We start from the raw sequence: 72,089 nt of genomic DNA on the forward strand, positions 1-72,089 counted from the left end.
CCACGATGAGACATGGGATGTCAACAGACCCCAACCACCATTTCATGATGAGACATGGGATGTCAACAGGCCCTGACCACCATTCCATGATGAGACATGGGGATGTCAACAGGCCCTGACCACCATTCCATGATGAGACATGGGGATGTCAACAGGCCCCGACCACCATTCCATGATGAGACATGGGGATGTCAAAAGACCCCGACCACCATTCCACGATGAGACATGGGATGTCAACAGACCCCAACCACCATTACACGATAAGACATGGGATGTCAACAGGCCCCGACCACCATTCCACGATGAGACATGGGGATGTCAACAGACATGGGGATGTCAACAGACCCCAACCACCATTTCATGATGAGACATGGGATGTCAACAGGCCCCGACCACCATTCCACGATGAGACATGGGATGTCAACAGGCCCTGACCACCATTCCATGATGAGACATGGGATGTCAACAGACCCCAACCACCATTCCACGATGAGACATGGGATGTCAACAGGCCCCGACCACCATTCCACGATGAGACATGGGATGTCAACAGGCCCCGACCACCATTTCACGATGAGACATGGGGATGTCAACAGACCCCGACCACCATTCCACGATGAGACATGGGATGTCAACAGGCCCTGACCACCATTCCATGATGAGAAAAGGGGATGTCAACAGGGCCTGACCACCATTCCATGATGAGACATGGGATGTCAAGAGGCCCTGACCACCATTTCATGATGAGACATGGGATATCAGGAGGCCCCGACCACCATTCCACGATGAGACATGGGGATGTCAAAAGACCCCGACCACCATTCCACGATGAGACATGGGGATGTCAAAAGACCCCGACCACCATTCCACGATGAGACATGGGGATGTCAACAGACATGGGGATGTCAACAGACCCCAACCACCATTTCACGATAAGACATGGGATGTCAACAGGCCCCGACCACCATTTCACGATGAGACATGGGATGTCAACAGGCCCTGACCACCATTCCACGATGAGACATGGGATGTCAACAGACCCCAACCACCATTTCATGATGAGACATGGGATGTCAACAGGCCCCGACCACCATTCCACGATGAGACATGGGATGTCAACAGACCCCAACCACCATTTCATGATGAGACATGGGATGTCAACAGGCCCCGACCACCATTTCATGATGAGACATGGGGATGTCAAAAGACCCCGACCACCATTCCACGATGAGACATGGGATGTCAACAGGCCCTGATCACCATTCCATGATGAGAAAAGGGGATGTCAACAGGGCCTGACCACCATTCCACGATGAGACATGGGGATGTCAAAAGACCCCGACCACCATTCACGATGAACCATGGGATGTCAACAGATGACCACCATTCCACGATGAAACATCGGATGTCAACAGGCCCTGACCACCATTCCACGATGAGACATGGGGATGTCAAAAGACCCCGACCACCATTCCACGATGAGACATGGGATGTCAACAGACCCCAACCACCATTTCATGATAAGACATGGGATGTCAACAGACCCCAACCACCATTTCATGATAAGACATGGGATGTCAACAGGCCCCGACCACCATTTCATGATGAGACATAGGGATGTCAACAGGCCCTGACCACCATTCCATGATGAGAAAAGGGGATGTCAACAGGCCCTGACCACCATTCCATGATGAGACATGGGATGTCAACAGGCCCTGACCACCATTTCATGATGAGACATGGGATGTCAAGAGGCCCCGACCACCATTCCACGATGAGACATGGGGATGTCAAAAGACCCCGACCACCATTCCACGATGAACCATGGGATGTCAACAGACCCCAACCACCATTTCATGATAAGACATGGGATGTCAACAGACCCAGACCACCATTTCATGATGAAACATGGGATGTAAAGAGTCCCCGACCACCATTTCATGATGAGACATGGGGATGTCAACAGACCCTGACCACCATTCCACGAGGAGACATGGGGATGTCAACAGGCCCTGACCACCATTCCATGATGAGTCATGGGGATGTCAACAGGCCCCGACCACCATTTCACGATGAGACATAGGGATGTCAACAGGCCCTGACCACCATTCCACGATGAGACATGGGGATGTCAACAGAACCTGACCACCATTCCACAATGAAACATGGGATGTCAACAGACCCCAACCACCATTCCATGATGAGACACGGGGATGTCAACAGACCCCAACCACCATTCCATGATGAGACACGGGGATGTCAACAGACCCAGACCACCATTTCATGATGAGACATGGGGATGTCAACAGGTCCCGACCACCATTCCACGATGAGACATGGGGATGTCAACAGGCCCTGACCACCATTCCACGATGAGACATGGGGATGTCAACAGAACCTGACCACCATTCCACAATGAAACATGGGATGTCAACAGGCCCTGACCACCATTCCACAATGAAACATGGGATGTCAACAGGCCCTGACCACCATTCCACGATGAGACATGGGGATGTCAACAGACCCTCACCACCATTCCACTATGAGACATGGGATGTCAACAGACCCTGACCACCATTTCATGATGAGACATGGGATGTCAACAGGCCCCAACCACCATTCCATGATGAGACACGGGGATGTCAACAGACCGCCACCACCATTCCATAATGAGACATGCGGATGTCAACAGACCCAGACCACCATTTCATGATGAGACTTGGGGATGTCAACAAGCCCCGACCACCATTCCATGATGAGACATGGGGATGTCAACAGGCCCTGACCACCATTCCATGATGAGACATGGGGATGTCAACAGGCCCTGACCACCATTCCATGATGAGACACAGGGATGTCAACAGGCCCTGACCACCATTCAATGATGAGACACTGGGATGTCAACAGGCCCCAACCACCATTTCATAATGAGACACGGGGATGTCAACATGCCCTGACCACCATTCCATGATGAGACATGGGATGTCAACATGCCCCGACCACCATTCCACGATGAGACATGGGATGTCAACAGACCCCAACCACCATTTCATGATGAGACATGGGATGTCAACAGGCCCCGACCACCATTTCATGATGAGACATGGGATGTCAACAGGCCCTGACCACCATTTCATGATGAGACATGGGGATGTCAACAGACCCTGACCACCATTCCATGATGAGACATGGGATGTCAACAGACTTTGACCACCATTTCATGATGAGACATGGGATGTCAACAGGCCCAGACCACCATTCCATGATGAGACATGGGGATGTCAACAGACCCCAACCACCATTCCATGACGAGACACAGGGATGTCAACAGGCCCCGACCACCATTTCATGATGAGACATGGGATGTCAACAGACCCTGACCACCATTTCATGATGAGACATGGGATGTCAACAGACCCTGACCACAATTTCATGATGAGACATGGGATGTCAACAGGCCCAGACCACCATTCCATGATAAGACATGGGATGTCAACAGGCCCCGACCACCATTTCATGATGAGACATGGGATGTCAACAGGCCCCGACCACCATTTCATGATGAGACATGGGATGTCAACAGACCCTGACCACCATTTCATGATGAGACATGGGATGTCAACAGACCCTGACCACCATTTCATGATGAGACATGGGAGGTCAACAGGCCCAGACCACCATTCCATGATGAGACATGGGGATGTCAACAGGCCCTGACCACCATTCCATGATGAGACATGGGGATGTCAACAGACCCCAACCACCATTCCATGATGAGACACGGGGATGTCAACAGACCCCGACCACCATTCCATGATAAGACATGGGATGTCAACAGGCCCCGACCACCATTTCATGATGAGACATGGGATGTCAACAGGCCCCGACCACCATTTCATGATGATACATGGGATGTCAACAGGCCCTGACCACCATTTCATGAGACATGGGATGTCAAGACGACGCCCGACCACCATTCCACGATGAGACATGGGGATGTCAAAAGACCCCGACCACCATTCCACGATGAGACATGGGATGTCAACAGACCCCAACCACCATTTCATGATAAGACATGGGATGTCAACAGGCCCCGACCACCATTTCATGATGAGACATGGGATGTCAAGAGGCCCCGACCACCATTTCATGATGAGACATGGGATGTTAACAGACCCTGACCACCATTTCATGATGAAACATGGGATGTTAACAAACCCTGACCACCATTCCATGATGAGACATGGGATGTCAACAGGCCCTGACCACCATTCCATGATGAGACATGGGATGTCAACAGACCCCAACCACCATTCCATGATGAGACACAGGGACCACCATTCCATGATGATGAGACATGGGATGTCAACAGACCCCAGACCACCATTTCATGATGAGACTTGGGGATGTCAACAGGCCCCGACCACCATTCCATGATGAGACATGGGGATGTCAACAGGCCCTGACCACCATTCCATGATGAGACATGGGGATGTCAACAGGCCCTGACCACCATTCCATGATGAGACATGGGGATGTCAACAGGCCCTGACCACCATTCAATGATGAGACACGGGGATGTCAACAGGCCCTGACCACCATTCAATGATGAGACACGGGGATGTCAACAGGCCCCGACCACCATTTCATGATGAGACATGGGATGTCAACATGCCCTGACCACCATTCCATGATGAGACATGGGATGTCAACAGACCCCAACCACCATTTCATGATGAGACATGGGATGTCAACATGCCCCGACCACCATTTCATGATGAGACATGGGATGTCAACAGGCCCCGACCACCATTTCATGATGAGACATGGGATGTCAACAGGCCCTGACCACCATTTCATGATGAGACATGGGGATGTCAACAGACCCTGACCACCATTCCATGATGAGACATGGGATGTCAACAGACCTTTGACCACCATTTCATGATGAGACATGGGATGTCAACAGGCCCAGACCACCATTCCATGATAAGACATGGGATGTCAACAGGCCCCGACCACCATTTCATGATGAGACATGGGATGTCAACAGACCCCAACCACCATTTCATGATGAGACATGGGATGTCAACAGGCCCCGACCACCATTTCATGATGAGACATGGGATGTCAACAGGCCCTGACCACCATTTCATGATGAGACATGGGGATGTCAACAGACCCTGACCACCATTCCATGATGAGACATGGGATGTCAACAGACTTTGACCACCATTTCATGATGAGACATGGGATGTCAACAGGCCCAGACCACCATTCCATGATGAGACATGGGGATGTCAACAGACCCCAACCACCATTCCATGACGAGACACAGGGATGTCAACAGGCCCCGACCACCATTTCATGATGAGACATGGGATGTCAACAGACCCTGACCACCATTTCATGATGAGACATGGGGATGTCAACAGGCCCTGACCACCATTCCATGATGAGACATGGGGATGTCAACAGACCCCAACCACCATTCCATGATGAGACATGGGATGTCAACAGACCCCGACCACCATTCCATGATAAGACATGGGATGTCAACAGGCCCCGACCACCATTTCATGATGAGACATGGGATGTCAACAGGCCCTGACCACCATTTCATGATGAGACATGGGATGTCAAGAGGCCCCGACCACCATTCCACGATGAGACATGGGGATGTCAAAAGACCCCGACCACCATTCCACGATGAGACATGGGATGTCAACAGACCCCAACCACCATTTCATGATAAGACATGGGATGTCAACAGGCCCCGACCACCATTTCATGATGAGACATGGGATGTCAAGAGGCCCCGACCACCATTTCATGATGAGACATGGGATGTTAACAGACCCTGACCACCATTTCATGATGAAACATGGGATGTTAACAAACCCTGACCACCATTCCATGATGAGACATGGGATGTCAACAGGCCCTGACCACCATTCCATGATGAGACATGGGATGTCAACAGACCCCGAACACCATTCCACGATGAGACATGGGATGTCAACAGACCCCAACCACCATTCCATGATGAGACACGGGGATGTCAACAGACCGCCACCACCATTCCATAATGAGACATGCGGATGTCAACAGACCCAGACCACCATTTCATGATGAGACTTGGGGATGTCAACAAGCCCCGACCACCATTCCATGATGAGACATGGGGATGTCAACAGGCCCCGACCACCATTTCATGATGAGACATGGGATGTCAAGAGGCCCCGACCACCATTTCATGATGAGACATGGGATGTTAACAGACCCTGACCACCATTTCATGATGAAACATGGGATGTTAACAAACCCTGACCACCATTCCATGATGAGACATGGGATGTCAACAGGCCCTGACCACCATTCCATGATGAGACATGGGATGTCAACAGACCCCGACCACCATTCCACGATGAGACATGGGATGTCAACAGACCCCAACCACCATTCCATGATGAGACACGGGGATGTCAACAGACCGCCACCACCATTCCATAATGAGACATGCGGATGTCAACAGACCCAGACCACCATTTCATGATGAGACTTGGGGATGTCAACAAGCCCCGACCACCATTCCATGATGAGACATGGGGATGTCAACAGGCCCTGACCACCATTCCATGATGAGACATGGGGATGTCAACAGGCCCTGACCACCATTCCATGATGAGACATGGGGATGTCAACAGGCCCTGACCACCATTCAATGATGAGACACGGGGATGTCAACAGGCCCTGACCACCATTCAATGATGAGACACGGGGATGTCAACAGGCCCCAACCACCATTTCATGATGAGACATGGGATGTCAACATGCCCTGACCACCATTCCATGATGAGACATGGGATGTCAACAGACCCCAACCACCATTTCATGATGAGACATGGGATGTCAACAGGCCCCGACCACCATTTCATGATGAGACATGGGATGTCAACAGGCCCCGACCACCATTTCATGATGAGACATGGGATGTCAACAGGCCCTGACCACCATTTCATGATGAGACATGGGGATGTCAACAGACCCTGACCACCATTCCATGATGAGACATGGGATGTCAACATACTTTGACCACCATTTCATGATGAGACATGGGATGTCAACAGGCCCAGACCACCATTCCATGATAAGACATGGGATGTCAACAGGCCCCGACCACCATTTCATGATGAGACATGGGATGTCAACAGACCCCAACCACCATTTCATGATGAGACATGGGATGTCAACAGGCCCCGACCACCATTTCATGATGAGACATGGGATGTCAACAGGCCCTGACCACCATTTCATGATGAGACATGGGATGTCAACAGACCCTGACCACCATTTCATGATGAGACATGGGATGTCAACAGACCCTGACCACCATTCCATGATGAGACATGGGATGTCAACAGACTTTGACCACCATTTCATGATGAGACATGGGATGTCAACAGGCCCAGACCACCATTCCATGATGAGACATGGGGATGTCAACAGACCCCAACCACCATTCCATGATGAGACACAGGGATGTCAACAGGCCCCGACCACCATTTCATGATGAGACATGGGATGTCAACAGACCCTGACCACCATTTCATGATGAGACATGGGATGTCAACAGACCCTGACCACCATTTCATGATGAGACATGGGATGTCAACAGGCCCAGACCACCATTCCATGATAAGACATGGGATGTCAACAGGCCCCGACCACCATTTCATGATGAGACATGGGATGTCAACAGGCCCCGACCACCATTTCATGATGAGACATGGGATGTCAACAGACCCTGACCACCATTTCATGATGAGACATGGGATGTCAACAGACCCTGACCACCATTTCATGATGAGACATGGGGATGTCAACAGGCCCTGACCACCATTCCATGATGAGACATGGGGATGTCAACAGGCCCCAACCACCATTCCATGATGAGACACGGGGATGTCAACAGACCCCGACCACCATTCCATGATGAGACATGGGATGTCAACAGCCCTGACCACCATTTCATGATGAGACATGGGATGTCAACAGGGACCACCATTTCATGATGATACATGGGATGTCAACAGGCCCTGACCACCATTTCATGAGACATGGGATGTCAAGACGACGCCCGACCACCATTCCACGATGAGACATGGGGATGTCAAAAGACCCCGACCACCATTCCACGATGAGACATGGGATGTCAACAGACCCCAACCACCATTTCATGATAAGACATGGGATGTCAACAGGCCCCGACCACCATTTCATGATGAGACATGGGATGTCAAGAGGCCCCGACCACCATTTCATGATGAGACATGGGATGTTAACAGACCCTGACCACCATTTCATGATGAAACATGGGATGTTAACAAACCCTGACCACCATTCCATGATGAGACATGGGATGTCAACAGGCCCTGACCACCATTCCATGATGAGACATGGGATGTCAACAGACCCCGACCACCATTCCACGATGAGACATGGGATGTCAACAGACCCCAACCACCATTCCATGATGAGACACGGGGATGTCAACAGACCGCCACCACCATTCCATAATGAGACATGCGGATGTCAACAGACCCAGACCACCATTTCATGATGAGACTTGGGGATGTCAACAAGCCCCGACCACCATTCCATGATGAGACATGGGGATGTCAACAGGCCCTGACCACCATTCCATGATGAGACATGGGGATGTCAACAGGCCCTGACCACCATTCCATGATGAGACATGGGGATGTCAACAGGCCCTGACCACCATTCAATGATGAGACACGGGGATGTCAACAGGCCCTGACCACCATTCAATGATGAGACACGGGGATGTCAACAGGCCCCAACCACCATTTCATAATGAGACACGGGGATGTCAACATGCCCTGACCACCATTCCATGATGAGACATGGGATGTCAACAGACCCCAACCACCATTTCATGATGAGACATGGGATGTCAACATGCCCCGACCACCATTTCATGATGAGACATGGGATGTCAACAGGCCCCGACCACCATTTCATGATGAGACATGGGATGTCAACAGGCCCTGACCACCATTTCATGATGAGACATGGGGATGTCAACAGACCCTGACCACCATTCCATGATGAGACATGGGATGTCAACATACTTTGACCACCATTTCATGATGAGACATGGGATGATGACCACCATTCCATGATAAGACATGGGATGTCAACAGGCCCCGACCACCATTTCATGATGAGACATGGGATGTCAACAGACCCCAACCACCATTTCATGATGAGACATGGGATGTCAACAGGCCCCGACCACCATTTCATGATGAGACATGGGATGTCAACAGGCCCTGACCACCATTTCATGATGAGACATGGGGATGTCAACAGACCCTGACCACCATTCCATGATGAGACATGGGATGTCAACAGACCACCACCACATGGGATTTCATGATGAGACATGGGATGTCAACAGGCCCAGACCACCATTCCATGATGAGACATGGGATGTCAACAGGCCCCGACCACCATTTCATGATGAGACATGGGATGTCAACAGACCCTGACCACCATTTCATGATGAGACATGGGGATGTCAACAGGCCCTGACCACCATTCCATGATGAGACATGGGGATGTCAACAGACCCCAACCACCATTCCATGATGAGACACGGGGATGTCAACAGACCCCGACCACCATTCCATGATAAGACATGGGATGTCAACAGGCCCCGACCACCATTTCATGATGAGACATGGGATGTCAACAGGCCCTGACCACCATTTCATGAGACATGGGATGTCAAGACGACGCCCGACCACCATTCCACGATGAGACATGGGGATGTCAAAAGACCCCGACCACCATTCCACGATGAGACATGGGATGTCAACAGACCCCAACCACCATTTCATGATAAGACATGGGATGTCAACAGACCACCATTTCATGATGAGACATGGGATGTCAAGAGGCCCCGACCACCATTTCATGATGAGACATGGGATGTTAACAGACCCTGACCACCATTTCATGATGAAACATGGGATGTTAACAAACCCTGACCACCATTCCATGATGATACATGGGGATGTCAACAGACCCTGACCACCATTCCATGATGAGACATGGGATGTCAACAGACCCCGACCACCATTCCATGATGAGACATGGGATGTCAACAGACCCCGACCACCATTCCATGATGAGACATGGGATGTCAACAGACCCCACCACCATTCCATGATGAGACATGGGATGTCAACAGACCCAGACCACCATTTCATGATGAGACATGGGATGTCAACAAGCCCCGACCACCATTCCATGATGAGACATGGGGATGTCAACAGATGACCACCATTTCATGATGAGACATGGGATGTCAAGAGGCCCCGACCACCATTTCATGATGAGACATGGGATGTTAACAGACCCTGACCACCATTTCATGATGAAACATGGGATGTAACAAACCCTGACCACCATTCCATGATGAGACATGGGATTCAACAGGCCCTGACCACCATTCCATGATGAGACATGGGGATGTCAACAGACCCCGACCACCATTCCACGATGAGACATGGGATGTCAACAGACCCCAACCATCATTCCATGATGAGACATGGGATGTCAACAGACCCCGACCACCATTCCATGATGAGACATGGGATGTCAACAGATGTCCAGACCACCATTTCATGATGAGACATGGGGATGTCAACAAGCCCCGACCACCATTCCATGATGAGACATGGGGATGTCAACAGGCCCTGACCACCATTCCATGATGAGACATGGGGATGTCAACAGGCCCTGACCACCATTCCATGATGAGACATGGGGATGTCAACAGGCCCTGACCACCATTCCATGATGAGACATGGGATGTCAACAGGCCCTGACCACCATTCATGATGAGACATGGGATGTCAACAGGCCCCAACCACCATTTCATGATGAGACATGGGGATGTCAACAGACCCTGACCACCATTCCATGATGAGACATGGGATGTCAACAGACCCCAACCACCATTTCATGATGAGACATGGGATGTGCCCCGACCACCATTTCATGATGAGACATGGGATGTCAACAGGCCCCGACCACCATTTCATGATGAGACATGGGATGTCAACAGGCCCTGACCACCATTTCATGATGAGACATGGGATGTCAACAGACCCTGACCACCATTCCATGATGAGACATGGGATGTCAACATACTTTGACCACCATTTCATGATGAGACATGGGATGTCAACAGGCCCAGACCACCATTCCATGATAAGACATGGGATGTCAACAGGCCCCGACCACCATTTCATGATGAGACATGGGATGTCAACAGGCCCTGACCACCATTTCATGATGAGACATGGGGATGTCAACAGACCACCACCATTCCATGATGAGACATGGGATGTCAACAGACCCTGACCACCATTTCATGATGAGACATGGGATGTCAACAGGCCCAGACCACCATTCCATGATGAGACATGGGGATGTCAACAGACCCCTGACCACCATTCCATGATGAGACATGGGATGTCAACAGACCCCGACCACCATTTCATGATGAGACATGGGATGTCAACAGGCCCTGACCACCATTTCATGATGAGACATGGGGATGTCAACAGGCCCTGACCACCATTCCATGATGAGACATGGGGATGTCAACAGACCCCAACCACCATTCCATGATGAGACATGGGATGTCAACAGACCCCGACCACCATTCCATGATGAGACATGGGATGTCAACAGGCCCCGACCACCATTTCATGATGAGACATGGGATGTCAACAGGCCCTGACCACCATTTCATGAGACATGGGATGTCAAGAGACGCCCGACCACCATTCCACGATGAGACATGGGGATGTCAAAAGACCCCGACCACCATTCCATGATGAGACATGGGATGTCAACAGACCCCAACCACCATTTCATGATAAGACATGGGATGTCAACAGGCCCCGACCACCATTTCATGATGAGACATGGGATGTCAAGAGGGACCACCATTTCATGATGAGACATGGGATGTCAACAGACCCTGACCACCATTTCATGATGAAACATGGGATGTTAACAGACCCTGACCACCATTCCATGATGAGACATGGGATGTCAACAGGCCCTGACCACCATTCCATGATGAGACATGGGATGTCAACAGACCCCGACCACCATTCCAGATGAGACATGGGATGTCAACAGACCCCAACCACCATTCCATGATGAGACATGGGATGTCAACAGACCGCCACCACCATTCCATGATGAGACATGGGATGTCAACAGACCCAGACCACCATTTCATGATGAGACATGGGATGTCAACAGGCCCCGACCACCATTCCATGATGAGACATGGGGATGTCAACAGGCCCCGACCACCATTTCATGATGAGACATGGGATGTCAAGAGGCCCCGACCACCATTTCATGATGAGACATGGGATGTTAACAGACCTGACCACCATTTCATGATGAGACATGGGATGTTAACAGACCCTGACCACCATTCCATGATGAGACATGGGATGTCAACAGGCCCTGACCACCATTCCATGATGAGACATGGGATGTCAACAGACCCCGACCACCATTCCACGATGAGACATGGGATGTCAACAGACCCCAACCACCATTCCATGATGAGACATGGGATGTCAACAGACCGCCACCACCATTCCATAATGAGACATGGGATGTCAACAGACCCAGACCACCATTTCATGATGAGACATGGGGATGTCAACAAGCCCCGACCACCATTCCATGATGAGACATGGGGATGTCAACAGGCCCTGACCACCATTCCATGATGAGACATGGGGATGTCAACAGGCCCTGACCACCATTCCATGATGAGACATGGGGATGTCAACAGGCCCTGACCACCATTCAATGATGAGACACGGGGATGTCAACAGGCCCTGACCACCATTCAATGATGAGACACGGGGATGTCAACAGGCCCCAACCACCATTTCATAATGAGACACGGGGATGTCAACATGCCCTGACCACCATTCCATGATGAGACATGGGATGTCAACAGACCCCAACCACCATTTCATGATGAGACATGGGATGTCAACATGCCCCGACCACCATTTCATGATGAGACATGGGATGTCAACAGGCCCCGACCACCATTTCATGATGAGACATGGGATGTCAACAGGCCCTGACCACCATTTCATGATGAGACATGGGGATGTGAGACCACCATTCCATGATGAGACATGGGATGTCAACATACTTTGACCACCATTTCATGATGAGACATGGGATGTCAACAGGCCCAGACCACCATTCCATGATAAGACATGGGATGTCAACAGGCCCCGACCACCATTTCATGATGAGACATGGGATGTCAACAGACCCCAACCACCATTTCATGATGAGACATGGGATGTCAACAGGCCCCGACCACCATTTCATGATGAGACATGGGATGTCAACAGGCCCTGACCACCATTTCATGATGAGACATGGGGATGTCAACAGACCCTGACCACCATTCCATGATGAGACATGGGATGTCAACAGACCCTGACCACCATTTCATGATGAGACATGGGATGTCAACATACTTTGACCACCATTTCATGATGAGACATGGGGATGTCAACAGACCCCAACACCATTCCATGACGAGACACAGGGATGTCAACAGGCCCCGACCACCATTTCATGATGAGACATGGGATGTCAACAGACCCTGACCACCATTTCATGATGAGACATGGGATGTCAACAGACCCTGACCACAATTTCATGATGAGACATGGGATGTCAACAGGCCCAGACCACCATTCCATGATAAGACATGGGATGTCAACAGGCCCCGACCACCATTTCATGATGAGACATGGGATGTCAACAGGCCCCGACCACCATTTCATGATGAGACATGGGATGTCAACAGACCCTGACCACCATTTCATGATGAGACATGGGATGTCAACAGACCCTGACCACCATTTCATGATGAGACATGGGGATGTCAACAGGCCCTGACCACCATTCCATGATGAGACATGGGGATGTCAACAGACCCCAACCACCATTCCATGATGAGACATGGGATGTCAACAGACCCCAACCACCATTCCATGATAAGACATGGGATGTCAACAGGCCCCGACCACCATTTCATGATGAGACATGGGATGTCAACAGGCCCCGACCACCATTTCATGATGATACATGGGATGTCAACAGGCCCTGACCACCATTTCATGAGACATGGGATGTCAAGACGACGCCCGACCACCATTCCACGATGAGACATGGGGATGTCAAAAGACCCCGACCACCATTCCACGATGAGACATGGGATGTCAACAGACCCCAACCACCATTTCATGATAAGACATGGGATGTCAACAGGCCCCGACCACCATTTCATGATGAGACATGGGATGTCAAGAGGCCCCGACCACCATTTCATGATGAGACATGGGATGTTAACAGACCCTGACCACCATTTCATGATGAAACATGGGATGTTAACAAACCCTGACCACCATTCCATGATGAGACATGGGATGTCAACAGGCCCTGACCACCATTCCATGATGAGACATGGGATGTCAACAGACCCTGACCACCATTCCATGATGAGACATGGGATGTCAACAGACCCCAACCACCATTCCATGATGAGACACGGGGATGTCAACAGACCCCACCACCATTCCATAATGAGACATGGGATGTCAACAGACCCAGACCACCATTTCATGATGAGACATGGGGATGTCAACAAGCCCCGACCACCATTCCATGATGAGACATGGGATGTCAACAGGCCCTGACCACCATTCCATGATGAGACATGGGGATGTCAACAGGCCCTGACCACCATTCCATGATGAGACATGGGGATGTCAACAGGCCCTGACCACCATTCAATGATGAGACATGGGATGTCAACAGGCCCTGACCACCATTCAATGATGAGACACGGGGGAGGCCCCAACCACCATTTCATAATGAGACACGGGGATGTCAACATGCCCTGACCACCATTCCATGATGAGACATGGGATGTCAACAGACCCCAACCACCATTTCATGATGAGACATGGGATGTCAACATGACCCTGACCACCATTTCATGATGAGACATGGGATGTCAACAGGCCCCGACCACCATTTCATGATGAGACATGGGATGTCAACAGGCCCTGACCACCATTTCATGATGAGACATGGGGATGTCAACAGACCCTGACCACCATTCCATGATGAGACATGGGATGTCAACATACTTTGACCACCATTTCATGATGAGACATGGGATGTCAACAGGCCCAGACCACCATTCCATGATGAGACATGGGATGTCAACAGGCCCCGACCACCATTTCATGATGAGACATGGGATGTCAACAGACCCTGACCACCATTCCATGATGAGACATGGGGATGTCAACAGACCCTGACCACCATTCCATGATGAGACATGGGATGTCAACAGACCCTGACCACCATTTCATGATGAGACATGGGGATGTCAACAGACCCTGACCACCATTTCCATGATGAGACATGGGATGTCAACAGACTTTGACCACCATTTCATGATGAGACATGGGATGTCAACAGGCCCAGACCACCATTCCATGATGAGACATGGGGATGTCAACAGACCCCAACCACCATTCCATGACGAGACACAGGGATGTCAACAGGCCCCGACCACCATTTCATGATGAGACATGGGATGTCAACAGACCCTGACCACCATTTCATGATGAGACATGGGGATGTCAACAGGCCCTGACCACCATTCCATGATGAGACATGGGGATGTCAACAGACCCCAACCACCATTCCATGATGAGACATGGGATGTCAACAGACCCTGACCACCATTCCATGATGAGACATGGGATGTCAACAGGTCCCCTGACCACCATTTCATGATGAGACATGGGATGTCAACAGGCCCTGACCACCATTTGATGAGACATGGGATGATGACCACCATTCCACGATGAGACATGGGGATGTCAAAAGACCCCGACCACCATTCCACGATGAGACATGGGATGTCAACAGACCCCAACCACCATTTCATGATAAGACATGGGATGTCAACAGGCCCCGACCACCATTTCATGATGAGACATGGGATGTCAACAGGCCCTGACCACCATTCCATGATGAGACATGGGATGTCAACAGACCCTGACCACCATTCCATGATGAGACATGGGATGTCAACAGACCCTGACCACCATTCCATGATGAGACATGGGATGTCAACAGACCCTGACCACCATTCCATGATGAGACATGGGATGTCAACAGATTCCCCTGACCACCATTTCCATGATGAGACATGGGATGTCAACAGACCCCACCACCACCATTCCATGATGAGACATGGGATGTCAACAGGCCCTGACCACCATTTCATGATGAGACATGGGATGTCAACAGGCCCAGACCACCATTCCATGATGAGACATGGGATGTCAACAGGCCCTGACCACCATTCCACGATGAGACATGGGGATGTCAACAGGCCCTGACCACCATTTCATGATGAGACATGGGATGTCAACAGGCCCCTGACCACCATTTCCATGATGAGACATGATGAGACATGGGGATGTCAACATGGGAGAGGCCCCACCACCATTCCATGATGAGACATGGGATGTTCTTGATCCACCACCATTCAGATCATGGGATGTCAAGACTAGTCATTCAACTGACCGCCACCACCAGACTGGCCCAGACCACCATTCTCATGATGAGACATGGGGAGGCGCTCCGCACTGCTAAAGATGTCCTCTGCTCTCATCCTTCTAGACCTGGGATGTCGGCTCAACATGCCCTGACCACCATTCGATGAGACTGTGAACCATCAGACCTCCTCTCCATGATGAGACATGGGATGTCAACAGGCCCTGACCACCATTTCATGATGAGACATGGGATGTCAACAGGTCCCCTGACCAACAGACCCCCATTCCATGATGAGACATGGGGATGTCAACAGACCCTGACCACCATTCACATGATGAGACACGGGATGTCAACAGGTGACCACCCATGATGAGACTGGGATGTCAACAGGCCCTCTCCATTCCGACCCTGATACACCAAGTGAGACATGGGGATGTCAACAGGCTCTGACCATAATTCCATGATGAGACATGGGATGTCTCTCCTATCATTGCTATGCAGACGACACATGTCAACAGGCCCTGACCACCATTTCATGATGAGACATGGGATGGCAGAATCGCATCATTTCATGATGAGACATGTCTGGCAGACATATCCGTGTGGACCACCACCATGATGAGACATGGGGATGTCAACCCCGGCAAGACGGAACTGCTCTTCCTCCCATGATGGACATGGGGATGTCAACAGACTGACCACCATTCCATGATCTGGGATCACAGGCCCTGACAACATGATCCATTGTGTCCTCCTCCCAGAGCGCTCATGAGAACTTGGCGTGATCCTGGACCACACCCTGTGAGACATGGGATTCTCAACAACTACCACATCATGATGAGACATGGGATGTGGCCTGACCACCATTCCATGATGAGACATGGGTGTCATGCTCTACAACATCCGCATGAGAGACATGGGATGTCCAGACCCTGACCACACATGATGAGACATGGGGGCAGGTCCCAATCCAGGCACTTGTCATCTCCCGTCATGATTACTGACAACATGATGAGACATGATGTCAACAGGCTGGGCCACCATGCCATGATGAGCCATGGGAAACCCTACAACTCATCCAGAACGCCGCAGCCCGTCTGGATGTTCAGGCCCTTCCCAACCATCTCCACGATGAGACATGGATCCTCCGCTCCCTCCACTGGCTTCCAGTTGAAGACATCGGATGTCCGCTACAAGACCATGGTGCTTGCCTGACCACCATTTCTGTGAGGGGAACGGCACCTCAGTACCTCCAGGCTCTGGGGATCAGGCCCTACCACCCAAACAAGGGCACTGACCCCGTTCATCCACATGATCTGGGATGCAACGCCTCCCTACCACTGATGAAGACATGGGATGTCAACAGACCCTGAGCACCAGTCATGAAACTGGGATGTCAACTGCCCTGACCACCCCAATGAGACATGGGAACAAACCCTGACCACACGCCAGGACAGGGGAGTCAATCACCACCATTCCATGATGAGACATGGGATGTCAACAGACCCCAACCACCATTACCATGATGAGACATGGGATGTCAACAGGCCCTCACCACCTCCCCTGATGAGAATGGGGGATGTCAAGATGCACACCTGTTCCACTGATGGTCATAAGGATGAATGCCCCACCACCATTTGTCAACAAGTGATGAAACATGGATAACAGGCCCTGACCACCATTCCATGATGAGACACGGGGATGTCAACAGACCCCCACCACCATTCCATGATGAGACATGGGATGTCAACAGACCCCAACCACCATTCCATGATGAGACACGGGGATGTCAACAGACCCCCACCACCATTCCACAATGAAACATGGGATGTCAACAGGCCCTGACCACCATTCCACGATGAGACATGGGGATGTCAACAGGCCCTGACCACCATTCCCCGATTAAACATGGGATGTCAACAGACCCCAACCACCATTCCATGATGAGACACGGGGATGTCAACAGACCCCCACCACCATTCCATGATGAGACATGGGGATGTCAACAGACCCAGACCACCATTTCATGATGAGACATGGGGATGTCAACACGCCCCGACCACCATTCCATGATGAGACATGGGGATGTCAACAGACCCAGACCACCATTTCATGATGAGACATGGGGATGTCAACAAGCCCCGACCACCATTCCATGATGAGACATGGGGATGTCAACAGGCCCTGACCACCATTCCATGATGAGACATGGGGATGTCAACAGGCCCTGACCACCATTCCATGATGAGACATGGGGATGTCAACAGACCCCAACCACCATTTCATGATGAGACATGGGATGTCAACAGGCCCTGACCACCATTCCATAATGGGACATGGGGATGTCAACAGGCCCTGACCACCATTCCATGATGAGACATGGGGGTATCAACAGGCTCTGACCACCATTCCATGCATTATAAAGGGGTCATTAGTATGTAGTGTGAATAAGTGTAAACAATATGAGGTAGAATTTCCAGTTGAGTGTGTGTGGTTTGATATTGCTACTGTTACCCCTGCAAACTCGTTGGGGGATTAGGGTTGGGATGCTGTTGTTCCCGCTACAGGCTCGTTGGGGGATTAGGCTTGGGATGCTGTTGTTCCCTCTACAGGCTCGTTGGGGGATTAATCCTGAGATGCTGTTGTTCCCCCTACAGGATCTCCCGACATCCTCAGACATGAATGGATGTCGAATACTAACTTGTGTCATGGGTAACCTGGCTGTAAAATCTGTTAGGTGTAAAATCAGATTTAACAACTTCGTGGCTTTGCCAGCTAGTGACCACTGCAAAGCTGCCCCCAGGGCAAGATTAATGACAAAAAATGAGGTGTGGACTGAGATTTACCTGAATTTTGCACCCAAATCCATTCCCTCTTCCTGGGATAAATAACTGCAAGAAATAGGTCCAATTATTTTTATGAACAGCATGGTGTGAAATGGAAATGTTAAATGATGTCTAAATCTGGCTTCTCTACGGTCTCTGAAGGATGAATCAACACTCAGGGTTGGGACAGACATTTCAGTATGGAGTGCAGTCCACAATGCATGTAGACCTATGATCTCATGATAACTATTTGTCTTGTGAGCCTACATTTTCTGCAGCATAGTCTACGTTACAGTAATATAAGACCCACTGCGTGTCAAATTTACACATCTCTATGTGGCTTTCGGGGTCACTTGAATATTGTTCCTTTACATATACAGTTGAAGTCGGAAGTTTACATACACTTAGGTTGGAGTCATTAAAACTCATTTTTCAACCACTCCACTGTCGTGTCTTTGGCTATGCTGGATTAATTACTATGACATGCTATTCTATAAAATAATTCTCCGTGATTAATATTACCTGATTGAGCTAATCATGTAAATGTAATTAACTATAGAGTCGGGCACCACAAAATAATATTTATAGAGCTGTTAACTTCCGAATAAACTCTTAAAGATTTTGTAATATTTTACATCAATAGCAGTCAACAGTAATCATCATTTTACTTCAGTCTCATAATCTGAAAGTTGTAAATTCTTGGTTTTCTTCAAGAACCCTGGCTAACAATTTTAATCAGCAATGTAAAGTTGGGTTTAATTATTTATTTACTAAATACGTAACTAATCACACAGAATTACATATACAAAGAATGAATTATACCTAGATAATTCTTTACGTCATAGGAAAACGTCCCTAGCGGGCGGAACAGATATGACACAAAGGAAAAGGGTGAAAGAGTGAAAGAGCGGGAGACTGGGGAACAAAGGGAAGAAGCTGTGCTATCGTAAATACAGTATCTTATGCATTCTAAATTACCGCCCATTTGGAAAAGGAAAATGCAGTAAATATTTACTGTCTGTCTGTCTGTTCCTTCCTAACCTGCGTTTGCAGCTGCGGTCGCTAACTCAACGGCTAGGAGGTATCACTTCTGTCGTGAATAAGAATTCAAAGTTCATACCATTCGCAAACAAAGCTCATGCTGATGTTGGCTTTGTCTGTAGTTTTATCTGAACCATTCTGACATAGGATCGTCATCCTACCTCATTGGAACCGATAGTTATGTTGTCGTCAAGGCTTTATATAGGAAGGAAGAGGAGGGTGTGTTTGAAAAGTTTTATAACCTCTGTCTCTTCACGTGGGCGGGCAACTGAGTGAGCAGCCCTAACTTATGAAAACCCACATATCACATTTTAGAATATAAAATTACATTTCATCCCATCACAAATAATTTTATATTCAAACATTTAAATTGAACAACAATTCCATGTGAATCTGATAACTCTGATGTATAGACTCTCCACTGTAGAGTTTATGTCATCTTATCATTGATGAGAATGTCTCAGATGACAACCGAACTGACATCATATTCATTAACCTCTTAAAGCTAGGGGGCAGAATTTTCACTTTTGGATAAATAGCGTGCCCAATTTCAACTTCTTGGTAAGAATATAAGATATGCATATTATTCATAGACTTGGATAGAAAACACTCTGAAGTTTCTAAAACTGTTTGAATCATGTCTGTGAGTATAAGAGAACTTATGTAGCAGGCAAAACCCTGAGGACTAACTGTTCAGAATTCCCCCCCTATCTGTTCCCTATATTGTCTTTGCCATGGGATATTTCATAGGAACCTATTTTCAGTTCCTATCGCTTCCACTGGATGTCGCCAGTCTTTGGAATTTGGTTATTCCTTTGTGCAATGAAGAAGTAGGCCAACTCGGAACTGGGGACACTTTTGTGAGTTGCGCAAGATGTGAAAAGCAGTGCTGGTTTCTTTTCTTTCCTGTATTGAATACAGATTGCCCCGTCTACAATTTGATCAATTATTAACGTTTAAAAATACCTAACGTTGTATTACAAAAGTAGTTTGAAATATTTTGGCAAAGTTTAAAAAATTTCAAAAGTTGCCTATAGAGTGACATTGCGTTTTTGTAAGCAGTTTTTTTTCTGGATCAAACGCGCTTTATAAATGGACATTTTCGATATATATGGCCGAAATTAATAGAACAAAAGGACCAATTGTGATGTTTATGGGACATATTGGAGTGCCAACAAAAGAAGCTCGTCAAAGGTAATGCATGTTTTATATTTTATTTCAGCATTTTGTGTAGTGCCTGCTATGCTAGCTCCTTTGTTTACTGCTGGTGCAGATGGTTCAGGCTATCAGATAATAGCTTCTTATGCTTTCGCCGAAAAGCATTGTAAAAATCTGACATGTTGGCTGGATTCACAACGAGTGTAGCTTTAATTGAGTATCTTACATGTGTGATTTAATGAAAGTTAGAATTTTATAGCATTTTATTTGAATCTGGCGCTCTGCATTTCCCCCAGCAATTGGCCAGTTGAGACGTTAGCGTCTCGCCTATCCATAAGAGGTTTTAATGATGGGTTATGCATAATAAGCTTCTAAAGTATTGCTTTTGTCTCATTCGCAATACTCAATCACCTGTGCTCCGCTGGCCTCTCTTTAAAAAACACTCCTTAGCTCTTGGAGTCCCATGCAGGAAAAACTAGGCTGGAATAGCTTGCTAGACATAATTGTTTCTTAGCATTTCTATTATACCAATAGACAATTTGAAGATGGACACAATACATTTTTTGCTGAATGTTAATTAAATACAGCAAATTCCATCTCCAGCAGTCCCATAGTAATGAATGTGTTGGGAGTCAGTATGAGACAAACAGGCAGACAGACATCTTTTCTCAGCCAGTCGAAATCATGAAACAGCATATTTTTTTATGGATAGACTGTATACAAAGAAATGTCAATATAAAACAGGTAAAATGAAACCAAATGCAGCTAGTTTGCAATCTTTCCAGTTTCAGTTTGAAGTGATTGTGTTAGCTGTGTTGCTGGCTAGCTCCACTGAACAACAGTGTCCTAATGAGAGAGCACATTTTGTATTCCAGGCGAAATCGAGCCTCATTAACACATTGTTATGGATGTACCCAAATATTTCGTCATCATGAAGTGCTTTGAGAGACAAGTCAAGGACCATATCACCTCCACCCTACCTGACACCCTAGACCCACTCCAATTTGCTTACCGCCCCAATAGGTCCACAGACGACGCAATCGCAATAACACTGCACACTTCCCTAACCCATATGGACAAGAGGAATACATATGTGAGAATGCTGTTCATCAACAACAGCTCAGCATATAACACCATAGTACCCTCCAAACTCGTCATTAAGCTCGAGACATTGGGTCTCGACCCCGCCCTGTGAAACTGGGTCCTGGACTTCCTGACGAGCCGGCCCCCCAGGTGGTGAGGGTAGGTAACAACATCTCCACCCTGCTGATCCTCAACACTGGGCTTCACAAGGGCGCTCTCAGCCCTCTCCTGTACTCCCTGTTCACCCATGACTACGTGGCCATGCACGCCTCCAACTAAATCATCAAGTTTGCAGACGACACTACAGTGGTAGGCTTGATTACCAACAACGACGAGACAGCCTACAGGGAGGAGGCAAGGGCCCTCGGAGTGTGGTGTCAGGAAAATAACCTCACACTCAATGTCAACAAAACAAAGGAGATGATCGTGGACTTCAGGAAAACAGTGAGGAAGCAGCCCATTATCCACATCGATGGGACAGTTGTGGAGAAGGTGGAAAGTTTTAATTTCCTCGGCGTACACATCACGGACAAACTGAAATGGTCCACCCACACAGACAGCGTGGTGAAGAAGGCACAGCAGCTCCTCTTCAACCTCAGGAGGCTGAAGAAATTTGGCTTGTCACCAAAAGCACTCACAAACTTTTAAAGATGCACAATCGAGAGCATCCGGTCAGGCTGTTCACCGCCTGGTACGACAACTGCACCGCCCACAACTGTAAGGCTCTCCAGAGGGTAGTGAGGTCTGCACAATGCAAACTACCTGCCCTCCAGGACACCTACACCACCCGATGTCACAGGAAGGCCAAAAAGATCATCAACGACAACAACCACCCGAGCCACTGCCTGTTTACCCCGCTATCATCCAGAAGGCGAGGTCAATACAGGTGCATCAAAGCGGGGACCAAGAGACTGAAAAACACCTTCTATCTCAAGGCCATCAGACTGTTAAACAGCCATCACTAACATTGAGTGACTGCTGCCAACATACTGACTCATCTCTAGCCACTTTAATAATGAAAAGATTGATGTAATAGATGTATCACTAGCCAATATAAACAATGCCACTTAATATAATGTTTACATACCCTACATTACTCATCTCATATGTATATACTGCACTCTATACCATCTACTGCATCTTGCCTATGCCATTCGGCCATGGCTCATTCATATATTTTTATGTACATATTCTTAATCATTCCTTTACACTTGTGGTCCCCACACCAGAGGCACCACCAAAGCGTGGTGAGCAAGAGGTGGAGCGGGGTCTACGTCCCGCACCAGGCTGCCACCACGGATAGATGTCCACCCGGACCCTCCCCTATAGGTTCAGGTTTTGCGGGCCTGGGGGCGGCACCTTTGTGTGTGGGGGGGGGGGGGGGGGGTACTGTCACGCCCTGACCTATATACTGTATTTCTTTGTTTTGGCCGGGTATGGTTCTCAATCAGGGACAGCTGTCTATTGTCGTCTCTGATTGGGAACCATACTTAGGCAGCCCTTTTTCCCATCTGTGATTGTGGGTAGTTAACTTTTTTTGCGGCACTAAAGCCCTATAAACTTCACGGTTGTTCATTTTGTTTCTTGTTTTGTTGGCGTCATTCCAAAATAAAAGGAAAATGTACGCTCACAACACTGCACCTTGGTCCACTTCTTACGACGGCCGTGACAATGTCACTGCAAGCAACCACGCAGTGACATTGAGTATGTGAATAGTGTAGTTTTTGATCTATTGGGTAACTGAGTGGGTAACAGATTTAGAAACATCGGTCCAAAATAGTTACGGATCCAAACAGTACATTTGCAAAAAACAACCAAAGAAAGAAATTGCCCCTGCCTGAAAACAATACTTGGCAAAAATCTTTGGTAAAGTGGTGGTGTTGAGCAGTACGTCACACACAAACACATTCAAAAAGATAAAATACATTGGTTTATGGAACTTTATGAGTTGCAAACAAAATAAGAACAACAACATTGGCGCCGGAGAAGTTGGCAGCCATTTTACGTGTCCAGAGCCGATTGTGTTTTTTTGGTTCGCTTATTTGCGTTGTTTGTAACTTATTTTTAAAACTAATTTTGTACATAATTTTGCCACTACCATCGCTTATGACCGACATCAGGACTGAGATTACTCACCATGGACTAGCAAAATCCTCTGACGAGCCCAAAGCGAAGGATACGCTGCTTCCTCGGGAACAAGCCCCGATCCCCGTGATCTGCGTGAAGAGGAGGCGGAGAAAGAGGGGCCGAAAGTCCAGCTGCCTTCTGAGAATTTGCAGGCGATCGAATAAACCGTAGTCGTGGCTGAACGACGGCAACATCAACATACAGCTGGCTGGTTATACAATGTACCGGCAGGACAGAACAGCGGCGTCTTGTAAGACAAGGGTCGGCAGTCTATGTATTTTTGTACACAACGGCTGGTACACGATATCTAAGGAAGTCTCGAGCTATTGCTCGCCTGAGGTAGAGTTTCTCATGATAAGCTGTAGACCACACTACCTACCGAGAGAGTTTTCATCTGTATTCTTTGTAGCTGTTTACATACCACCACAGTCAGAAGCTGGCACTAAGACAGCATTGAACTGTATTCCGCCATAAGCAAACAAGAAAACGTTAACCCAGAGATGGTGCTCCTAGTAGCCGGGGACTTTAACGCAAATTTCTATCAGCATGTTAAATGTGCAACCAGAAGAAAAATAACTCTGGACCACCTATACTCCACACACAGAGACGCATACAAAGCTCTCCATCCCCCTCAATTTGGAAAATCTGACCACAATTATATCCTCCTGATTTCTGCTTACATGCACCAGTGACTAGATCAATAGAAAAGTCTGCTAACACAGACTGCCCTCCAACGAACTATCAAACAGGCAAAGCGTCAACACAGGACTAAGATCAAATCGTATTACACAGGCTCTGAAGCTCGTTGGGTGTGGCAGGTCTTGCAAACCATTACAGACGACAAAGGGAAGCACAGCCGAGAGCTGCCCAGTGACACAAGCCTACCAGACCAGCTAAACTACTTCTATGCCTCGCTTCGAGGAAAATGCACTGAAACATGCATGGGAGCACCAGCTGTTCTGGAAGACTGTGTCATAACGCTCTCCGAAGCCGATGTGAGTAAGACCTTTAATTAAACAGGACAACAAGGCCGCAGGGCCAGATGGATTACCAGGACATGTACTGTGAGCATGCGCTTACCAACTGGCAAGTGGCTTCACTGACATTTTCAACCTCTCCCTGTCCGAGTCTGTAATACCAACATGTTTCAAGCCGACCACCACAGTCCCTGTGCCGAAGAACACTAAGGTAACCTGCCTTGAAAGGCTGGTCATGGCTCACATTAACACCATCATCCCAGAAACCCTAGACCCACTCCAATTTGCATACCGCCCCAACAGATCCACAGATGATGCAATATCTATTGCACTCCATACTGCCCTTTCACACCTGGACAAAAGGAACACCTATGTGAGAATGTGATTCATTGATTACAGCTCAGCGTTCAACACCATAGTGCCCTCGAAGCTCATCAATAAGCTAAGGACCCTGGGACTAAACACCTCCCTCTGCAACTGGATCCTGGACTTCCTGACAGGCTACCTCCAGTTGGTAAGGGTAGGTAACAACACATCCGCCACGCTGATCCTCAACACGGGGGCCCCTCAGGGGTGCGTGCTCAGTCCCCTCCTGGTCTCCTTGTCCACCCATGATCACCGACAACGACGAGACAGCCTTTTGGGAGGAGGTCAGACCTGACCGTGTGGTGCCAGGACAACAATCTCTCCCTCAACGTGATCAAGACAAAGGAGTTGATTGTGGACTACAGGAAAAAGAGGACCGAGCATACCCCATTCTCATCGACGGAATTGTAGTGGAGCAGGTTGAGAGCTTCAAGTTCCTTGGTGTACACATCACCAACAAACTAACATGGTCCAAGCACACCAAGACAGTCGTGAAGAGGGCACGACTTAACATTTTCCCCCTCAGGAGACTGAAAATATTTGGCATGGGTCCTCATATCCTACAGATTCTACAGCTGCACCATCGAGAACATCCTGACTGGTTGCATCATTGCCTGGTATGGCAATTGCTCGGCCCTCCGACCGCAAGGCACTACCGAGGGTAGTGAGAACGGCCCAGTACATCACTTGGGCCAAGCTTCCTGCCAAGCTTCTCTATACCTGGAGGTGTCAGAGGAAGGCCCTAAAAACTCCAACTACCCTAGTCATAGACTGTTCTCTCTGCTACAGCACGGCAAACTGTACCGGAGTGCCAAGTCTAGGTCCAAGATGCTTCTAAACAGCTTCTACCTCCAAGCCATAAGACTCCTGAACATCTAGTCAAATGGCTACCCAGACTATTTGCCATGCCCCCCCACCCCTCCCTTTACACCACTGCCACTCACTGTTGTCATCTATGCATAGTCATTTGAATAACTCTACCTACATGTACATACTACCTTAAGAACTCGTGCCCCTGCACATTGACTCTGTATCGGCACCCCCTGTATATAGTCTCGCTATTGTTATTTCACTACTGCTCTTTAATTACTTGTTACTTTTATATCTTATTCTTATCTGCATTTTTTGAAACTGCCTTGTTGGTTAGGGGCTCGTAAAGTAAGCATTTCACCTGTTGTATTCGGCACATGTGACTAATACAATTTGATTTGAACATTTCCTATTAAAGTTCAACAATCAACAAGGAATAATGCAGCAGAGGGAAGACTGTGGAACTCTGGCTGAAGTCCAGGGAAACCAACGATGACAAACTCTGTCACAAAGCTGTGATTCCCCTCAGACAATGGTGATGTGGAGTTCTCTTAGAACCAACACACTGGAAGAAATGAACATTCAATTATCCATCATTACAACCTACAGCAGCGGAAGTATTTTTATCAGGTTTTTGTCATACCAAATCAAACCTAATATCGTTCATGTACTGTAGTGTCGAATCCTAACTTGACGTATACCAATGATCTGTATGCTTACAATTGATCTATTTAGTGACCAAATCATTTATGATAACATTGACAAGTTCTGTAGAGGCCAAAGCCACAAGGGGAAAAACTACCTATTGAGTTAACACAGTACTCTTTCTACAACAATAAACTGTAGATGCTGTATCGGTTTCAATATAACTACATGTATTCCCAAGTGAGCAGGTTACACAGAATCAGGGCCTTCTCCAGTTCCTTCAGAAAGTATTCATACCTCTTGATTTACTCCACAATTATTTGTGTTACATCCTGAATTAAAAATTGATTTTAGTTTTTTTTCTCAGCCATCTACACACAACACCCCATAATGACAAAGCGTTTAAAAAATATATATATTTATTGAAAATGGAATAAAGAAATACATTTTTACATTAGTATTCACACCTCTGAGTCAATACTTTGTAGAAGCACCTTTGGCAGATAATACAGCTGTGAGTCTTCTGGGTAAACCTCTAAGAGCTTTCCACACCTGGATTGTGCAACATTTGCCCATTGTTCTATTCAAAATTCTTCATTCTTCAACCATGTTTCCATCCAAAATTCTTATGAAAGTAAAGTACATGTCAGATAAATAATATATTGACACATGACAGGACTGGAATCATTTTCGGGTAAACTTTCCAAAATGCAACAAAACAAAGTACTCTAGACGGGTGGGATTCTTTTGAGTCAGTAAAATGAATTATGCGAGAAATGTCTGTGGAAACGCTTTTATGCGTAAAAATTGTTATAATAACCATCATATCGAAGTAAACTTGGAGTCACATGATGACTTGTTGTGTGGACCTCACACTGTGACTAGTCAGGAAAGCATGCAGTTTATTAGTGTCACGCCCTGACCTTAGTTATCTTTGTTTTCTTTATTATTTTGGTAAGGTCAGGGTGTGACAAGGGTGGTTGGCTTAGTTTTTGTATTGTCAAGGTGTTTTTGTCCTGTCTAGGGTTTTTGTATATCGATAGGGTTTTGTATGTCTAGGTATATGTAGGTCTATGGTGGCCTGAATTGGTTCCCAATCAGAGGCAGCTGTTTATCGTTGTCTCTGATTGGGGATCCTAATTAGCTTGTCATTTTCCATTTTGGTTTGTGAGTTATTGTCGATGTGTAGTTGCCTGTCAGCACTTGGTTTATATAGCGGCACGTTCATTTTGTTAGTTTATTTCGTGTTCTTTCTTTATTAAAAGAAGTATGTATTCTTATCACGCTGCGCCTTGGTCTCCTCGTTATGACGAACGTGACAATTAGGCTACAGATTAAATAAATGATGATGAACTTCACAAGGAGGTGAAAGTGCAAGATGAGGAGCTTGATTCTCCTTTCCCAAAAATATTGAGGGTCTTATTCTGGTGACATGATAATTGATGCTTGGCTGGCATTTGACAAGTAAAAATGATTTTGCTCTTTTGTCCATAATAATAATCTCATCGTGTATGTGTATGTGCACTCTAGCCAAAAGTGCACAGATTGGTATAGCACACTCACTATATAACAAAATCATCTGAAGAGTTGAAAATGCCATGGAAACCCATTTAACTTGTATTTATTTTATTGGTAGATGGGAATTTAACCTCAAAGGGTATTGTATGTGCACTATGCCATCACGCACAGGCTTTTATCGCCAACAAGTCAATTTGATAGAAACATCTCTGGTGGGAAAATGTGCATATTGTTTTAATGCGGATTTAAGAGTATTCACATGCAACTCTTTCACCAATTGGAGGGAAACCAAGCAAGTGCGAGACAAACATTTTCAGGTCTTGCCATAGATTTTCAATCAATTTTAAGCCAAAACTGTAACTCGGCCATTCAGGAACATTCTCTGTTTTCTTGATAAGCAAACTTCAGTGTAAATTTAGCTTGGTATTTTAGGTTATTTTCCTGCTGAATGGTGAATTTATCTCTCAGTGTCTGGTGGAAAGCATTCTGAACCAAGTTATCCTCTAGGATTTTGCCTGTGCTTAGTTCCATTACATTTCTTTTATCCTGAAAAACTCTCCAGTCCTTAACGATAACAAGCATACCCAAAACATGATGCAGCCACCATTATGCTTGAAAATAGGGAGAGTAGTACTTAGTGGATTTGCCCCAAACAAAACACTTTGTATTCAGGACAAAAGGTTAATTGCTTTGCCACATTTTTTGCAGTATTACTTTAGTGCCTTGTTTCAAACAGGATGCATGTTTTGGAATATTTGTATTATGTACATGCCTCCTTCTTTTCACTCTGTCAATTAGGTTAGTATTGTGGAGTAACTACAATGTTGTTGATCGATCCTCAGTTTTCTCCTATCACAACCACTAAACCCTGTAACTGTTTTAGTCACCATTGGCCTCATGGTGAAATCCCTGAGCAATTTCCTTCCTCTCCGGCAACTGAGTTATGAAGGTTGCCTGTATCTTTGTAGTGACTGGGTGTATTGATAAACCATCCAAAGTGTAGTTAATAACTTCACCATGCTCAAATGGATATTTAACGTCAGCTTTTCTTTACCGATCTACCAACCACTTTCTGGTTGAATCTGTGTGTTGACAGAGGGACCTTACAGATCATTGTATGTGTGGGGTACAGAGATGAGGTAGTCATTCAAAAATCATGTTAAACACTATTATTGCACACAGAGTGAATCCATGTGATTTATTAAGTGACTCGTTAAGCACATGTTTACTCCTGAACCACCCCCCACAATAAAAAAATAATAATGGTTGTAACACGACAAAGTGTGGAAAACGTAAAGGGGTGTGTATACTTTCTAAAGGTACTGAATGTAAGTTTTCGATTTCAAGGTAGGGTTTGGTAATCAGTTCATATTGTTGTAGGAACTTCTGAAATTAATAAAAGAAACTGATTCAAAACAAATGTAATCATTGGCTATAACTGGCAATAATCTTGAGTAATGTGGTTGTCCTAAAGACAATATCAGAAACAACTATATTTGAAATAACTAAATACATAATAATCTTTGTCCAACAATAAACACTAAATGCTCTATCTGTGCCAATCTAACAAGGCGTTATCTACTGCTACACAGAGGCAGGGCCTTATATAGGCAGCCCTCCGCCCCTCTCTGATTCAGAGGGGTTGGGTTAAATGCTGAAGACACATTTCAATTGAAGGCATTCAGTTGTGCAACTGACTAGGTATCCCCCTTTTCCTTTCCCTTTATATGTCCATTTTGGATGTCAATTTAGGATATGGTACTCAGTTGGTATTCTTGTAGGGACAAGTATTTCTAAACATGATAACAGAACAAAAAAATAATTTGAAGCATTGGCTTACAGCAAAGACATTCTCCTTTTATGGAGCAGTTGACTTCTTGAATTTTTTCATCAAGGTCTGTTTCATATCTTTTGTCTTGAAACAGTATATCAGAGGATTGATCATAGGAGGGAGCAGGCTATACAACATGATAATAACAATATGTAAATCAGTGCTGAATCTAATGCCGACGTTACTGGCCAGATAAATAAAACACCTGGGGAGATAATACAGGGCAATGATGATCAGCTGACCACTGCAGGTAGAAAGGGTTTTGAGGCGGCCTTGGGGGCTCGCAATCTGAACAACTGCCACAATAATAGAGCAATATGAGAATATAATAAAGACGAGAGGTCCCAGTAATACCACCATTGCTGTAACAAAAGCAGGAAAACTATAAGGGGCTCTATCAGTGCATGCAAGCTTTGTTATAGAAATATGATCACAGAAGCACTGCAAGATTGTGTTTGAGTCACAGTAAGGAAGAGGATAGGCCCTAATTACCATCATCAATGGGCAGGCTTTTGCAACAATCCATGCAGTGGCATTGAGTATATGAATAGTGGAGTTTTTGATAATCATTGGGTATCTGAGTGGGAAACAGATTGCTACATATCTGTCTAAAGCCATTATCAATAGGAGAAAGCTAGTTACGGATCCAAAATAGTGAACTAAGTACATTTGCAAAAAACAACCAATGAAAGAAATTGCCCCTGCCTGAAACCAATACCTGGCAATAATCTTTGGTAAAGTGGTGGTGCTGAATAGCACGTCAGACACAACCAGATTCAAAATGATAATATACATGGGTTTATGGAGAATGTTAGGAGTTGCAAACAAGATAAGAACAGCAAAATTTCCTATTAAAGTGCAACAATAAACAATCAATAATACAGCAGAGGCAAGACCGTAGAACTCTGGCTGAAGTCCAGGGAACCCAACGATGACAAACTCTGTCACAAAGCTGTGATTCCTCACTGACATGATGATGGTCTAGTAGAGACAGCAACCTGTGAAAGTAATAGATTAGAATCATTATTGAATACTTTGTTTAAATCCAAATGAATATGTTATCTGTTTCATCGTGAAACCTAGAAGTTAAGTTTTGTCATCTCAATTTGATTTTACTTAGCTTAAGTTACTCTGCTGCCTTGCATTTTTAAAACACAGTATTTCAACTTAAGAAATCAAGTTGGGTTAACAATACTAGGTAAAAACTAAGTAAAACAATTGGTTGTATTATAACAAGTTCATACAACTTCATACATTTTCATACATTTCTCTTGTTGAGACTAAACGTTTTACATGGGGAAGTAGTAGGACATCAGTGCAGTATGTATCATATAGGTTAATGTACACATCTCACCTAACGTACCGGTATGTTTTAACATCACAGTATCTTATTGATATTACACATGATACCAAAGTATTGATCACATTATATGTCCCACTTCATATTCATTTCAAGATATAAAGACATTTAATGAATACAAATAAAAATCATGAATGACTGTTATTCAGCAATCGCACAGAGAACAATCTATTTTCGCCCCATAGTGGGGCATGTCAATGCAAAAGCTGCACCTCACAGTAAGCCTTTCAATGGAGTCTTGTATAATGGACTAAAGTTATCCAATGTTGTCATCTAAAGATTAGAGAACATATTCCATGACATTCAGATTCAAAATATATTCAGAAAACACATCAAGAAAGATGCATAACATGAGCGATTAAGGCATGCAATGTAACTCCTGATCTGCATAGAAGTAAATAAGGACTTATCAAATCTGATGTCTGACATGGACACTTGCAGTCTTCAATTTATAATAACTGTTGATACCCATGTGGCATAATTATACACCTGACCTTACTCCCTAAGTAAATGATCCTCACAGGGTTTATGAGTGTTTTCTCTTGTTCTTTGTTGTTTATTTATTTAAATCATGATGTAATGATGCAAAATGTCTACACAAAACCCAAAGTATTCAAAGACACACATTTTTATTTCATTAAACTTATCAACAAAAAAAGATAGGTAGTTGGCCCTCTTAATATGTTAATCTGGTTTGTAAATCTAGCTAGCTGCTATGGGAGACCATCAAGATGGCGATGACCTCTTTGCCTTTAATTTAACTTTGTCTGCTGAATGTCTCATAGCTTGTTGTCTAAAATAGTGGTTTTACCATAACTTTAGACTACATTTGACATATTACACTTTCCTTTGATGTTTTTGTCTTTTTACACTACAGAAAATAGACATGAGGTAGAATCTGAGCCCAGTTCTGTGTCTCACCCTGCTTCATGACGTGTGCTTTCATTTACTCCCCCCAAGGAATTAAAAGCAGGGGGCTAATAACTACTGGGAGTGTTAAATAAAATAAAATAAAAGTTTATTGGTCGCGTACACATTGGTATTGTCATGACGTTGGCCTCTTTGGGTATAGCAAGCCCCATCCCCCTCTCCCTGCCTCCCATTTTCCTCCTTCAACTAGGTTGCTGTGGTCAGAGAGACTTCATCAATTCCTGAGGATCTCATCATGGACACACAGTATAGAGATAGTAGATTTTCATAGAGGACAAAGGAAATCCTTTCACCTCACAGAACTTGAGGTATGAACAAATTTCATGTTCCAGAGAAAGTATAAAATATCGGTGAAGAATCCAGCTACGAACTGGTCTGTTTCTCACAACTTGGGGAAGGTCATGGGAGACGGTGTGGCCACATCACCACAACGCTGTTTATATAATAGCCCCAAATATGAGGTTTACATCTAATTGTTGTATAAGATGAATGAGTGAGTATGATACTGTTTACACAATTTTACAATGTGATTTTGGACTGTTTAATGAAGAAAAACTCAAAAAGGGAATTGGATTTGAACTAAATCAGAGGACCGGCCCTGAGCCCAGTTAGGGTCAGACATCCTGGGACAGCCCTTTTCTCCCATTCCGAATAAAACCCCCACTTGGGTTTTCGATCAGCAGACCGAGCTTACCTCAATTACGAAATGGCTAAAGGTTGCAGACCATGTTTTTCTCTATTAGGAGGACAAAGGTTGTAGACCATTGCTGAATCTTTTAACCATACCACGTGGTTAAACTCTTAGACTATCGATACCGACAGAATAAGAACAAGTCTTTGATATGAATTACTAGTCTGCAGCTAGGAATTCGGTATCATTGAACGCGAAGAACGACAACCGCCGAAACATCCATTCTATAATGAAACGAATGAATGTCACTCTGAACCAGCCACTATAACCACGACAGAGAGAGTGAGGGAGAGAGATGGACAATTCTACAAAATAAACAACCTTTTCACCAGCGATCAAGATGACACACCGAGCGTAAATATATACAAGTATATTGATTGCAATTGTTCCCGAATGAGTGAGCGTTCATGTGCAAAGGATTAGCATTTAAATTGTTATAATTATCACTCTGTAGTGACTTCTTAGTCGACCCCCACTTCCCCTTTTGTCTAATAAGCCGCCATGCCGGTTTAGCCCACTAGGGCACATTCTCCTATCATTTCATGTAACCACATTTACCTTGTTTGTTTGTTTATGCATTTCTGTGAATTACTTAGTTAGTAATAAATACATTATTTAAGACAATTGATGTATGGATGACTCATAGTGAAGATTGGGTTTGTGCAGATAACCAACAATTTACAACGTCTGGAATGAGACTAACGTGAGGTAAAGTAAATAATTCATTAATTCGAAGACTAATTGATCAGACAAAATATCTGAAAAGTATATTTTAGGAAATGATAACTTTGTAATCAGAATATTTTTCCTTGGTGCCCCGACTTCCTAGTAATTACGGTTACATGATTAATCAGTCACGTAATACTAATTACAGAGAATCTTTGATAAAAACTATCAGTCTTCAGTTAATGATAGTAAAGACACGACAGTATAAACACTAACAAAAATGCTATGTACAGCAGTAGAAAGATTAAAACGAGCTATGTTGAGAATAATTGATTTACATTCACAGTACAAAACCCATGACAAAATGGATAGATTTGTATTAAATTAGCTTCCAGACCAGATTCCGGAATATAAATATATATTTACGTGAACGGTGTGTATAGACAGTATGAACAGTATGTGAATAGAACATGTGTGTACAGCAGTAGTTATATAGGATTAGCCATGACTACAATACAGTATATTTTTGTTTAACCTGGCAAGTCAGTTAACCTGTTGATACTAGGGGGCAGTATTTTGATGTTTGGATGAAAAACATACTCAAATGAAACTGCCTATTTCTCAGGCCCAGAAACTAGAATATGCATATAATTGTCAGATTAGGATAGAAAACACTCTAAAATTTCCAAAACTGTCAATATATTGCAGGCGAAAACTGATATTGCAGGCGAAAACCTGAGGAAAATCCAAAGAGGAAGTGCCTTCTATTTTGAAAGGTCCCTGTTCCATTGCATGCCTTCCCTCCATTTAAAGGGATATTTATTCTGAAAAAGGAGCGAGAAAGATCATATCGCGTCAGTGGATGGCTGGGTGCCAGCAGAGGTTTGCATGCTCGAGCAGCTTGGAGCAGACATTTTCTCTCTCTCTCCTATTGAAAAAGCTACGGTCAAGTTGATATATTTATTTTAAAAACAACCTGAGGATTGATTATAAAAAACTTTTGACATGTTTCTACGAACTTTACGGATACTATTTGGAATTTTTGTCTTCCCCGTCGTGACCGCTCGAGCCTATGGATTTCTGAACATAACGCGCCAAACAAATGGAGGTATTTTGGATATAAAAATAATCTTTATGGCACAAAAGGAAAATGTATTGTGTAACTGGAAGTCTCGTGAGTGCAAACATCCAAAGATCATCAAAAGTAAGCGATTCATTTGATTTCTTTTCTGACTTTCGTGACCCAGGTGGGTCAGGAAGCCCCACCTGGGGCACTATGGTTTTGAAGGCTGAGCTGTAGTCTATGAACAGCATTCTTACATAGGTATTCCTCTTGTCCAGGTGGGATAGGGCAGTGTGCAGTGCAATGGCCATTGCGACGTCTGTGGATCTGTTGGGGCGGTATGAAAATTGTTGTGAGTCTAGGGTGTCGGGTAATGTGCAGGTGATATGATCCTTAACTAGCTTCTCAAAGCACTTCATGATGTCAGAAGTGAATTCTACCAGGCGATAGTAGTTTAGATCACTTAGTTTCGCTCTCTTTGGTACTAGAACAATGGTGGACGTCTTGAAGCAAGTGTGGACAACACACTGGGATAGGGGGAGATTGAGTATGTCCATAAACCCTCCAGCCAGACTTGGCCAGAGGTCAGAGGTCAAATCTAGTCTGTTTGTTTCCGTCCATGTTCCCTGTCAACTTGCCGTGGTTAAATACAGTGGTTTGCACATTTTATTTGCTGTGAATCTTGCCATCTATCCATGCGTAGGAGCAAGATGGTGGCGTGATCTGATTTGCCGAAAGCAGGGTGGGGAGGGCCTTATAGCTGTCCCAGAAGGGAGAGTAACAACGGTCAAGTTTGTTCTCTCCGTGTGTAGCACAGGAGATGTGTTGGTAGAATTTTGAGAGCATTATCCTCAGATTTTCTGCCGTATTAGGATATGCCATTTCCAGTTTGCACAAAGCCCAGTGTAGTTCCTTGTGAGCCGTCGCTGGTTCGGCTTGGGGGGAAAATACCAAAGAAAGTTTTCTCGGCAGCTAATGTGGTCGACATTTGATGGTGATGAAAAGTAATTAAGGCACATTATGACACTGCTGCAACATTAAAGAGTATTCTGGAATCCTTATAACAAGACACCTGTCACACCCTGACCTTGGAGATCCTTTTTATGTCTCTATTTTTGTTTGGTCAGGGCGTGAGTTGGGGTGGGCATTTCTATGTGTTGTGTTTCTATGATTTTCTATCTCTATGTTTTGGCCGGGTATGGTTCTCAATCAGGGACACCTGTCTATCTTTGTCTCTGATTGGGAACCATACCTAGGTGCCTTTTTTCCCACCTGTCATGGTGGGAAGTTGACTTTCTTTATGGCACTTTGCCTTTGAGCTTCACAGTTTGTTTTTGTATTGTTTATTGTTTTGTCTGCGTCATTTTGATCATTATATTTTTTATTGTCACCATGTTTTAAGGCTATTCAGTGTTTGCTTACATTTATATTGTTTACAAATATTTGAGTAAAACAAGCTTGTATTTTTTGTTGTGCTGGGGTATGACAGTTGAACCAAACTCATGACGCATCTCTAAGTTATATCCTTGAAGAAACAATGGCTATATATCAGGGCTATTCAAATCCGATCCTACGAGGTCTGGCGCTGCCACGCCCTGACCTTAGAGCTTTTTAAGTCTCTATTTTGGTTTGGTCAGGGTGTGATTTGGGTGGGCATTCTATGTTAATTTTTCTATGTTTTGTATTTCTTTGTTTTGGCAAGGTATGGTTCTCAATCAGAGACAGCTGTCTATCGTTGTCTCTGATTCGGAACCATACTTAGGTAGCCTTTTCCCACCTGTGTTTTGTGGGTAGTTATTTTCTGTTTTGTGTTTGCACCAGGCAGAACTGTTTCATTTTGTTCCACTTGTTATTTTGTTCTAGTGTTCAGTTTTAATAAATTATCATGAACACGTACACCGCTGTACTTTGGTCCACTCCTTCTTCATGCAACGAAAAACGTGACAGAACTACCCACCACCAAAGGACCAAGCAGCGTGGTAAGGAGGACTGGACATGGGAGGAGATCCTGGCCGGAAAAGATTGCCTGCCATGGGAGCAGGTCGAAGCAGCAAGGAAGGCTGAGGCAGCGGGTAAAAGGGCCAAGGATTACACTGGGACAAGGCTGGCACTAAAGACCGGGAGGCCATTCCCAATTTTTTGGGGGGGTGGCACATGGGGAGATTGAGGTTGGAGACCTGAGCCAACTCCCCGTGCTTACCGGAGGGAGCATCGTACTGGTCATGCACCATGTTATGCGGTGGAGCGCACGGTGTCTCCAGTGCGCGTGCACAGCCAGGTGCGTTACCTTCCAGCTCCCCGAATCGGCCGGGCTAGAGTGGGCATCCAGCCAGGTCGGCGGATGCCGGCTCAGCGCATCTGGTCGCCAGTACGCCTCTACGGCCCGGGATATCCTGCGCCAGCTCTGTGAACTGTGTCTCCGGTGCATCTGTACAGCCCAGTGCGTCCTGTGCCTGCGTCCCGCATCTGCAGGGTGAAAATCCAGCCAGGACGGGTTGTGCAGGCTCCTCGCTCGAGACCTCCAGTGCTCCTCCACGGCCCAGTGTATCCGGTGCCTCTGCCTAGGACGGGGCCTCCTGAATGTCTCTCCAGCCTCGTGAGTCCTGTGCCTGCGCTGAGAAGCCTCCAGTGATGACCCATGGCAGGGAGCCTCCAGTGATGATCCATGGCACGAAGCCTCCAGTGATGATCCATGGCAAGAGGCCTCCAGTGATGATCCAATGCAAGAAGCCTACAGTGGTGAGACATGGCACAAAGCCTCCAACTAGGGCCTCCAGTCCGGAGCCTCCAGCGACGTTCTCCAGTCCGGAGCCTCCAGCAGCGACAGTCTCCAGTCCGGAGCCTCCAGCAACGACTGTGACCAGTCCGTAGCATCCAGCAACGAGAGTGACCAGTTCGGAGCCTCCAGCAACGAGGGTCCCCAGTCCGGGACCCCCTACGAGGGTGCCCAGTCCGGGTCCCACTACGAGGGTGTCCAGTCCGGGTCCCACTACGAGGGTGCCCAGTCTGGGTCCCACTACGAGGGCGTCCAGTCCGGGTCCCAATACGAGGGTCCCCAGTCCGGGCCCGCAACGAAGGTGCCCAGTCCGGGGCCCACTACGAGGGTACCCAGTCCGGGGCCCGCAATGAAGGTGTCCAGTCCGGGGCCCACTACGAGGGTGCCCAGTCCGGGGCCCGCAATGACGGTGTCCAGTCCGGAGCCCACTACGAGCATCCCCAGTCCAGGGCCCACTACGAGCATCCCCAGTCCAGGGCCCGCAACGAGCATCCCCAGTCCAGGGCCCGCAACGAGGGTCCCCAGTCCGGAGTCAGCGGCGAAGGTCCTCGCACTAGAGGCGCCACCAAAGTGGGCCAAGCCAGAGGTGGAGCGGGGTCTATGTCCCGCACCAATGCCACCACCACGGATAGATGCCCACCCAGACCCTCCCCTATAGATTCAGGTTTTGCGGCCGGAGTCCGCACCTTTGGTGGGGGGGGTACTGTCACACCCTGACCTTAGAGATCCTTTTTATGTCTCAAAGGTCAGGGTGTGATTTGGGTGGCATTCTATGTTTATTTTCTATGTTTTGTATTTCTTTGTTTTGGCCGGGTATGGTTCTCATTCAGGGACAGCTGTGTGTCGTTGTCTCTGATTGGGAACCATAAATAGGTAGCCTTTTCCCACCTGTGTTTTGTGGGTAGTTATTTTCTGTTCAGTTTTAATAAATAATCATGAACACGTACACCGCTGCTCTTTGGTCCACTCCTTCTTCATGCAACGACGAGCGTGACAGACGCCTGATTCTTTTCTGTTCTACATGATCAAATTGTATTAGTCACATGTGCAGAATACAACAGGTGTAGACCTTACAGTGAAATGATTCATTTCGAGCCCCTAACCAACAATGCAGTTTCAAATAAATACAGATAAGAATAAGAGATAAAAGTAACAAGTAATTAAAGAGCAGCAGTAAAATAACAATAGAGAGACTGAATACAGGGGGGTACCGATGCAGAGTCAATGTGCGGGGACAACCGTTAGTTGGGGTAGTATGTAAATGTAGGAAGAGTTATTCAAGTGACTATGCATAGATGACAACAGAGAGTTGCAGTGGTGTAAAGAGGGGTGAGAGGGAGGGGGGAACTGCAAATAGTCTGGGTAGCCATTTGACTAGATGATTAGGAGTCTTATGGCTTGGGGTAGAAGCTGTTTAGAAGCCTCTTGCACCTAGACTTGGTGCTCTGGTACTGCCTTTCATGCGGTAGCAGAGAGAACAGTCTTTGACCAGGGTGGCTGGAGTTTTTGTCCATTTTTAGGGCCTTCCTCTGACACCGCCTGTAATAGAGGTCCTGTATGGCAGGAAGCTTGGCCCCAGTGATGTACTGGGCCGTTAGTATTACTGTCTGTAGTGCCTTGCGGTCAGAGGCCGAGCAGTTGCTATACCAGGCAGTGATGCAACCAGTCAGGATGCTCTCGATGGTGCAGCTGATAATTAATTTCCCAGGATTAAATCAGTCCTTGCTTAGAGGGGAAAATTACAAATAAACAATGGAACTTACTTCAAGGTCCAGATTTGAATTTGAGGTGTATATATCATTAATTTATGAATCCCAAAATGCACTTTCAAATGAATGCAATTCAATGCTGAATATCAATATATTAGATACAAATAGATGCTAAATTAATTTCTGTTTTGATACATTTTTATAAACAATATTAAATCATTAAGCATCTGTACAACATAATGTATTGTATGAAACTATTTGTAGTTACATAGCTAAATCATTAAGATACAGCAGAGACTCTCTTTCTGTGGACCAGTTCATCTTTTGAATCTTTTCATCAAGATCTGTTTTATATCTTTTGTCTTGAAACAGTATATCAGTAGATTGATCATAGGAGGGAGCAGGCTATACAACATGATAATAACAATATGTAAATCAGTGCTGAATCTAATGCCGGTATTTCTGGACAGATACATACAAATTCTAGGGAGAATATAGAGGGCAATGATGATCAGCTGGCCACTGCAGATAGAAAGGGTTTTGAGGCGGCCTTTGGTGCTAGCAATCTTAAGAACTGCAACAATAATGTAGTCAAGGGTCTAGATCAGATCATATTTATAAGATAATACTGCAATAATCTAATTGTGGTCCATTACTACATATGCTCTACGCTAACACTTGACATTTCAATAAAATTGCAATTAACAGTAGATAACATTTAATACGGTTCGAATGGGCTAAAATGTCAAAATCAAATCAATTTTGACTGACATTTAAAAGAGTTGTCAACAGACACCAAACTAATCTAAATCAGGCGTGTCAAATCATTCCTTGGAGGCCTCAGCGTCAACTGATTTTCTTTATTTCCTTACAATTTGTGTGCAATTAAGACCTAACCTGACCTCCCGTGATCAGTAAAAGACAGGAGTGAACACCTGTAGACACATTGTCTTCCATGGAATGAGTTTGACACCTGTGATCTAAATCAAGCAAACCTTGACACTCTTGGTGATTCACAGTTGAAACCTGACTAGTTAAATTGAGATACAAGCCACTGATGAGTTTTAACAAATTCAATCAAAACTCAACATTGATTCAACATGGTTACATTAATGATGAAATAACATGGGAACAATTTTGACTCAACCACTTTTTATTGGAACAAGCAAGAAACAAGAAATGGCTTTGGTAACCCTAACCATTACATATTTGGAGAAATGTTAGATCTCTTGAAAATATATTTCAGGCGCCCTCTAATCTCCTTGGTTTTGAGACAATACACAAGTGGGTTCACAAGAGAGGGGCCCAGAGTAGAGCCAATGACTAGGCCATTTCTGTGAGAGAGCGTGAGAACCAAACCAACCCTGGTGACCAATATTATCAACACCTTGGGGATAAAGAAGCAAGCCACCACTATCATGTGGGAGACACAGGTGTTAAATGTTTTCCTCCTGTCTTTGGATGAAGACATTTGTATCACTACAAAAACTATCTTCATGTATGAGACGATTATCAAGGCTAAAGTAACCCATAATACAGCAGTCCCCAAAGCAGAAATTGCATCGAAATAATGTGAAAGATTCACGCATGATGCTCTTATTAAGTTGGCATATTCACAAAAGCTGTATGGGAGTTTATTTGAGCCACAGAAGGACAGACTGTTCACCAAGCCAGTCAACAAACTGGCAAGCATGCAGCCTACTGCCCAATTGGCTAATATAAGTAAACATACATTTGTATTAGTTAAGATAGTCTGATATCGAAGAGGATATGAAATTGCAATAAGGCGATCATAAGCCATCAGAGCAATAGCGAAGGGTTCCATAGAACTTCCAAAATGAAATAAGAAGCACTGTATCATGCAGGGTGCATAGGAGATTCTTCTCTCCTCACCAAGGAGAACGTTAAGCATTGTAACACTAATGCCGCTGGTGTAGACTATGTCTACCATTGCCAGCGAGCAAATAAAAAAGTACATGGGGGTATGCAGAGGCTTGTTGAATGCTATGACACAAATGTTAGTGATGCTTCCGATCAGAATGAGAAAGAGGACCAACAAAATGGCTGCTCCCACCAGCTTTGGGTGTTGTACTTCATCAAATCCTGTGATGAGGAATTCTGTTACCGTATGTGTTGTTCTGTTGTTTGGCTCCATGTTCCTGTAAAATAATTTACCAAAATAAGAAGCAAAAGATTGTATATTGATCTACAGTGATTAGCAGAATATCTAATGGAGAGTGTGCCAGACAATTCTTCAATGTAGGCCAACATCACCAACTCCCAGCACTTGCTTGAATATAGCAGCCATGTACCACTATCAGTACAGAATAAGTCTGTGGTCACTGATACAGTTCAGTTTGTATTTACTGCTACATGATGGAATATCTGTGAAAAGAATTGCATAAAAACAGTCTGCATTGTCAAACTGGTGCATTGATTGTAACGTAAAACATATAATGTGAATCATCTAGAAAACATACTGTTGGTTACAAGGTCCAGTTATGTTAATGTATTGTTAAGTTCAATACTTACCAGGCCAGCCTTGTGCGCCAGGTTTCACACACAGCTGGTAGATGACACTCTGAACCGACTGGCATTGGATGTCTCTGAATTTATCCCCTTTCTGAACCACCTTCTCTCAGCCACTTGAGGAATCCCACGTCATGATTCTCATTAGACACACACACATACATACCTTTTTTCCCTGCACTATTGGTTAGAGCCTGTAAGTCAGCTTTTCACTGTAAGCTCTACGCCTGTTGTATTCGGCGCATGTGACAAATAAACTTTGATTTGATTAGACAGCTACATACCGATTTGTATCCAAAAACAGGTGTAGAATCTGCACACTTGAACAAGCTGATTAGCTCAAAGGTCCATAAGACACATAAAGACGGACATGTTTTGAGTTTTTATTTTTCAGTAATTGGTTGAATTGGGCCCTAAGTCCTTCATGAGTGAACTGTAATCATAGAGTGCCAAATCCCTCATGAGACCAAATCTCTGTCCTAAATCTTGCATTGATGACAATGGTGAATTCCATGCACAGATCTCAAGGTAGGACCTTTGCCTGTGAGGACATCCCTCCCCCCTGCTCTTTATTCAGTCACAACCAAAAATATCGGCACCCTTGATATAGATGAGCAAAAAAGAATGTCAAATAAATCATAGAAATACTGATCGATACTGTATGCACATTTTGTAAATACATTTTTTATACTAATACAATTGCTCAGAGAAAAATGTTTTCTTTCATAAGTAATACAAAAAAACTAAAAAAGATAGGTGTCAAAATTGTTATAAACATAGTCATACAAAATGTTATCAAATGTTATCTGCATTAACCTTGTTAATATTGTAACTATTGTTCTACAGTTCATCTCATTTTAAGTAACTATATTTTGACATTTCATGGCTTCCTGTTTCACTGGGTATAAAAATGAGGTAACACGCATCTAAAATCCATTTGTCATACATCACCATAGACAAAGGCAATGAATGTCACGAATCCCGCCGAAGATGGTGCTTCTTCCTGTTCGGGCGGTGCTCGGCGGTCGTCGTCGCCGGCCTACTAGCTGCCACCAATCCCCTTTTCTGTTTAATGTAGTTGTGTCTGATTAGTTGCACCTGTTTTGTGTTTAGGTTGTGTTTAGGTTGTGATTGTGGCCTATTTAAGCCCAGTAAACCCGTCGGCTTTTGTGCGGGCTTGTTTCTCTGTTCGTTTTGTGGATGTGATATTTTCTGTATTTCTGTGTCCTGTTTTTGGGCCGGTCATTGCATGCGCCTGGTGTTTTGGCGTGACCTACTTTTCTCCGTAATAAATACAGTTGTCCTTTACCCTCTGCTTTACCCTTTACCCTCTGCTCTCTGAGCCTGACTCCGCACCCACTACTCCTAGAAGTCATAACAATGAACTCACAAATGAAAATAAACAAATCGTTGTTGACTTTCATACATCAGGCAAAATCTATCAGTCTCTCGGCCCCAGATTTGATGCACCTGTACTGTCTCCGCCTTTTACACTGAACAAAAATATGCAACAATTTCAAAGTTTTTACTGAATTACAGTTCATATGTGTATGTGACAAATAAAATTGGATTTGATTTGATTTGATTTGATTTTATAAGGTATCCGTCAATTGAAATAAATGCATTAGGCCATAAGCTATGGATTTCACATGACTGGGAAGAAAGATATGCATCTGTTGGTCACAGATAGCTTAAAAAAACGTAGGGGCATGGATTGGAAAACCAGTCAGTATCTGGTGTGACCACCATTTGCCTCATGCAGCGTGACACATTGCATGGAGTTGATCAGGCTGTTGATTGAAGCCTGTGGAATGTTGTCCTACCCCTCTTCAATGGCTGTGTGAAGTTTCTAGGGACACTCTGTCGTGCACGTTGGTCCAGATCATCCCAAACATGCTGAATGAGTGACAACATGTGAGTATGGAGGCCATGGAAGAACTGGGACATTTTCAGCTTCTAGGAATAGTGTACAGATTCTTGCGACAATGGGCAGTGCATTATCAAACTAAAACATGAAGTGATGGCGGCAGATGAATGTCACAACAATGTGCCTCAGGATCTTGTCACGGTATCACTGTGCATTCAAATTGCCGTCAAAAAAATGCAGTTGTGTTTGTTGTCTGTAGCTCATGCCTGACCATACCATAACCCCACCGCCACCATGGGACACTCCGTTCACAACGTTGTGATTAGCAAACCGCTCACTGAGATTCATCCACGAAAAGCACACTTCTCCTAACCTGGCGAGGTTACACGTGGTCTGTGGTTGTGAGACGGGTTGGACATACTGACAAATTCTCTTAAAGACACTGGAGGCGGCTTATTATAAAGAATTTGACATTAAATTATCTGGCAACAGCTCTGGTGGACATTCCTGCAGTCAACATGCCAATTGCACACTCCCTCAAAATTTCAGACATCTGTGATGATTGAGTTGGAGACATGCATAGACACGTATTCAAGGATGAACAGGGAGTAGTGGCGGGGGCTCAACACGCACCCCTGTGGGGCCCCCGTTTTGAGGGTCAGCATGGCAGAGGTGTTGCAGCCTACCTTCACCACCTGGGGCACTATGGTTTTGAAGGCTGAGCTGTAGTCTATGAACAGCATTCTTACATAGGTATTCCTCTTGTCCAGGTGGGATAGGGCAGGGTGAAGTGCAATGGCCATTGCGACGTCTGTGGATCTGTTGGGGCAGTATGCAAATTGTTGTGAGTCTTGGGTGTCGGGTAAGGTGGAGGTGATATGATCCTTAAATAGCCTCTCAAAGCATTTCATGATGTCAGAAGTGAATTCTACCAGGTGATAGTAGTTTAGTTCACTTAGTTTCGCTATCTTTGGTACTATAACAATGGTGGACATCTTGAAGCAAGTGGGGACAACAGACTGGGATAGGGGGAGATTAAGTATGTCCATAAACCCTCCAGCCAGACTTGGCCAGAGGTCAGAGGTCAAAGCTCATCTGTTTGTACCTATCCATGGTCCCAGTCACCTTTCTGTGGTAAAATACAATGGTCTGCACATTTTATTTGGTGTGAATCCTGCCATCTATCCATGGTTAGGATCAGGATGGTGGTGTGATCTGATTTGCTTAAGGGAGGGTGGGGGAGGGCCTTGTAGCTGTCCCGGAAGGGAGAGTAACAATGGCCAAGTGTGTTCACTCCACGTATACCACAGGAGATGTATTTGGTAGAATTTTGAGAGCATTATCCTCAGATTTCCTTTATTAAAGTCCCCAGCATCAATAAATGCCGTATTAGGATATAATCACCGCCGTCGAAAGAACTGGACCAAAGCGCAGCGTTGTGAGCGTACATATTACTTTTATTAGAAATGACGCCGACAAAAACAATAAACAATCCAAAGCAATTGTGAAGCTTAAGGGCTATGTGCCAAAAACAAAGTTAACTTCCCACACAGAAAGGAGGTAAAAGGGCTACCTAAGTATGGTTCCCAATCAGACAACGACAGACAGCTGTCCCTGATTGAGAACCATACCCGGCCAAAACATAGAAATACAACATCATAGAAAAACAAAACATAGAAAGCCTACCCCACATCACACCCTGACCTCACCTAAATAGAGAAATAAAATGGCTCTCTAAGGTCAGGGCGTGACAGATATGCCATTTTCAGTTTGCACAAAGACCAGTGTAGTTCCTTGTGAGCCGTCGCTGTTTCGGTTTGGGGGGAAAATAACCAAATAAATTTTTCTCGGCAGCTAATGTGGTCGACATTTGATGGTGATGTATTCCAGATTGGGAAAACAAAAGGAATTACAGCCCATTATGGCACTGTTGCAACAATAAAGAGTATTCAGGAATCCTTATAACAAGACACCTTATAAATCGAATCCTTAGTAGAAACAAAATCAAAGTGGACACCCTGCCTCTGTTTTGTTTTTTAGGCCAGGAGAAATGCAACCACTCTCAAATTCATAGACAGAACTATGGATGCAAGGAATGACCATCCATGATATAACATTTTTTATTGTCACCATGTTTTAAGGCTATTCAGTGTTTGCTTACATTTAAATGGTTTACAAATATTGGAGTAAAACAAGCTTATATTTAGGTTGTGCTGGTGGTATGACAGTTCAACTAAACTCTTGACGCATCTATAAGTTATATTGTTGAAGAAACAATGGCTATATATCAGGGTTATTCAAATCTGACCCAACGAGGTCCGGCGCCTGATTCCTTTCTGTTCTACCTGATCAAATCAAATTGTATTTGTCACATGTGCCAACAGGTGTAGACCTTACAGTGAAATGATTCATTTCGAGCCCCTAACCAACAATGCAGTTTCAAATAAATACAGATAAGAATAAGAGATAAAAGTAACAAGTAATTAAAGAGCAGCAGTAAAATAACAATAGAGACACTGAATACAGGGGGGTACCGATGCAGAGTCAATGTATGAGGGTATCTGTTAGTTGAAGTAGTATGTACATGTAGGTAGAGTTATTAAAGTGACTATGCATAGACAAAACAGAGAGTTGCAGTGGTGTAACGAGGGGGTGAGAGGGAGGTTGGGAAACACTGCAAATAGTCTGGGTAGCCTGAACTAGATGTTCAGGAGTCTTATGGCTTGAGGGTAGAAGCTGTTTCGAAGCATCGGCACTCGGGTACTGCCTGCAATGCGGTAGCAGAGTGAACAGTCTTTGACCAGGGTGGCTGGAGTCTTTGACCATTTTTAGGGCCTTCTTCTGACACCGCCTGATATAGAGGTCCTGGATGGCAGGAAGCTTGGCCCCAGTGATGTACTGGACCGTCCGTACTACCCTCTATAGTGCCTTGCGGTCGGAGGCCGAGCAGTTGTCATACCAGGCAGTGATGCAAGCAGTCAGGATGCTCTCAATGGTGCATCTGATCATTAATATCCAAGTTTTAACCTCTAGCGACGAGCAATCCCGTATCCGGGAGCGTAATCATAGCCTCAAGCGCATTACCACAACGCAACGTTTCTTATTCATGAAAATCGCAAATGAAATGAAATAAATATATTCAATCACAAGCTTAGCCTTTTGTTAACAACACTGTCATCTCAGATTTTCAAAATATGCGTTACAGCCAACGCTAGACAAGCATTTGTGTAAGTTTAGCATGGCATAATGCTATGCTAGGCTGTGCTGGCAGCAGGCAACATTTTCACAAAAATAAGAAAAGCAACCAAATTAAATAATTTACCTTTGAAGAACTTCAGATGCATTCACTCAGGAGACTCCCAGTTAGATAGCAAATGTTCCTTTTTTCCCAAAATAATATTTTTGTAGGCGAAAAACGTCACGTTTGTTCATCCTGCTTGGCTGAGAAATCGACAGAAAAATACTTCAACTATAAAGCATTAGCATAACGCAACTTTTTCTATTCATGAAAGTCGCAAATGAAATTAAATAAATATATTGGAACACAATCTTAGCCTTTTGTTAACAACACTGTCATCTCAGATTTTCAAAATATGCTTTTCAACCAAAGCTACACAAGCATTTGTGTAAGAGTATTGATAGCCTAGCATAGCATTAAGCCTAGCATTCAGCAGGCAACATTTTCACAAAAACAAGGAAAGCATTCAAATAAAATAATTTACCTTTGAAGAACTGCGGATGTTTTCAATGAGGAGACTCCCAGTTAGATAGCAAATGTTCATTTTTTCCAAAAAGATTATTTGTGTAGGAGAAATCGCTCCGTTTTGTTCATCACTTTTGGCTAAGAAAAAAAAACGAAAATACATTCACTACAACGCCAAACTTTTTTCCTAATTAACTTCATAATATCGACAGAAACATGGCAAACGTTGTTTAGAATCATCCTCAAGGTGTTTTTCACATATCTATTCGATGATAAATCATTCGTGGCAGTTGGGTTTCTCCTCGGAAGCAAATGGAAAAATACACGCAGCTGGAGATTACGCAATAATTGCAACGGAGGACACCAAGCGACCACCTGGTAAATGTAGTTTCTTCTGGTCAATCTTCCAATGATATGCCTACAAATAAGTCACAATGCTGCAGACACCTTGGGGAAAACGTGGAAAACGTAAGCTGACTACTAGCTCCTCCACAGCCATATAAGGAGTCATTGCCATGAGGCGGTTTTAAAAAATGCGGCACTTCCTGATTGGATTTTTATCTGGGTTTTTTCTGTAACATCAGTTCTGTGGCACTCACAGACAATATCTTTGCAGTTTTGGAAACGTCAGAGTGTTTTCTATCCAAAGCTGTCAATTATATGCATAGTAGACCATCTTTTCGTGACAAAATATTTTGTTTAAAACGGGAACGTTTTTCATCCAAAAATTTAAATAGCGCCCCCTATATCCAACTAGTTAAATCAGTCCTTGTTTAGATGGGAAGAATAAAAAAGCAATGGAACTACCTTCAAGGTCCAGATTTGAATTTGAATGTTATATATAATTAATTTATGAGTCTGAAAATGCTCTTTCAAAATAACATTTATTAAGCAATTCAATGCTAAATATCAATATATTAGATACAAATATTTGATACATTTTTTATAAACAATATGAAATCATTAAGCATCTGTACAACATAATGTATGTTATGAAACTATTTGTAGTTACATAGCTAAATCATTAAGATACAGCAGAGACTCTCTTTCTGTGGACCAGTTCATCTTTTGAATCTTTTCATCAAGCTCTGTTTTATATCTTTTGTCTTGAAACAGTATATCAGTAGATTGATCATAGGAGGGAGCAGGCTATACAACATGATAATAACAATATGTAAATCAGTGCTGAATCTAATGCCGGTATTACTGGACAGATACATACAAATTCTAGGTAGAATATAGAGGGCAATGACGATCAGCTGGCCACTGCAGATAGAAAGGGTTTTGAGGCAGCCTTTGGTGCTGTTAATCTTAAGAACTGCAACAACAATGTAGTCAATTGTCTAGATCAGATCCTATTTTTAAGATAATACTGCAATAATCTAATAGTCGCTCTGGATAAGAGCGTCTGCTAAATGACTTAAATGTAATGTAATAGTGGTCCATTACTACATATGCTTTACGATAACACTTGACATTTCAATAAAATTGCATTCAACAGTAGATAACATTTAATACGGTTCGAATGGGCTACATTGTCAAATCAAATCAATTTTGACTGACGTTTATATTTTGTTGTCAAAAATCATCAAACTAATCTAAATCAGGTGAAAGGTCAAACTCATTCTTTGGAGGGCTCAGCGTCTACTGATTTTTGTTATTTCCTGACAATTTGTGTGCAATTAAGACCTAGAATATCAGGTGATGGGAGTTCCTTACTAACCAGTGACCAATTAAGACCTAGAGTATAAGGTGAGGGGAGTTCCTAACTAACCAGTGACCAATTAAGTCCTAGAGTATTAAGTGAGGGGAGTTCCTAACTGACCAGTGACCTCCCGTGATCAGTAAAAGACAGGAGTGAAAACCTGCAGACACATTGCCTTCCATGGAATAAGTGTGACACCTGGGATCTGACTCAACCAAACTTTGACACTCTTGTTGATTCACAGTTGAACTGGTTAAGTTGAGATAAAAATCACAAATGACTTTTAACAAATTCAATCAAAACTCAACATTGATTCAACATGATTACATTGATGGTGATATAACATGGAAACAATATTGACTTAACCACTTTTTATTGGAACAAGCAAGAAACAAGAAATTGCTTTGGTAACCCTAACCATTACATATTTGGAGAAATGTCAGATCTCTTGAAAATATATTTCAGGCGCCCTCTAATCTCCTTGGTTTTGAGACAATACACAAGTGGGTTCACAAGAGAGGGGCCCAGAGTAGAGCCAATGATTAGGCCATTTCTGTGAGAGAGCGTGAGAACCAAACCAACCCTGGTGACCAATATTAACAACACCTTAGGGATAAAGAAGCAAGCCACCACTATCATGTGGGAGACACAGGTGTTAAATGTTTTCCTCCTGTCTTTGGATGAAGACATTTGTATCACTACATAAACTATCTTCATGTATGAGAAGAATATCAAGGCTAAATTAACCCATAATATGGTGGTCGCCACAGTAGAAGCTACACTGAAATAATATGTAGGATTCACACATGCTGCTCTTACTAATGCTGCATATTCACAAAAGCTGTATGGGAGTTTATTTGAGCCACAAAAGGGCAAATTGTTCACCAAGCCAGTCCACCAACTGGCAAATGTGCAGCCTAGTGCCCAAGTCGCTATTATAAGTAAACATACATTTGTATTAGTTAAGATAGTCTGATATCGAAGAGGATATGAAATTGCAATAAGGCGATCATAAGCCATCAGAGCAATAGCGAAGGGTTCCATAGTGCTTCCTAAATGAAATAAGAAGCACTGTATCATGCAGGGTGCATAGGGGACTCTTCTCTCCTCTCCAAGGAGAACGTTAAGCATTGTAACACTAATGCCGCTGGTGTAGACTATGTCTACCACTGCCAGCGAGCAAATAAAAAAGTACATGGGGGTATGCAGAGGCTTGTTGAATGCTATGACACAAATGTTAGTGATGCTTCCGATCAGAATGAGAAAGAGGACGAACAAAATGGCTGCTCCCACCAGCTTTGGGTGTTGTACTTCATCCAATCCTGTGATGAGGAATTCTGTTACCGTATGTGTTGTTCTGTTGTTTGGCTCCATGTTCCTGTAAAAAACTTTACAACAAAGGCAGAATATTGTAAATTGATCTACAGTGATTAGCAGAATATCTAATGGAGAGTGTGCCAGACAATTCTTTAATGTAGGCCAACATCACCAACTCCCAGCACTTTCTTGAATATAGCAGCCATGTACCACTATCAGAACAGAATGACTCTGTGGTCACTGATACAGTTCAGTTTGTATTTACTGCTACATGATGGAATATCTGTGAAAATAATTGCATAAAAACAGTCTGCATTGTCAAACTGGTGCATTGATTGTAACGTAAAATATATAATGTGAATCATCTAGAAAACATACTGTTGGTTACAAGGTCCAGTTATGTTAATGGATTGTTAAGTTCAATACTTACCAGGCCAGCCTTGTGCGCCAGGTTTCACACACAGCTGGTAGATGACACTCTGAACCGACTGGCATTGGATGTCTCTGAATTTATCCCCTTTCTGAACCACCTTCTCTCAGCCACTTGAGGAATCCCACGTCATGATTCTCATTAGACACACACACAAACACACACATACATACCTTTTTTCCCTGCACTATTGGTTAGAGCCTGTAAGTAAGCATTTCACTGTAAGCTCTACGCCTGTTGTATTCGGCGCATGTGACAAATAAACTTTGATTTGATTAGACAGCTACATACCGATTTGTATCCAAAAACAGGTGTAGAATCTGCACACTTGAACATGCGTATAAGCTGATTAGCTCAAAGGTCCATAAGACACATAAAGACGGACATGTTTTGAGTTTTTCTTTATCTGTAATTGGTTGAATTGGGCTCTGCGTCCTTTCATGAGTGAACTGTAATCATAGAGTGCCAAATCCCTCATGAGACCCAATCTCTCTCATAAATCTCATAAATCATGCATTGATGACAATGGTGAATTCCATGCACAGATCTCAAGATAGGACCTGTCCTGTGAGGACATCCCTCCCCCCCTGCATTTTTTACACTCACAACCCAAATTATCGGCACGCCGAGCACCGCCCGAACAGGAAGAAGCACCATCTTCGGCGGGATTAGTGACATTCATTGCCTTTGTCTATGGTGATGAATGACAAATGGATTTTAGATGCGTGTTACCTCATTTTTATACCCAGTGAAACATGAAGCCACGAAAGGCCAAAAAACAGTTACATAAATGAGATAACAGGAGAACAGTAGAAGGACAACTCAAATAACATGTTGATAACATTTTTGTTAGATTATGTTAATAAGATTTCTGACATCTATCTTTTAGAATTTTTGTATTACTTATGAAAGAAAATATTGTTCTCCGAGCAATTGTATTAGTATAAAAAATGTCATTACAAAGTGTCCATACAGTATCGCTAAGTATTTCTATGATTTATTTTATAGTCTTTTTTTGCTCATCAAAATCAAGGGTGCCGATAATTTGGGTTGTGACTGAATAAAGAGCAGGGGGGAGGGATGTCCTCACGGGACAAGGTCCTACCTTGAGATCTGTGCATGGAATTCACCATTGTCATACAAGTTTTTTTTTTTGCGTATGAAACATTTCTGGGAAGTTTAATTTCAGCTCATTAAACATGGGACCAACATTTTACATGTTGCGTTTACATTTTTGTTCAGTGCAGAAGGTAGAGGAGTGAACAAGCCATGGCTTGGGTGGCTGGGGTTCTTGATGATCTTCTTGGCCTTCCTATGAGACTGGGTGATGTAGATGTCCAGGTGGGCAGTTAGTGTGCCCCTGATGATGCTTTGGGCTGACCACACCTGCGATTGCGGGTTGTGCAGTTGCAGTACTAGGCCTTGATACAGCCCAACAGAATGCTCTCGATGGTGCATCTATAGAAGTTTGTGATGTTCTTAGCGGTCAGCCCACATTACTTCAGCCTCCTGAGGTTGATGAGGCACTATTGTGCATTTTTCGCCATTATATCTGCTTGAAGGGACCATTTCAGGTCCTCAGTGGCATGCATGCCAAATAACTTTAAGCTGCGGCACATCAATGTGGATGGGGGCATTCTCTCTCTGCTGTCTCCTGTATTCCACGATCACCTCTATAGTTTTGTTGACATTGAGCGAGAGGTAATGTTCCTGTCACTATTCCGCCAGCGCCCTCACCTCCTCCCTATAGGCTGTCTCGGCAATGTTGATAATCAGGCCTACCACTGTTGTGTTTTCAGCAAACTTGATGATTGAGTTTGGAGACATGCGTGGACAAGCATTCAAGGATGAACAGGGAGTACAGGCGGGGGCTCAACACACACCCCTGTGGGGCCCCTGTGTTGAGGGTCAGCATGGCGGAGGTGTTGCTGCCTACCTTCACCACCTGGGGCACTATGGTTTTGAAGGCTGAGCTGTAGTCTATGAACAGCATTCTTACATAGGTATTCCTCTTGTCCAGGTGGGATAGGGCAGGGTGCAGTGCAATGGCCATTGCAACGTCTGTGGATCTGTTGGGGCGTTATGCAAATTGTTATGAGTCTAGGGTGTCGGGTAAGGTGCAGGTGATATGATCCTTAACTAGCCTCAAAGCTCTTCATGATGTCAGATGTGAATGCTACCAGGCGATAGTAGTTTAGATCACTTACCTTCGCTATCTTTGGTACAGGAACAATGGTGGCATCTTGAAGCAAGTGTGGACAACAGACTGGGATAGGGGGAGATTGAGTATGTCCATAAACCCTCCAGCCAGACTTTGCCAGAGGTCAGAGGTCAAAGCTAACCTGTCTGTACCCGTCCATGTTCCCAGTCACCTTACCGTGGTAAAATAGAGTGGTTTTCACCTTTTTTTGTGTGAATCCTGCCATCTATCCATGGGTAGGAGCAGGATGGTGGTGTGATCTGATTTGCCCCAAGGGAGGGTGGGGGAGGGCCTTGTAGCCGACCCGGAAGAGAGAGTAACAAAGGTCAAGCAGGTTCTCTCCACGTGTAGCATAGGAAATGTGTTTGGTAGAATTTTGAGAGCATTATCCAGCAACAATAAATGCCATGTTAGGATATGCCATTTCCAGTTTGCACAAAGACCAGTGTAGTTCCTTGTGAGCCGTCGCTGTTTCGGTTTGGGGGGAAAATAACCAAAGAAAATTTTCTCGGCAGCTAATGTGGTCGACATTTGATGGTGATGTATTCCAGATTGGGAAAACAAAAGGAATTACAGCCCATTATGGCACTGCTGCAACAATAAAGAGTATTCAGGAATCCTTATAACAAGACACCTTATAAATCAAATCCTTAGTAGAAACAAAATCAAAGTGGACACCCTGCCTCTGTTTTGTTTTTTAGGCCAGGAGAAATGCAACCACTCTCAAATTCATAGACAGAACTATGGATGCAAGGAATGACCATCCATGATATAACATTTTTTATTGTCACCATGTTTTAAGGCTATTCAGTGTTTGCTTACATTTAAATGATTTACAAATACTGGAGTAAAACAAGCTTATACTTTAGGTTGTGCTGGTGGTATGACAGTTCAACTAAACTCTTGACGCATCTATAAGTTATATTGTTGAAGAAACAATGGCTATATATCAGGGTTATTCAAATCTGACCCAACGAGGTCCGGCGCTGTCACGCCCTGACCTTAGAGCTTTATAAGTCTCTATTTTTATTTGGTCAGGGTGTGATATGGGTGGGCATTCTGTGTTCATTTTCTATGTTTTGTATTTCTTTGTTTTGGCCGGGTATGGTTCTCATTCAGGGACAGCTGTCTGTCGTTGTCTCTGATTGGGAACCATAAATAGGTAGCATTTTCCCACCTGTGTTTTGTGGGTAGTTATTTTCTGTTCAGTTTTAATAAATAATCATGAACACGTACACCGCTGCTCTTTGGTCCACTCCTTCTTCATGCAACGACGAGCGTGACAGACGCCTGATTCTTTTCTGTTCTACATGATCATTTCGAGCCCCTAACCAACAATGCAGTTTCAAATAAATACAGATAAGAATAAGAGATAAAAGTAACAAGTAATTAAAGAGCAGCAGTAAAATAACAATTGAGAGACTGTATACAGGGTGTACCGATGCAGAGTCAATGTGCGGGGACAACCGTTAGTTGGGGTAGTATGTAAATGTAGGAAGAGTTATTCAAGTGACTATGCATAGATGACAACAGAGAGTTGCAGTGGTCTAAAGAGGGGGTGAGATGGAGGGGGGCACTGCAAATAGTCTGGGTAGCCATTTGACTAGATGATCAGGAGTCTTATGGCTTGGGGGTAGAAGCTGTTTAAAAGCCTCTTGCACCTAGACTTGGAGCTCCGGTACTGCCTTTCATGCGGTAGCAGAGAGAACAGTCTTTGACAAGGGTGGCTGGAGTCTTTGTCAACTTTTAGGGCCTTCTTCTGACACCGCCTGGTATAGAGGTCCTGTATGGCAGGAAGCATGGCCCCAGTGATGTACTGGGCCGTTCGTATTACTGTCTGTAGTGCCTTGCGGTCGGAGGCCGAGCAGTTGCTATAACAGGCAGTGATGCAACCAGTCAGGATGCTCTCGATGGTGCAGCTGATCATTAATTTCCCAGGATTAAATCAGTCCTTGCTTAGAGGGGAAGAATACAAATAAACAATGGAACTTACTTCAAGGTCCAGATTTGAATTTGAGAGGTATATATAATTAATTTATGAATCCAAAAATGCACTTTCAAATGAATGCAATTCAATGCAAAATATCAAATTATTAGATACAAATAGATGCTAAATTCATTTCTGTTTTGATACATTTTTTATAAACAATATTAAATCATTAAGCATCTGTACAACATAATGTATTGTATGAAACTATTTGTAGTTACATAGCTAAATCATTAAGATACAGCAGAGACTCTCTTTCTGTGGACCAGTTCATCTTTTGAATCTTTTCATCAAGCTCTGTTTTATATCTTTTGGGTAGAATTCTAGGTAGAATATAGAGGGCAATGATGATCAGCTGGCCACTGCAGATAGAAAGGGTTTTGAGGCGGCCTTTGGTGCTGGCAATCTTAAGAACTGCGACAATAATGTAGTTAAGGGTCTAGATCGGATCATATTTTTAAGATTATACTGTAATAATCTAATAGTGGTCCATTACTACATATGCTCTACGCTAACACCTGACATTTCAAAAATTGCATTTAATAGTAGATAATATTAAATATGGTTAGAATGGGCTAAAATGTCAAATCAAATTAATTTTGACTGACATTTAATTGAGTTGTCAACAGACATCAAACTAATCTAAATCAGGCGTGTCAAATCATTCCTTGGAGGCCTCAGCGTCAACTGATTTTCTTTATTTCCTTACAATTTGTGTGCAATTAAGACCTAGAGTATCAGGGTGATTGACCAGTGACCAATTAAACTGACCAGGTGAGGACCAGTGACCAATTAAGACCTAGAGTATCAGGTGATGGGAGTTCCTAACTGACCAGTGACCAATTAAGACCTAGAGTATCAGGTGAGGGGAGTTCCTTACTAACCAGTGACCAATTAAGACCTAGAGTATCAGGTGAGGGGAGTTCCTAACTAACCGGTGACCAATTAAGACCTATAGTATCAGGTGAGGGGAGATCCTAACTAACCAGTGACCTCCCGTGATCAGTAAAAGACAGGAGTGAAAACCTGCAGACACATTGTCTTCCATGGAATGAGTTTGACACCTGTGATCTAAATCAAGCAAACCTTGACACTCTTGTTGATTCACAGTTAAATTGAGATACAAGCCACTGATGAGTTTTAACAAATTCAATCAAAACTCAACATTGATTCAACATGGTTACATTGATGATGAAATAACATGGGAACAATTTTGACTCAACCACTTTTTATTGGAACAAGCAAGAAACAAGAAATGGCTTTGGTAACCCTAACCATTACATATTTGGAGAAATGTCAGATCTCTTGAAAATATATTTCAGGCGCCCTCTAATCTCCTTGGTTTTGAGACAATACACAAGTGGGTTCACAAGAGAGGGGCCCAGAGAAGAGCCAATGACTAGGCCATTTCTATGAGAGAGCGTGAGAACCAAACCAACCCTGGTGACCAATATTAACAACACCTTGGGGATAAAGAAGCAAGCCACCACTATCATGTGGGAGACACAGGTGTTAAATGTTTTCATCCTGTCTTTGGATGAAGACATTTGTATCACTACATAAACTATCTTCATGTATGAGACGATTATCAAGGCTAAAGTAACCCATATTACAGCAGCCGCCAAAACAGAAATTGCATTGAAATAAAATGTAGTATTCACACAAGCTGCTCTTACTAATGCTGCATATTCACAAAAGCTGTATGGGAGTTTATTTGAGCCACAGAAGGGCAAATTGTTCACCAAGCCAGTCAACAAACTGGCAAGCATGCAGCCTACTGCCCAATTGGCTAATATAAGTAAACATACATTTGTATTAGTTAAGATAGTCTGATATCGAAGAGGATATGAAATTGCAATAAGGCGATCATAAGCCATCAGAGCAATAGCGAAGGGTTCCATAGAACTTCCTAAATGATATAAGAAGCACTGTATCATGCAGGGTGCATAGGAGATTCTTCTCTCCTCACCAAGGAGAACGTTAAGCATTGTAACACTAGTGCCGCTGGAGAAGACTATGTCTACCATTGCCAGCGAGCAAATAAAAAAGTACATGGGGGTATGCAGAGGCTTGTTGAATGCTATGACACAAATGTTAGTGATGCTTCCGATCAGAATGAGAAAGAGGACCAACAAAATGGCTGCTCCCACCAGCTTTGGGTGTTGTACTTCATCCAATCCTGTGATGAGGAATTCTCTTACCAAATATGTCGTTCTGTTGTTTGGCTCCATGTTCCTGTAAAATAATTTACCAAATAAGAAGCAAAAGATTGTATATTGATCTACAGTGATTAGCAGAATCTCTAATGGAGAGTGTGCCAGACAATTCTTCAATGTAGGCCAACATCACCAACTCCCAGCACTTGCTTGCATATGACAGCCATGTACCACTATCAGTACAGAATAACTCTGTGGTCACTGATACAGTTCAGTTTGTATTTACTGCTACATGATGGAATATCTGTGAAAAGAATTGCATAAAAACAGTCTGCATTGTCAAACTGGTGCATTGATTGTAACGTAAAATATATCATGTGAATCATCTAGAAAACATAGTTGGTTACAAGGTCAAGTTATGTTAATGTATTGTTAAGTTCAATACTTACCAGGCCAGCCTTGTGCGCCAGGTTTCACACACAGCTGGTAGATGACACTCTGAACCGACTGGCATTGGATGTCTCTGAATTTATCCCCTTTCTGAACCACCTTCTCTCAGCCACTTGAGGAATCCCACGTCATGATTCTCATTAGACACACACACAAACACACACATACATACCTTTTTTCCCTGCACTATTGGTTAGAGCCTGTAAGTCAGCTTTTCACTGTAAGCTCTAATCACGGCCTGTTGTATTCGGCGCATGTGACAAATAAACTTTGATTTGATTAGACAGCTACATACCGATTTGTATCCAAAAACAGGTGTAGAATCTGCACACTTGAACAAGCTGATTAGCTCAAAGGTCCATAAGACACATAAAGACGGACATGTTTTGAGTTTTTCTTTATCTATAATTGGTTGAATTGGGCTCTGCGTCCTTTCATGAGTGAACTGTAATCATAGAGTGCCAAATCCCTCATGAGACCCAATCTCTCTCATAAATCATGCATTGATGACAATGGTGAATTCCATGCACAGATCTCAAGATAGGACCTTGTCCTGTGAGGACATCCCTCCCCCCCTGCATTTTTTACACTCACAACCCAAATTATACCCTTGATATAGATGAGCAAAAAAGACTATAAAATAAATCATAGAAATACTGATCGATACTGTATGCACATTTTGTAATTACACTTTTTATACTAACACAATTGCTCAGAGCAAAATATTTTCTTTCATAAGTAATAAAAAAAATCTAAAAGATAGGTGTCAGAATTCTTATTAACATAATCTAACAAAAATGTTACAAAAATATGTAACAATTTCAAAGTTTTTATTGAGGTGCTGTTCATATAAGGAAATCCGTCAATTGAAATAAATGCATTAGGCCCTAATCTATGGATTTCACATGACTGGGAAGAAAGATATGCCTCTGTCACAGATAACTTAAAGAAAATAGTGGCATGGATTGGAAAACCAGTCAGTATCTGGTGTGACCACCATTTGCCTAATGCTGCGCGACACATCGCATGGAGTTGATCAGGTTGTTGATTGAAGCCTGTGGAATGTTGTCCTACTCCCCTTCAATGGCTGTGTGAAGTTGCTAGGGACACGCTGTCGTGCATGTTGGTCCAGATCATCCCAAACATAGCCAATGAGTGACAACAGGTGAGTATGGGGGACATGGAGGAACTGGGACATTTTCAGCTTCCAAGAATTGGAAGGAACTGACAGTTTGTGCAGAAATTCTTTGATTGTACATACACACAGTTTCTTCAGCTGTCCAGGTGGCTGGTCTGCAGATCCTCGCGACATGGGGCAGTGCATTATCAAACTGAAACATGAAGTGATGGCGGCAGATGAATTGCACAACAATATGCCTCAAGATCCCGTCACGGTATCGCTGTGCATTCAAATTGCCGTCAATAAAATGCAATTGTGTTTGTGTCTGTAGCTTATGCCTGTCCATACCATAACCCCACCGCCAACATGGGGCACTCCGTTCACAACGTTGTCATTAGCAAACTGCTCACTCACATGACTCCACACGCGCTGTCTGCCATCTGCCAGTTGTACAATTGAAAGTGAGATTCATCCATGAAAAGCACACTTCTGCAGCATGCCGGTGACCATTGAAAGTGAGCATTTGCCCACTGAAGTTGGTAACAATGCCGAACTGCAGTCAGGTCAAGACCCTGGTGAGGACTACGAGCATGCAGATGAGCTTTCCTGAGATGGTTTCTGACAGTTTGTGCAGAAATTCTTTGGTTGTGCATATCCACAGTTTCTTCAGCTGTCCAGGAGGCTGGTCTCAGACGATCCTGCAGGTGAAGAAGCTGGACCTGGAGGTCTGTGGTTGTGAGGCCGGTTGGAGGTACTGACAAATTCTCTAAAACGACAGTGGAAGCGGATTATAATAGAGAAATTTACATTAAATTCTCTGGCAACAGCTCTGGTGGACATTCCTGCAGTAATTGCACACTCCCTCAAAACTTTAGACATCTGTGGCATTGAATTGCATGACAAAACTGCACATTTTAGAGCGGACTTTTATCATCCCCAGGTCAAGGTGCACCTGTGTAATGATCATGCTGTTTAATCAGCTTCTTGATATGCCACACTTGACAGGTGAATGGATTATCTTGGTAAAAGAGAAATGCTCACTAACAGGGATGTAAACCAATTAGTACACAACATTGGCGAGAAACAAGTGTTTTTGCGTGTGAAACATTTCTGGGAAGTTTAATTTCAGCTCATTAAACATGGGACCAACATTTTACATGTTGCGTTTATATTTTTGTTCAGTGCAGAAGGTAGAGGAGTGAACAAGCCGTGGATTGGGTGGCTGGGGTCCTTGATGATCTTCTTGGTCTTCCTGTGAGAGTGGGTGCTTTAGGTGTCCAGGAGGGCAGTTAGTGTGCCCCTGATGATGCTTTGGGCTGACCACACCTGCGATTGCGGGTTGTGCAGTTGCAGTACTAGGCCTTGATACAGCCCAACAGAATGCTCTCGATGGTGCATCTATAGAAGTTTGTGATGTTCTTAGCGGTCAACCCACATTTCTTCAGCCTCCTGAGGTTGATGAGGCACTGTTGTGCCTTTTTCTCCATTATGTCTTTCTATCTCTTCCCGATTTTCTTTAAAATTTGTTTATACCTTCCGGAAACCTGCCTCACCCAATGTGATACGGAATCGCTATTATTTTTAATTTTTAGAACACACTCAAGAACCTCCAGAAGCTAACCAGCTAACTAGCTACAAGCTATTTAGTCATTATTAGTTTTTTAACCTGGATAACACTCGCCAGTCCAGCTCCCCCGCCCCATCCACCGCTGCCCCCTGGACACTGATCACTTGGCTACATAGCTGATGCACGCTGGACTGTCCATTAATCACGGTACTCCATTCTGCTTGTTTGTTTTATCCTTCGGCCCCGTTGCCTAGTCAACGCCATTTTACCTGCTGTTGTTGTGCTAGCTGATTAGCTGTTGTCTCACCTACTGTTTTAGCTAGCTTTCCCAATTCAACACCTGTGATTACTGTATGCCTCGCTGTATGTCTCTCTCAAATGTCAATATGCCTTGTATACTGTTGCTTAGGTTAGTTATCATTGTTTTAGTTCACTATGGAGCCCCTAGTCCCCCTCCTCATACCCCTGATGCCTCCTTTGTCCCACCTCCCACATATGCGGTGACCTCACCCATTACAACCAGCATGTCCAGAGATACAACCTCTCTCATCATCACCCAGTGCCTGGGCTTACCTCCGCTGTACCCGCACCCCACCATACCGCTGTCTGCGCATTATGCCCTGAATATATTCTACCATGCCCAGAAACCTGCTCCTCTTATTCTCTGTCCCCAATTCTCTAGGCGACCAGTTTTGATAGCCTTCAGCCGCACCCTCATACTACTCCTTCTCTGTTCCGCGGGTGATGTGGAGGTAAACCCAGGCCCTGCATGTCCCCAGGCACCCTCATTTGTTGACTTCTGTGATCGAAAAAGCCTTGGTTTCATGCATGTCAACATCAGAAGCCTCCTCCCTAAGTTTGTTTTACTCACTGCTTTAGCACACTCTGCTAACCCTGATGTCCTTGCCGTGTCTGAATCCTGGCTCAGGAAGGCCACCAAAAATTCAGAGATTTCCATACCCAACTATAACATCTTCCGTCAAGATAGAACTGCCAAAGGGGGAGGAGTTGCAGTCTACTGCAGAGATAGCCTGCAAAGTAATGTCATACTTTCCAGGTCCATACCCAAACAGTTCGAACTACTAATTCTGAAAATTACTCTCTCCAGAAATAAGTCTCTCACTGTTGCCGCCTGCTACCGACCCCCCTCAGCTCCCAGCTGTGCCCTGGACACCATTTGTGAATTGATTGCCCCCCATCTAGCTTCAGAGTTTGTTCTGTTAGGTGACCTAAACTGGGATATGCTTAACACCCCGGCAGTCCTACAATCTAAGCTAGATGCCCTCAATCTCACACAAATCATCAAGGAACCCACCAGGTACAACCCTAACTCTGTAAGCAAGGGCACCCTCAAAGACGTCATCCTGACCAACTGGCCCTCCAAATACACCTCCGCTGTCTTCAACCAGGATCTCAGCGATCACTGCCTCATTGCCTGTATCCGCTACGGTGCCGCAGTCAAACGACCACCCCTCATCACTGTCAAACGCTCCCTAAAACAATTCTGTGAGCAGGCCTTTCTAATCGACCTGGCCCGGGTATCCTGGAAGGACATTGACCTCATCCCGTCAGTTGATGATGCCTGGTCATTCTTTAAGAGTAACTTCCTCACCATTTTAGATAAGCATGCTCCGTTAAAAAAATGCAGAACTAAGAACAGATACAGCCCTTGGTTCACTCCAGACCTGACTGCCCTCGACCAGCACAAAAACATCCTGTGGCGGACTGCAATAGCATCGAATAGTCCCCGCGATATGCAGCTGTTCAGGGAAGTCAGGAACCAATACACGCAGTCAGTCAGGAAAGCTAAGGCCAGCTTCTTCAGGCAGAAGTTTGCATCCTGTAGCTCCAACTCCAAAAAGTTCTGGGACACTGTGAAGTCCATGGAGAACAAGAGCACCTCCTCCCAGCTGCCCACTGCACTGAGGCTAGGGAACACGGTCACCACCGATAAATCCATGATTATCGAAAACTTCAACAAGCATTTCTCAACGGCTGGCCATGACTTCCGACTGGCTACTCCTACCTCGGCCAACAGCTCCGCCCCCCCCGCAGCTCCTCGCCCAAGCCTCTCCAGGTTCTCCTTTACCCAAATCCAGATAGCAGATGTTCTGAAAGAGCTGCAAAACCTGGACCCGTATAAATCAGCTGGGTTTGACAATCTGGACCCTCTATTTCTGAAACTATCCGCCGCCATTGTCGCAACCCCTATTACCAGCCTGTTCAACCTCTCTTTCATATCGTCTGAGATCCCCAAGGATTGGAAAGCTGCCGCAGTCATCCCCCTCTTCAAAGGGGGAGACACCCTGGACCCAAACTGTTACAGACCTATATCCATCCTGCCCTGCCTATCTAAGGTCTTCGAAAGCCAAGTCAACAAACAGGTCACTGACCATCTCGAATCCCACCGTACCTTCTCCGCTATGCAATCTGGTTTCCGAGCCGGTCACGGGTGCACCTCAGCCACACTCAAGGTACTAAACGATATCATAACCGCCATCGATAAAAGACAGTACTGTGCAGCCGTCTTCATCGACCTTGCCAAGGCTTTCGACTCTGTCAATCACCATATTCTTATCGGCAGACTCAGTAGCCTCGGTTTTGCGGATGACTGCCTTGCCTGGTTCACCAATTAGTTTGCAGACAGAGTTCAGTGTGTCAAATCGGAGGGCATGCTGTCCGGTCCTCTGGCAGTCTCTATGGGGGTGCCACAGGGTTCAATTCTCGGGCCGACTCTTTTCTCTGTATATATCAATGATGTTGCTCTTGCTGCGGGCGATTCCCTGATCCACCTCTACGCAGACAACACCATTCTATATACTTTCGGCCCGTCATTGGACACTGTGCTATTTAACCTCCAAACGAGCTTCAATGCCATACAACACTCCTTCCGTGGCCTCCAACTGCTCTTAAACGCTAGTAAAACCAAATGCATGCTTTTCAACCGATCGCTGCCTGCACCCGCATGCCCGACTAGCATCACCACCCTGGATGGCTCCGACCTTGAATATGTGGACACCTATAAGTACCTAGGTGTCTGGCTAGACTGCAAACTCTCCTTCCAGACTCATATCAAACATCTCCAATCGAAAATCAAATCAAGAGTCGGCTTTCTATTCCGCAACAAAGCCTCCTTCACTCACGCTGCCAAGCTTACCCTAGTAAAACTGACTATCCTACCGATCCTCGACTTCGGCGATGTCATCTACAAAATTGCTTCCAACACTCTACTCAGCAAACTGGATGCAGTTTATCACAGTGCCATCCGTTTTGTCACTAAAGCACCTTATACTACCCACCACTGCGACTTGTATGCTCTAGTCGTCTGGCCCTCGCTACATATTCGTCGCCAGACCCACTGGCTCCAGGTCATCTACAAGGCCATGCTAGGTAAAGCTCCGCCTTATCTCAGTTCACTGGTCACGATGGCAACACCCACCCGTAGCACGCGCTCCAGCAGGTGTATCCCACTGATCATCCCTAAAGCCAACACCTCATTCGGCCGCCTTTCGTTCCAGTACTCTGCTGCCTGTGACTGGAACGAATTGCAAAAATCGCTGAAGTTGGAGACTTTTATCTCCCTCACCAACTTCAAACATCAGCTATCTGAGCAGCTAACCGATCGCTGCAGCTGTACATAGTCTATTGGTAAATAGCCCACCCATTTTCACCTACCTCATCCCCACAGTTTTTATTTATTTACTTTTCTGCTCTTTTGCACACCAATATCTCTACCTGTACATGATCATCTGATAATTTATCACTCCAGTGTTAATCTGCAATATTGTAATTATTCGCCTACCTCATGCCTTTTGCACACATTGTATATAGACTCCCCTTTTTTTCTACTGTGTTATTGACTTGTTAATTGTTTACTCCATGTGTAACTCTGTGTTGTCTGTTCACACTGCTATGCTTTATCTTGGCCAGGTCGCAGTTGCAAATGAGAACTTGTTCTCAACTAGCCTACCTGGTTAAATAAAGGTGAAATAAAAATAAATAAAAAAATGTCTGTTTTAAGGGACCATTTCAGGTCCTCAGTGGCATGCATGCCAAATAACTTTAAGCTGCAGCACATCAATGTGGAGGGGGGCATTCTCTCTCTGCTGTCTCCTGTATTCCACAATCACCTCTTTAGTTTTGTTGACATTGAGCGAGAGGTAATGTTCCTGTCACTCTTCCGCCAGGCCCCTCACCTCCTCCCTATAGGCTGTCTCGGCAATGTTGGTATCAGGCCTACCACTGTTGTGTTTTCAGCAAACTTGATGATTGAGTTGGAGACATGCGTGGACAAGCATTCAAGGATGAACAGGGAGTACAGGCGGGGGTTCAACACACACCTCTGTGGGGCCCCCGTTTTGAGGGTCAACATTGCGGAAGTGTTGCAGCCTACCTTCACCACCTAGGGCACTATGGTTTTGAAGGATGAGCTGTAGTCTATGAACAGCATTCTTACATAGGTATTCCTCTTGTCCAGGTGGGATAGGGCAGTGTGCAGTGAAATGGCCATTGCGACGTCTGTGGATCTGTTGGGGCGGTATGCAAATTGTTGTGAGTCTAGGGTGTCGGGTAAGGTGGAGGTGATATGATCCTTAACTAGCCTCTAAAAGCATTTCATGATGTCAGAAGTGAATGCTACCAGGCGATAGTAGTTTAGATCACTTACCTTCGCTATCTTTGGTACAGCAACAATGGTGGACGTCTTGAAGCAAGTGTGGACAACAGACTGGGATAGGGGGAGATTGAGTATGTTCATAAACCCTCCAGCCAGATATTGCCAGAGGTCAGAGGTCAAAGCTAACCTGTCTGTACCCGTCCATGTTCCCAGTCACCTTACCGTGGTAAAATAGAGTGGTTTTCAATTTTTTTTTGTGTGAATCCTGCCATCTATCCATGGGTAGGAGCAGGATGGTGGTGTGATCTGATTTTCCCCAAGGGAGGGTGGGGGAGGGCCTTGTAGCCGACACAGAAGGGAGAGTAACAAAGGTCAAGCAGGTTCTCTCCACGTGTAGCATGGGAAATGTGTTTGGTAGAATTTTGAGAGCATTATCCAGCAACAATAAATGCCATGTTAGGATATGCCATTTCCAGTTTGCACAAAGACCAGTGTAGTTCCTTGTGAGCCGTCGCTGTTTCGGTTTGGGGGGAAAATAACCAAAGAAAATTTTCTCGGCAGCTAATGTGGTCGACATTTGATGGTGATGTATTCCAGATTGGGAAAACAAAAGGAATTACAGCACATTATGGCACTGTTGCAACAATAAAGAGTATTCAGGAATCCTTATAACAAGACACCTTATAAATCGAATCCTTAGTAGAAACAAAATCAAAGTGGACACCCTGCCTCTGTTTTGTTTTTTAGGCCAGGAGAAATGCAACCACTCTCAAATTCATAGACAGAACTATGGATGCAAGGAATGACCATCCATGATATAACATTTTTTATTGTCACCATGTTTTAAGGCTATTCAGTGTTTGCTTACATTTAAATGGTTTACAAATATTGGAGTAAAACAAGCTTATATTTAGGTTGTGCTGGTGGTATGACAGTTCAACTAAACTCTTGACGCATCTATAAGTTATATTGTTGAAGAAACAATGGCTATATATCAGGGTTATTCAAATCTGACCCAACGAGGTCCGGCGCCTGATTCTTTTCTGTTCTACCTGATCAAATCAAATTGTATTTGTCACATGTGCCGAATACAACAGGTGTAGACCTTACAGTGAAATGATTACTTACGAGCCCCTAACCAACAATGCAGTTTCAAAAAAATTACAGATTAGAGTAAGAGATAAAAGAATCAATTAATTAAAGATCAGCAGTAAAATAACAGTAGCGAGACTGTATACAGGGGGTACCGATACAGAGTCAATGTGCGGGGGCACCGGTTTAGTTGAGATATTATGTACATGTACGTAGAGTTATTAAAGTGACTATGCAATAGATGACAACAGAGAGTAGCAGTGGTGTAAAGAGGGGGTGAGAGGGAGGGGGGGGAGGGGGGGGGACTGCAAATAGTCTGGGTAGCCTGAACTAGATGTTCAGGAGTCTTATGGCTTGGGGGTAGAAACTGTTTAGAAGCTTCTTGGACCTAGACTTGGAGCTCCGATACTGCTTGCCATGTGGTAGCAGAGAGAACAGTCTATGACCAGAGTGGCTGGAGTCTTTGACAATTTTTAGGGCCTTCCTCTGACACCGCCTGGTATAGAGGTCCTGTATGGGAGGAAGCTTGGCCCCAGTAATGTACTGGGCCGTTCGTACTAATGTCTGTAGTGCCTTGCGGTCGGAGGCCGAGCAGTTGCCATACCAGGCAGTGATACAACCAGTCAGATGCTTTCGGTGGTGCAGCTAATCATTAATTTCCCAGGTTTAAATCAGTCCTTGTTTAGATGGGAAGAATAAAAAAAACAATGGAACTAACTTCAAGGTCCAGATTTGAATTTAAGGGGTATATATAATTAATTTATGGGTCCATGTCACGTTCTGTCCATCGTTCGTATGTGTTTTCCTTGTTTTAGTGTTGGTCAGGACGTGAGCTGGGTGGGCATTCTATGTTGTGTGTCTGGTTTGTCTATTTCTATGTTTGGCCTGATATGGTTTTCAATCAGAGGCAGGTGTTAGTCATTGTCTCTGATTGGGAACCATATTTAGGTAGCCTGTTTTGTGTTGGGTTTTGTGGGTGATTGTTCCTGTCTCTGTGTTTGCACCAGGTAGGACTGTTTAGGTTTTCACTTTTCTTGTTTTGTATAGTCTGTTCATGTATAGTCGTCTTTATTAAAAACATGAATAACCACCACGCTGCATTTTGGTCCGCCTCTATTCACCAGAAGAAAACCCTTACAGTCCAAAAATGCACTTTTAAATTAAACATTTATTAAGCAGTTCCAATAACAATAAATGAGATAAAAATGGATGATAAATACATTTTGTTTTGATACATTTTTTATAAACAATTTTAAATCATTAAGCATCTGTACAACATAATGTATTGTATGAAACTATTTGTAGTTACATAGCTAAATCATTAAGATACAGCAGAGACTCTCTTTCTGTGGACCAGTTCATCTTTTGAATCTTTTCATCAAGCTCTGTTTTATATCTTTTGTCTTGAAATAGTATATCAGTAGATTGATCATAGGAGGGAGCAGGCTATACAACATGATAATAACAATATGTAAATCAGTGCTGAATCTAATGCCGGTATTACTGGACAGATACATACAAATTCTAGGGAGAATATAGAGGGCAATGATGATCAGCTGGCCACTGCAGATAGAAAGGGTTTTGAGGCGGCCTTTGGTGCTGTTAATCTTAAGAACTGCAACAATAATGTAGTCAATTGTCTAGATCAGATCATATTTATAAGATAATACTGCAATAATCTAATAGTGGTCCATTACTACATATGCTTTATGATAACACTTGACATTTCAAAAATTGCATTTAATAGCAGATAATATTAAATATGGTTAGAATGGGCTAAAATGTCAAATCAAATCAATTTTGACTGACATTTAATTGAGTTGTCAACAGACATCAAACTAATCTAAATCAGGCGTGTCAAATCATTCCTTGGAGGCCTCAGCGTCTACTGTTTTTCTTTATTTCCTTACAATTTGTGTGCAATTAAGACCTAGAATATCAGGTGATGGGAGTTGCTTACTAATCAGTGACCAATTAAGACCTAGAGTATCAGGTGAGGGGAGTTCCTTACTAACCAGTGACCAATTAAGACCTATAGTATCAGGTGAGGGGAGTTCCTAACTAACCAGTGACCTATAGTATAAGACCTACTAACCAGTGACCAATTCAGAGTTTCAGGTGAGGGGAGTTCCTAACTAACCAGTGACCAATTAAGACCTAGAGTATCAGGTGAGGGGAGTTCCTAACTAACCAGTGACCAATTAAGACCTATAGTATCAGGTGAGGGGAGATCCTAACTAACCAGTGACCAATTAAGACCTATAGTATCAGGTGAGGGGAGTTCCTAACTAACCAGTGACCAATTAAGACCTAGAGTATCAGGTGAGGGGAGTTCCTAACTAACCAGTGACCAATTAAGACCTATAGTATCAGGTGAGGGGAGTTCCTAACTAACCAGTGAGCTCCCGTGATCAGTAAAGGACAGGAGTGAACACCTGTAGACACATTGCCTTCCATGGAATGAGTTTGACACCTGTGATCTAAATCAAGCAAACCTTGACACTCTTGTTGATTCAGAGTTGATTCAGAGTTGAAAGAGACTGGTTAATTTGAGATACAAGCCACTGATGAGTTTTCGTAAATTCAATCAAAACTCAACATTGATTCAACATGATTACAATGATGATGAAATAACATGGAAACAATATTGACTAAACCACATTGTTTTTGGAACAAGCAAGAAACAAGAAATGGCTTTGGTAACCCTAACCATTACATATTTGGACTAATTTCAGATCTCTTGAAAATATATTTCAGGCGCCCTCGAATCTCCTTGGTTTTGAGACAATACACAAGTGGGTTCACAAGAGAGGGGCCCAGAGTAGAGCCAATGATTAGGCCATTTCTGTGAGAGAGCGTGAGAACCAAACCAACCCTGGTGACCAACATTAACAACACCTTGGGGATAAAGAAGCAAGCCACCACTATCATGTGGGAGACACAGGTGTTAAATGTTTTCATCCTGTCTTTGGATGAAGACATTTGTATCACTACATGAACTATCTTCATGTATGAGACGATTATCAAGGCTAAATTAACCCATAATATAGCAGTCCCCACAGCAGATATTGCGTTGAAATAATATGTAGGATTCACACATGCTGCTCTTACTAAGGCTGCATATTCACAAAAGCTATATTGGAGTTTATTTGAGCCACAAAAGGGCAGATTGTTCACAAAGCCAGTAAACAAACTGGCAAACATGCAGCCTAGTGCCCAAGTCGCTGTTATAAGTAAACATACATTTTTATTAGTTAAGATAGTCTGATATCGAAGAGGATATGAAATTGCAATAAGGCGATCATAAGCCATCAGAGCAATAGCGAAGGGTTCCATAGTGCTTCCTAAAGTAAATAAGAAGCACTGTATCATGCAGGGTGCATAGGGGACTCTTCTCTCCTCTCCAAGGAGAACGTTAAGCATTGTAACACTAATGCCGCTGGTGTAGACTATGTCTACCATTGCCAGCGAGCAAATAAAAAAGTACATGGGGGTATGCAGAGGCTTGTTGAATGCTATGACACAAATGTTAGTGATGCTTCCGATCAGAATGAGAAAGAGGACCAACAAAATGGCTGCTCCCACCAGCTTTGGGTGTTGTACTTCATCCAATCCTGTGATGAGGAATTCTGTTACCGTATGTGTTGTTCTGTTGTTTGGCTCCATGTTCCTGTAAAATACAAAAAAATATATAAAAAAGAGGCAAAATATTGTAAATTGATCTACAGTGATTAGCAGAATCTCTAATGGAGAGTGTAGGGCAACATCACCAACTCCCAGCACTTGCTTGAATATAACAGCCATGTACCACTATCAGTACAGAATAAGTCTGTGGTCACTGATACAGTTCAGTTTGTATTTACTGCTACATGATGGAATATCTGTGAAAAGAATTGCATAAAAACAGTCTGCATTGTCAAACTGGTGCATTGATTGTAACGTAAAATATATCATGTGAATCATCTAGAAAACATACTGTTGGTTACAAGGTCCAGTTATGTTAATGTATTGTTAAGTTCAATACTTACCAGGCAAGCCTTGTGCGCCAGGTTTCACACACAGCTGGTAGATGACACTCCGAACCGACTGGCATTGGATGTCTCTGAATTTATCCCCTTTCTGAACCACCTTCTCTCAGCCACTTGAGGAATCCCACGTCATGATTCTCATTAGACAGCTACATACTGATTTGTTTCCAAAAACTGCACACTAGAACATGCATACACTCTGATTGGCTCATAGTTCTATAAGGCACATACATTTTGAGTTTTTATTTTTCAGTAATTGGTTGAATTGGGCCCTAAGTCCTTCATGAGTGAACTGTAATCATAGAGTGCCAAATCCCTCATGAGACCAAATCTCTCTCATAAAACTTGCATTGATGACAATTTATTTCACCTTTATTTAACCAGGTAAGCAAGTTGAGAACAAGTTCTCATTTACAATTGCGACCTGGCCAAGATAAAGCAAAGCAGTTCGACACATACAACGACACAGAGTTACACATGGAGTAAAACAAACATACAGTCAATAAAACAGTAAAAAAAAAAAAAAAAAAAAAAACAAGTCTATATACAATGTGAGCAAATTAGGTGAGAAGGGATGTAAAGGCAAAAAAGGCCATGGTGGCAAAGTAAATACAATATAGCAAGTAAAACACTGGAATGGTAGTATTGCAATGGAAGAATGTGCAAAGTAGAAATAAAAATAATGGGGTGCAAAGGAGCAAAATAAATAAATCAATTAAATACAGTTGGGAAAGAGGTAGTTGTTTGGGCTAAATTATAGGTGGGCTATGTACAGGTGCAGTAATCTGTAAGATGCTCTGACAGTTGGTGCTTAAAGCTAGTGAGGGAGATAAGTGTTTCCAATTTAAGAGATTTTTGTAGTTCGTTCCAGTCATTGGCAGCAGAGAACTGGAAGGAGAGGCGGCCAAAGAAAGAATTGGTTTTGGGGGTGACTAGAGAGATATACCTGCTGGAGCGTGTGCTACAGGTGGGAGATGCTATGGTGACCAGCGAGCTGA

The 72,089-nt window shown here is 44.3% G+C and overlaps 5 protein-coding genes across 5 annotated transcripts; all 5 read right to left on the reverse strand.

The window, feature by feature from the left end:
* Window positions 1-30,427: 30,427 nt before the first annotated feature.
* Window positions 30,428-32,132, reverse strand: LOC115125082 (olfactory receptor 2AT4). Its single transcript, XM_029654578.2, has one exon. It carries the CDS (start codon window positions 32,100-32,102, stop codon window positions 31,158-31,160), a length of 945 nt encoding a protein of 314 aa, XP_029510438.1. The 5' UTR covers window positions 32,103-32,132; the 3' UTR covers window positions 30,428-31,157.
* Window positions 32,133-41,434: 9,302 nt separating this feature from the next.
* On the reverse strand, window positions 41,435-42,899 carry LOC115125084 (olfactory receptor 10D3-like). Its single transcript, XM_029654582.2, has 2 exons — window positions 42,858-42,899; window positions 41,435-42,484 (listed from the first exon to the last, which is right to left on the reverse strand). Exon 2 carries the CDS (start codon window positions 42,478-42,480, stop codon window positions 41,527-41,529), a length of 954 nt encoding a protein of 317 aa, XP_029510442.1. The 5' UTR covers window positions 42,481-42,484; window positions 42,858-42,899; the 3' UTR covers window positions 41,435-41,526.
* A 6,471-nt stretch (window positions 42,900-49,370) lies between these two features.
* LOC115125085 (olfactory receptor 10D3-like) lies at window positions 49,371-51,920 on the reverse strand. Its single transcript, XM_029654583.2, has 2 exons — window positions 51,877-51,920; window positions 49,371-51,507 (listed from the first exon to the last, which is right to left on the reverse strand). The coding sequence occupies exon 2, from the start codon at window positions 51,501-51,503 to the stop codon at window positions 50,550-50,552; it is 954 nt and encodes a 317-aa protein (XP_029510443.2). The 5' UTR covers window positions 51,504-51,507; window positions 51,877-51,920; the 3' UTR covers window positions 49,371-50,549.
* A 5,360-nt stretch (window positions 51,921-57,280) lies between these two features.
* On the reverse strand, window positions 57,281-58,708 carry LOC115125083 (olfactory receptor 10D3-like). The gene is made up of 2 exons (XM_029654580.2): window positions 58,669-58,708; window positions 57,281-58,298 (listed from the first exon to the last, which is right to left on the reverse strand). The coding sequence occupies exon 2, from the start codon at window positions 58,292-58,294 to the stop codon at window positions 57,341-57,343; it is 954 nt and encodes a 317-aa protein (XP_029510440.1). The 5' UTR covers window positions 58,295-58,298; window positions 58,669-58,708; the 3' UTR covers window positions 57,281-57,340.
* Window positions 58,709-69,177: 10,469 nt separating this feature from the next.
* LOC135573950 (olfactory receptor 5P4-like) lies at window positions 69,178-71,135 on the reverse strand. Its single transcript, XM_065024281.1, has 2 exons — window positions 71,092-71,135; window positions 69,178-70,733 (listed from the first exon to the last, which is right to left on the reverse strand). Exon 2 carries the CDS (start codon window positions 70,727-70,729, stop codon window positions 69,776-69,778), a length of 954 nt encoding a protein of 317 aa, XP_064880353.1. The 5' UTR covers window positions 70,730-70,733; window positions 71,092-71,135; the 3' UTR covers window positions 69,178-69,775.
* Between the last annotated feature and the right edge of the window lie 954 nt (window positions 71,136-72,089).

This window comes from Oncorhynchus nerka, linkage group LG11, assembly GCF_034236695.1.
Source record: "Oncorhynchus nerka isolate Pitt River linkage group LG11, Oner_Uvic_2.0, whole genome shotgun sequence".
NCBI classification, from domain to species: Eukaryota; Metazoa; Chordata; class Actinopteri; order Salmoniformes; family Salmonidae; genus Oncorhynchus; species Oncorhynchus nerka.

What these genes read in the sequence shown, in the direction of transcription:
- LOC135573950 (XM_065024281.1), bottom strand. Translation starts at nt 70,729, where the DNA reads ATGGAGCCAAACAACAGAACAACACATACGGTAACAGAATTCCTCATC.
- LOC115125085 (XM_029654583.2), bottom strand. Translation starts at nt 51,503, where the DNA reads ATGGAGCCAAACAACAGAACAACACATACGGTAACAGAATTCCTCATC.
- LOC115125082 (XM_029654578.2), bottom strand. Translation starts at nt 32,102, where the DNA reads ATGTCAGTGAGGAATCACAGCTTTGTGACAGAGTTTGTCATCGTTGGG.
- LOC115125083 (XM_029654580.2), bottom strand. Translation starts at nt 58,294, where the DNA reads ATGGAGCCAAACAACAGAACGACATATTTGGTAAGAGAATTCCTCATC.
- LOC115125084 (XM_029654582.2), bottom strand. Translation starts at nt 42,480, where the DNA reads ATGGAGCCAAACAACAGAACAACACATACGGTAACAGAATTCCTCATC.